Genomic DNA, 71,640 nt, shown 5'->3' on the forward strand with positions numbered 1-71,640 from the left:
CTGCCACGCGACAGGCATCCAACTGCACCGCGACTGTGTGCCCTTTCGGCTTCGACCACATCCAGTGGACCAGCGCAAAGGAAGCGGGCCCGCATGTCATGTAACCGGCGCGCCGGTTACGACGTACAAAAAGCTACACCGCCACTCGCGCCAATGCTGCGCCTCCTCGACTGCGGAACCAGTACCGCGTCTCAAGGCAGCCCTGCGCATGACCCAACAGTGCCAACTAAAGGCGATGGCCACGGGTTAGTCGACTGCAGGAACAGGCGGGGTGGTCGGTATGGCCCAAAAGTGGGCCGACAGTAACTGCAGCGGAAGCAGCGGTCAAATCACCCGCGGGCTCGTGTCCCCTCCTGAAGCGACAGGAGAGCCCTCTCCCACGGCGTGAAGACGATGCACCCATGTCCCGTTCCTCGAACGGCTCGCGCGCAACGGGCGCCACGCGAATCGCCCATCCCACCGCATTAACTCCCCGGCGGAGCAGGCGACACCTCTGGCAGGCGAGGCGGGCGTCGCTTTGCCTTCGCCATAATGACCACGTCAAAAAGGTGCGCCACCTTATTTAAATTCATATCCTTCCCCTCCTCCTCTCTCTCTTGCTACAGGGACCGGGAAAGGGGATGTTGTGGAAAGGATCCTTCTCGGCGAAGGAAGCGGGCCCCGAGCCCTCCTACTGATCAGGGGTTCGAAGGCTAGCCCCTCGGAAGGGTTTCGACAGCCTCCCCAGAGCACTCGGACTTCAAGCCCATTACTGATCAGGGGTTCGAAGGCTGGCCCCTCGGAAGGGTTCGACAGCCGCCCCAGAGCGCTCGGGCTCCGTGCCCATTACTGATCAGGGGTTCGTAGGCTTCCCCCTCGGAAGGGTTCGACAGTCGCCCTAGAGCACGCAGAGTGAGGCATGACTCTGAGTACGTCCGATACATGGCTGAGGCTCGGGCTACGCTCCCGAGGTACCCTAGGACATTTCCAAGATCGGTGGGAACGATTTGTAACGGAATCCCATCAGAGGGGGGCATCGAGCCCTCAGACCCTATCGAAGGGGTCTGGGTCCGGCGAATCACCCGCAGGTACTTTTGGAGCGTGCCTCTGGGCCACCAGCCGACCCCTAACGAACGGGGCACGGGCGTCCACTCGGATCACCCGTTAGCAGCTCACTGGAAACACCATGTTCGGCGCCCTCCGAGGGCAACATGGCGCTTTCCCCCCTCCTCCTTGCGGAAAGGCGACACAAGGGCGTATGATAAAAGTCGGGAAAGTCCTTGATCGTCCTCTCGCTCCGTGCAGAGGCTCGGGGGCTGCTCTCGTACTCGGCTACGGCCAAAACTGTTGACAGCGTCAACAAACCAGCTTGATAACTTGGAACCTGACCACGCACCCAGGCTACGGCTAGGTCGCATGATGGAACGATCAGACCGGCCGAGGCACCACGAAAAGCATTCAGACCTCAGAGGAGTCAAACCACTCTTCCGAGGCCTCGGGGGCTACACCCGGCGGGTGCGCTCGCGCGCACCCACCAGAACAAAGCAAAACCGAGAAAGTGCGATCCCCTCATCGAAAATGCGGCAAAAGCCTCCAAGCGAGTACCAACACTCCCTTCGAGGCTTAGGGGCTACTGTCGGGTACAATAATTAGGGGTACTGAAAGGGAAATGTGCCTTTGGGCCATTTCTAAGTATTTTGGTGATTGAGTGCCAACACAAGTGTTTTTGTGCTAATCTATGCAAAGTGGTGGACAAAGTACAAATCATGTCAAAAGGTATGTTTCTAGACTTAGTACATTGTTTTATGGACTAATGTATTGTGTCTAAGTGCTGGAAACAGGAAAAGTTGAATTGGAAATGAGATGGCTTTGGTCAGCCAAAGTCTGCTCAGTCTAGGTCCACCGGACAGTGTCCGGTGGTGCACCGGACAGTGTCCGGTGTACCAGGCTGGCTCTGGCGAACAGGCTGCTCTCGGGACTTCGACGGCGGTGTATGGCTATAATTCACCGGTCTGTCCGGTGGTGCACCGGACTGTCCGGTGAGCCATTCACAGGCGAACTCGTCGCTCTCGGGAAACCATCAACGGCGTACGGCTAAAATTCACCGGTCTGTCCGGTGGTGCACCGGACTGTCCGGTGAGTCAACAGTCAGCTGAGGCAACGGTCGGCCGAGGATTCCGCGCGTGACGCGTGGCCGAGTCAACGGTCACATTGGTGCACCGGACTGTCCGGTGTGCACCGGACAATGTCCGGTGCGCCAACGGCTCTCAGACTCCAACGGTCGGCTTCGCCAAAGAAGGAAAGAAATCAGCACCAGACAGTGTCCGGTGGTGCACCGGACTGTCCGGTGCGCCAATCGACAGAAGGCAAGATCTGCCTTCCAAGATTGCTCTCAACGGCTCCTAGCTGCCTTGGGGCTATAAAAGGGACCCCTAGGCGCATGGAGGAATAGACCAAGCATTCCTTGAGCACTCTTGATCACTCACACTCCATTCTTGCGCACTTGTTCAACATTCTAGTGATTTGAGCTCCGTTCTAGTGTGCTAGTATTTTGAACTTAAGTCTGGGTCTTGTGTGTGCGTATTTGCTGTGATCTTAGTGTCTTGTGTGAGTTGCTAATCCCTCCCTTGCTCCGTGCATCTTTGTGATATTCAAGTGTAAGGGCGAGAGGCTCCAAGTTGTGGAGATTCCTCGCAAACGGGATTAAGAAAAGCAAGCAAAACACCGTGGTATTCAAGTGGGTCTTTGGACCGCTTGAGAGGGGTTGATTGCAACCCTCGTCCGTTGGGACGCCACAACGTGGAGTAGGCAAGCGTTGGTCTTGGCCGAACCACGGGATAACCACCGTGCCATCTCTGTGATTGATATCTTTGTGGTTATTGTGTTTTGTTGAAGACTCCTCTCTAGCCACTTGGCGTTCATTGTGCTAACACTTAACCAAGTTTTTGTGGCTTAAGTTTCAAGTTTACAGGATCACCTATTCACCCCCCCCCCCCTCTAGGTGCTCTCAATTGGTATCGGAGCCGTTCTCTTCACAAGGGACTAATCGCCCGAAGAGATGGATCCTAAGGGGAAGGGAATCGTGATCAACAATAAGGAGAAGGATTCCTTCGTCAACGAGCCGAAGGATGACAAGCCTACCGACTCGGGCTCGGGTCATAGACGCAAAGATGGGAAGAAGAAGAAGAAGACAAGACACATCAAGGAGATCGTCTACTACGACGACAGCGATGAGTCTACTTCTTCCCAAAAGGACGACAACCACAACGACTACGAGAGAAGGAAACCGGTTAATTCAAACTTTTCTTTTGACTACTCTCGTATTCCGCAAAGTACAAATACTCATTTGCTCTCCATTCCACTTGGAAAACCTCCTCACTTTGATGGAGAGGACTACGGATTTTGGAGCCACAAAATGCGTAGTCACCTGTTCTCTCTCCATCCGAGCATACGGGAGATTGTGGAAAGTGGAATGAAATTTGATAGCTCGGATAGTCCTATTTTTATTAATGAACAGATTCATAGAAATGCACAAGCTACTACTGTGTTGTTAGCCTCCTTGTGCAGGGACGAGTATCATAAGGTGAGCGGCTTGGACAATGCCAAGCAAATCTGGGACACCCTCAAAATCTCTCACGAGGGGAACGATGTCACCTTGCTCACCAAGATGGAGTTGGTAGAGGGAGAGCTTGGAAGATTTGCAATGATAAGGGGCGAGGAGCCAACTCAAACATACAACCGGCTCAAGACCCTTATCAACAAAATAAGGAGCTATGGAAGCACGCGATGGACGGACCACGACGTCGTCCGACTAATGCTAAGGTCCTTTACCGTTCTTGATCCACATTTGGTGAATAATATTCGTGAGAATCCCAGGTACACCAAAATGTCGCCCGAAGAAGTCCTTGGAAAATTCGTAAGCGGGCGAATGATGATCAAGGAGGCGAGGTACGTGGACGACGCACTGAATGGTCCAATCAATGAGCCTCAACCCGTTGCTCTTAAGGCAACGAGAAGCAAGGAGGCGTTACCTAGCAAGGTGGCGCAAGTTGAGGCTGCAGGGCTCAATGATGAAGAGATGGCCCTCATCATCAAGCGCTTCAAGACGGCGCTTAAGGGTCGCAAGGGACAGCCAAGCAAGACCAAGACAAAGAGGAAGCGCTCATGCTTCAAATGTGGTAAGCTTGGTCATTTTATTGCTAACTGTCCCGATAATGATAGTGACCAGGAAAAAGGAAACAAGAGGGATAAGAAGAAGAATTACAAGAAGGCCAAGGGCGAGGCACATATCGGAAAGGAGTGGGATTCGGACTGCTCCACCTCCGACTCCGACAATGAAGGACTCGCCGCCACTGCCTTCAACAAGTCATCCCTCTTCCCCAACGAGCATCACACATGCCTCATGGCGAAGGAGAAGAAGGCATGTACTCGGGGTACCACTTATGCTTCTTCAAGTGATGATGACTCTAGTGATGACGATGAGATAGATTATTCTAGTTTGTTCAAGGGATTGGATAGAACTAAAATAGATAAAATTAATGAATTGATTGATGCCTTGAATGAAAAGGATAGACTTTTAGAAAAGCAAGAGGATTTGTTGTATGAAGAACATGATAAATTTGTAGAGGCACAAAAATCCTATGCTTTAGAAGTTAAAAGAAATGAAATGCTTTCTTATGAACTATCTACTTGTCATGAAACCATTTCTACTTTAAAAGGTGCTAACAATGATTTAAATGCTAAATTAGAAGTAGCAAATAAATCTAATTCTTGTGTAGAACATGTTATGATTTGCACTAGGTGTAAAGATATTGATATTGATGCTTGTAGTGAACACCTAGTTTCAATTTCCAAATTAAATGATGAATTGGCTAGTCTTAATGCCCAACTTAAGACTAGCAAAAGTGATTTCGATAAGCTAAAATTTGCAAGGGATGCCTACACGATTGGTAGACACCCCTCAATTAAGGATGGACTTGGCTTCAAGAGGGAAGCCAAGGACTTAACAAGCCATAAGGCTCCCATCTCCACCAAGGAGAAAGGGAAGGCCCCTATGGCTAGTAGTGCTAAAAAGAATCATGCTTTTATGTACCATGATAGGAGACAATCTAGAAATGCTTATAGGAGTTGTAATGCATATGATGCTTTTGATTCTCATGCCATGTTTGCTTCTAGTTCTTCCTATGTGCATGATAGAAATGTTAGTAGGAGAAATGTTGTTCATAATATGCCTAGGATAAATGTTGTTAATGTTCCTAGGAAAGTTAATGAACCTTCTACAATTTATTATGCTTGCAATGCTTCATTTACCAGTTGTAGAAAGGGTAAGAAGGTAATTGCTAGGAAATTAGGGGCAAGATGCAAGGGAGATAAAACTTGCATTTGGGTCCCTAAGACAATTGTGACTAACCTTGTAGGACCCAACAAGAGTTGGGTACCTAAGACCCAAGCCTAAATTTGCCTTGCAGGTTTATGCATCCGGGGGTTCAAGCTGGATTATCGACAGCGGATGCACAAACCATATGACGGGGGAGAAGAAGATGTTCACCTCCTACGTCAAAAATAAAGATTCCCAAGATTCAATAATATTCGGTGATGGGAACCAAGACAAGGTAAAAGGGTTAGGTAAAATTGCTATTTCATCCGAGCACTCTATTTCTAATGTGTTTTTAGTTGAGTCGCTTGGATATAATTTGTTATTTGTTAGTCAATTATGCAATATGGGATATAATTGTCTATTTACAAATGTAGATGTGTCTGTCTTTAGAAGATGTGATGGTTCACTAGCTTTTAAGGGTGTACTAGACGGCAAACTTTATTTGGTTGATTTTGCAAAAGAAGAGGTCGGTCTAGATGCATGCTTAATTGCTAAGACTTGCATGGGCTGGCTGTGGCATCGCCGCTTAGCACATGTGGGGATGAAGAACCTCCACAAGCTTCTAAAGGGAGAACACGTGATAGCTCTAACTAATGTACATTTTGAAAAAGATAGACCTTGTGCAGCTTGTCAAGTAGGGAAACAGGTGGGAGGCTCTCATCACACCAAAAATGTGATGACAACATCAAGACCCTTGGAGATGCTTCATATGGACCTCTTCGGACCCGTCGCCTATCTGAGTATAGGAGGAAGTAAGTATGGTCTTGTTATAGTTGATGATTTTTCCCGCTTCACTTGTGTATTCTTTTTGCAGGATAAATCTGAAACCCAAGGGACCCTCAAGCGCTTCCTCAGGAGAGCTCAAAATGAGTTTGAGCTCAAGGTGAAGAAGATAAGGAGCCACAATGGGTCCGAATTCAAGAATCTTCAAGTGGAGGAGTTCCTTGAGGAGGAGGGGATCAAGCACGAGTTCTCCGCTCCCTACACACCACAGCAAAATGGTGTGGTAGAGAGAAAGAACAGGACGCTCATCGATATGGCGAGGACTATGCTTGGAGAGTTCAAGACCCCCGAGCGTTTTTGGTCGGAAGCCGTGAACACGGCTTGCCACGCCATCAACAGGGTCTATCTTCACCGCCTCCTCAAGAAGACTTCATATGAGCTGCTAACTGATAACAAACCCAATGTGTCTTATTTTCGTGTATTTGGGAGCAAGTGTTATATTCTTGTGAAGAAAGGTAGAACTTCTAAATTTGCTCCCAAAGCTGTAGAAGGGTATTTATTAGGTTATGATTCAAATACAAAGGCGTATAGGGTTTTCAACGAATCATCGGGTTTAGTTGAAGTCTCTAGCGATGTTGTATTTGATGAGACTAATGGCTCTCCAAGAGAGCAAGTTGTTGATCTTGATGATGTAGATGAAGAAGACATTCCAACGGTCGCAATGCGCACCATGGCGATTGGCGATGTGCGACCACAGGAACAATTGGAGCAAGATCAACCTTCTTCCTCAACAATGGTGCATCCTCCAACCCAAGATGACGAACAGGTACCTCAAGTGGAGGGGCATGATCAAGGGGGAGCATAGGATGTTCAAAGTGAAGAGGAAGAAGCACCTCAGGCTCCTCCAACCCAAGTTCGAGCGATGATTCAAAGGAATCATCCCGTCGACCAAATTTTGGGTGATATTAGCAAGGGAGTAACTACTCGTTCAAGATTAGTTAATTTTTGTGAGCATTACTCTTTTGTCTCTTCTATTGAGCCTTTTAGGGTAGAAGAGGCCTTGCTAGATCCAGACTGGGTGTTGGCCATGCAGGAGGAACTCAACAACTTCAAGCGCAATGAAGTTTGGACACTGGTGCCTCGTCCCAAGCAAAATGTTGTGGGAACCAAGTGGGTGTTCCGCAACAAACAGGACGAGCACGGGGTGGTGACGAGGAACAAGGCTCGACTTGTGGCAAAAGGTTATGCCCAAGTCGCAGGTTTGGACTTTGAGGAGACGTTTGCTCCTGTGGCTAGGCTAGAATCAATTCGTATTTTGCTAGCATATGCCGCTCACCATTCTTTCAGGTTGTACCAAATGGATGTGAAGAGCGCTTTCCTCAACGGGCCGATCAAGGAGGAGGTGTACATGGAGCAACCCCCTGGCTTCGAGGATGAACGGTACCCCGACCACGTGTGTAAGCTCTCTAAGGCGCTCTATGGACTTAAGCAAGCCCCAAGAGCATGGTATGAATGCCTTAGAGACTTCTTAATTGCTAATGATTTCAAGGTTGGGAAAGCCGATCCAACTCTTTTCACTAAGACTTGCGATGGTGATCTTTTTGTGTGCCAAATTTATGTCGATGACATAATATTTGGTTCTACTAACCAAAAGTCTTGTGAAGAGTTTAGCAGGGTGATGACGCAAAAATTCGAGATGTCGATGATGGGCGAGTTGAACTACTTCCTTGGGTTCCAAGTGAAGCAACTCAAGGATGGCACCTTCATCTCCCAAACGAAGTACACGCAAGACTTGCTAAGGGCTTGTTCGGTTCTACCATAATCCATATGGATTGAGGGGGATTGAGGGGGTTTTAATCCCTGGTAAGTCAAAATCCCCTCCAATCCGTATCAATCCCCTCCAATCCATATGGATTAAAAATAACCGAACAAGCCCTAAAGCGGTTTGGGATGAAGGACGCCAAGCCCGCAAAGACGCCGATGGGAACTGACGGACACACCGACCTCAACAAAGGAGGTAAGTCCGTTGATCAAAAAGCATACCGGTCCATGATAGGTTCTTTGCTTTATTTATGTGCTAGTAGACCGGATATTATGCTTAGCGTATGCATGTGTGCTAGATTTCAATCCGATCCTAAGGAGTGTCACTTAGTGGCTGTGAAGCGAATTCTTCGATATTTAGTCGCTACGCCTTGCTTCGGGATCTGGTATCCAAAGGGGTCTAACTTTGACTTGATTGGATATTTAGATTCCGACTATGCTGGATGTAAGGTCGATAGGAAGAGTACATCGGGGACGTGCCAATTCTTAGGAAGGTCCCTGGTGTCGTGGAACTCTAAGAAACAAACTTCCGTTGCCCTATCCACCGCTGAGGCCGAGTACGTTGCCGCAGGACAGTGTTGCGCGCAACTACTTTGGATGAGGCAAACCCTCCAGGACTTTGGCTACAATCTGAGCAAAGTCCCACTCCTATGTGACAATGAGAGTGCTATCCGAATAGCGGAAAATCCTGTTGAGCACAGCCGCACAAAGCACATTGACATCCGGCACCACTTTTTGAGAGACCACCAGCAAAAGGGAGATATCGAAGTGTTTCATGTTAGCACCGAGAACCAGCTAGCCGATATCTTCACTAAGCCTTTAGATGAAAAGGCCTTTTGCAGGCTGCGTAGTGAGCTAAATGTCCTAGATTCGCGGAACTTGGATTGATTTAAAGCATACATGTGTTTATGCCTTTGATCATGTTCCTTATGCATTTTGTTGCTTACTTGTGGTGCTCAAGTTGTACAATCACTCCCCGGACCTCACAAGTCCTTTTGCAAGTGATGCACATATTTAGGGGGAGCTGTGCTACAACTTGACCCTTTGAGACTAACCGTGTGCTTGAGTTTGCTTGTTTTAGTCTCAAAGGAGGTTTGAAAGGGAAAAGGTGGACTTGGACCATGAAAGACTTCCACTGCACTCCGATGAGAGGGTAACTTATTCCAAGTTCATCTCATGTACTCTTATTGCCTTTGTATTCTTATTGAAGATTTTGGTGAGGCAATGGGGTTCTAGGGCCAAGATTGATCCCGTTTTGGTGCTTCATGCCAAAGGGGGAGAAAATAAAGGCCAAAGCAATAAATGGATCAGCTACCACTTGAGAAATTTTGAAAATAGTAGAATAGAGCTTTTGGTTTGTCAAAACTCTTTTATTGTCACTTGTGTCAAAAGTTGACCTCTTGTGGGGAGAAGTGTTGATTATGGGAAAAAGGGGGAGCACTTGAGAAATTTTGAAAATAGTAGAATAGAGCTTTTGGTTTGTCAAAACTCTTTTATTGTCTCTTGTGTCAAAAGTTGGCCTCTTGTGGGGAGAAGTGTTGATTATGGGAAAAAGGGGGAGTTTTTGAAATCCTTGATCAATTTCCTTTGGAGTACCTCTCTTTATGTCTCTACAAGTGAATCTGACTTAGAGATAGGAATTTGAGTTTGATTTGCAAAAACAAACCAAGTGGTGGCAAAGAATGATCCATATATGCCAAAATTGATTCAAAACAACTTTTGGTTTTCATTTGCATTGATATTGCACTTGTTCTAGTTGTTTTATGTTGTGTTGGCATAAATCACCAAAAAGGGGGAGATTGAAAGGGAAATGTGCCTTTGGGCCATTTGTAAGTATTTTGGTGATTGAGTGCCAACACAAGTGTTTTTGTGCTAATCTATGCAAAGTGGTGGACAAAGTACAAATCATGTCAAAAGGTATGTTTCTAGACTTAGTACATTGTTTTATGGACTAATGTATTGTGTCTAAATGCTGGAAATAGGAAAAGTTGAATTGGAAATGAGATGGCTTTGGTCAGCCAAAGTCTGCTCAGTCTGGGTGCACCGGACAGTGTCTGGTGTACCAGGCTGGCTCTGGCGAACAGGCTGCTCTCGGGACTTCGACGGCGGTGTACGGCTATAATTCACCGGTCTGTCCGGTGGTGCACCGGACTGTCCGGTGAGCCATTCACAGGCGAACTCGTCGCTCTCGGGAAACCATCAACGGCGTACGACTAAAATTCACCGGTTTGTTCGGTGGTGCACCGGACTGTCCGGTGAGTCAACAGTCAGCCGGGGCAACGGTCGGCCGATTCCGCGCGTGACGCGTGGCCGAGCCAACGGTCACATTGGTGCACCGGACTGTCCGGTGTGCACCGGACAGTGTCCGGTGCGCCAACGGCTCTCAGACTCCAACGGTCGGCTTCGCTAAAGAAGGAAAGAAATCAGCACCGGACAGTGTCCGGTGCGCCAGTCGACAGAAGGCAAGATTTGCCTTCCAAGATTGCTCTCAATGGCTCCTAGCTGCCTTGGGGCTATAAAAGGGACCCCTAGGCGCATGGAGGAATAGACCAAGCATTCCTTGAGCACTCTTGATCACTCACACTCCATTCTTGCGCACTTGTTTGACATTCTAGTGATTTGAGCTCCGTTCTAGTGTGCTAGTCTTTTGAGCTTAAGTCTGGGTCTTGTGTGTGCGTATTTGCTGTGATCTTAGTGTCTTGTGTGAGTTGCTAATCCCTCCCTTGCTCCGTGCATCTTTGTGATATTCAAGTGTAAGGGCGAGAGGCTCCAAGTTGTGGAGATTGTTCGCAAACGGGATTAAGAAAAGCAAGCAAAACACCGTGGTATTCAAGTGGGTCTTTGGACCGCTTGAGAGGGGTTGATTGCAACCCTCGTCCGTTGGGACGCCACAACGTGGAGTAGGCAAGCATTGGTCTTGGCCGAACCACGGGATAACCACCGTGCCATCTCTGTGATTGATATCTTTGTGGTTATTGTGTTTTGTTGAAGACTCCTCTCTAGCCACTTGGTGTTCATTGTGCTAACACTTAACCAAGTTTTTGTGGCTTAAGTTTCAAGTTTACAGGATCACCTATTCACCCCCCTCTAGGTGCTCTCAGGTACCCCCAACACTCCTAATCACGGCTGGTAAACACCCTCAGACCAACTGACGGGCACGGTTCAAGTCAAGGCTTCGTCCACCCAAGGGACGCCACCTCACCCGAGCCCAGCCTCGGGCTGGAGCAGTAGTCCCAGACGAGTTCACGCCTCACCTGAGGGCCGTCTCAGGCAAAGGGCACCCCCTCGGCTCTCCCGAAGCCTGGCTCGGGCAGGCTTCGTTGTGAAGCAACCTTGGTCAGACTGTCTCACCAACCGACCGCTTTGCAGGCGCATGCAATGCAGGGGATGCCTGACCCCGTATCCTGACATACGCGCCTCAGTCGGCCAGGCCGAAGTGACCGCAGTCACTTCACCCCTCTCTTTTATTGTCTGATATGACAGGAAAACAGCACCGCTCGCCTCGCTCCGACTGCCGTGCCAACCACCCAGGCGAAGACTGACAACAAGTCACGATCAACCACCGAGTTCGGCCCCGGGCGCAACAGGAAGCTCCGCCTCGCCCGACCTCAGGCTCTGGCCTCGAGAGGAGGTCTCCGCCTCGCCCAACCCCCGGACTCGGCCTCGACCTCAGGCTCCGGCCTCGGGAGGAGGTCTCTGCCTCGCCCGACCCCTGGACTCGGCCTCGACCTCGGTCTCGGGAGGAATCGCGTCCTCGCCCGACCCCGGCCTCGGCCTCAAGAGAAGTCTTCGCCTCGCCCGACCTTGGGCTCGGACCGACCGCGCCAAGAGGGGATACATCATTACCCTATTCCTAGCCTGCTCAGGCTACAAGGAACAAGACCGGCGTCCCATCTGGCTTACCCCAGCGATGGGTAATGATGGTGCCCCGCGTGCACCATGACGCCGGTGGCTCTCAGCCCCTTACGGCAGCAAGGAGACATCAGCAGAATCCTTGCCGCACTGCCAGCTGTGCTCCTACAGGACTCAGGCGCTCCTCCGACGGCCACGCTATCACGTGTACAGGGCTCAAGCTCTCCCCCGACGGCCACGTTGGCATGTACACAAGGCTTAGGCACTTCTCTGCCGGACACGTTAGCGCATAGCTACGCCCCCTGTTGTACGTCTGGACCCTCTCCTTGCGTCTATAAAAGGGAGGTCCAGGGCCATCCTGAGGGGGGGTTCACGCGGGGGAAGGAGTGGACGGACGGGCTCCCACTCTCTATCTCTCTCTCTCTCTCCCTCACGCGACGTGCTTGTAACCCCTACTACGAGCGGCACCCCTGGTGCAGGATAATACAAGGCTTGTCCCACCTCTTGTGTTCCATCCCGCGCCAACCCATCTGGGCAGGGGCACGCAGCGATCTCACTCGTCGGTCCAAGGACCCCCCGAGTCCGAAACGCCGATAATATTGTACGTAGAGTAAAGTTTAAATATAGATATAAAGATGGATAAGTTGTTGGAGAAAACCTAACACACTCACGCTCGATACACACATAGCACAAAGCAAGTGTGCAATGCAAGTATAGATATAATAGAATAATCTCACCGCTCTAACTTTTGAGACGCACCATTTTTTAATGTATTTTAGTTTTTAAAAATGCATTTAGATTCCTATAAATTCTATTTTATTTTTTTACCTATGTCGTAGTGCCGAAATGCATAACATGGTGATAGATGTGGTGCTAACAGGGCAGATGACTCGACACCACAAGTCATAGATCGAGCTTGGCACGAGGATCTATGGCACCAAGCTCGGTTGAACTAGTCTACTTTTTTTGAAATATATTTTAGAGGGTAGCTAAATCAGTAAATGTGGCTAATCTCTTATAGTTGCTATAAGGGATATGGTAATGACACATTTTCTATAATATTTGTAGTGTTATGACACAAGATAAACATAAATAGTATTGCCATAGGACACCATATCTTACTATTATTTGCCTTAGGCTAAATCCAACTGTTCCCTCTTCCAAATCCTCCTATTCGTACTTTATATTCAAATTTAAATGTCTTTCCTTAAAAAACTTTCCCCTTTTTCTCCTCTTCTCCAACCATTATCCCTATTTAGCCTCTATACGCTAGAACTCAGCTATTTGACACTTTTATATCAGTTATGAAAGTTTTTTTTAAAAAATATGATATTTATAGTATCGTAATATACATTGCTAGCATATAATAAAGTTTGAAAATGGTTTATTTCACAGATAAAAGTAGTGATAAACAAAAGAGGGTGATTAGAGTCCCCTCGTGCGAGAGGGGGAGCCCCTCTCCTCCCGAGCACGTGGCACGCAGGGTGTGCCATTGGAGCGCGAGGGGATAGTGTCGTATACCCTCCAGCAGGCAAGGGAAGGGGGGTGTCGTTGGACCGTGTCTTAAGAAGATATGATAGAACCAAGAGAGGATCCGCAATATTTCATTGCATGTTGTGTTTTGTAATTGGTTGTTTGTTTTAGTAATGGTTCTTGCTAACATATATGGTATTCCTTCTACTATGCAAAAAATGATTGTAGCTCATGATTTGTTAATTTAGGTTAGTTGTCTTTTGCTATATATCTTAGAGATAGGTCGGCTACACCGTACTCTTTTTTCAATAGTTGATATACATGAGTTGTCAATGATCGAGCAATATATCTAAAGACATCTTGAAAGCCGCGAGTACAAGTATACGTTACAGATGCGATATACAAGTGATAGTTTCTTAGTTGTATGTGTTCTAAAAAGCTAGAATATTATGTGCAACAAGTTTCGTACATCATGAATTCTGAATTGTATATGTTGGTGGCGGTGCGGCAGTTCCCTTCCGTAGTCGTGGGTCACGCCTTTCCTTCCGTTCGACTCTCCCCGCTCCCCCTCCCACATTTAATTGGTAAGAAGCTAAAATTATGCGTAAATAAGAATTTGAATTATGGTTGTTGCCTTCAAACCCTCCTTCACAACCCATATAATCAACAGAACACATATATTTTTATATTTATATTAATCATAAATGAAAACTATAGTAACATACAGGTACTTGTGCGTGTTTTCTCAATAGTGAGTTCGACCATACATGATATACTCCAATCAGATACGACCGCAAGCAATCGCCGGTTGGCTTAATTTCTATGATGTGAAATGAAAGAATTGAGCTTGAATCATTGATATATAACGAATGATTATCCTTATGTAAGAAATTATTATTATTAGTTTTTGCTGCTTGCAGATACTGTGAATTTTAATTTGTAGGTGGCAATCAGAGGACCCACCGAATGCTCCTCAAAGATGCTTGTTTCATCACTGCTTGTGCTTGCTGTGTTTTCCGGCACATAAATAGCACAACCTCTAACCGCCAATTGTTTTCTATACTCTTTTGCTAAGCCGAGCCATACCCGCCCGCTCCTTTTCTCATAGTCATCCGGGAAACATTCTCTCGACGGCCATGGTGCAGCAGCAGCAACAGCACAGAATCTACATCTTGCAGTTCAGGAAGGGCGGGCCGGAGCAGGAGGTGTCATGCAAGGTGTCGCAGCCCAAGGGCGGCGGCCGGCGGCCGGTCATGTACTACTACCAGGACCACGGCAGCGGCGGCGGCAAGAACGGCAAGAAGGTGCAACCTAGGGCGCTGGGCCTGCGGCGTTTCTTGGGCATGCTCTTCCTCTCCTTCCTCTGCGTGGGGACGCTGTTCGTGGCGCCCGTGTCCTTCCTCTCCTTCGTGCATAGCGACGAAGGCGGCTCGGCGGCAGCGGCAGCGGCAGCGGCGGCGACCGCCGCCGTGCGTGGCGGGGTGTCCGAGCCGTGCTCGGCCGTGGGGAACGACAGCCTCTGCTGCGACCGCACGTCGGAGCGCGCGGACATCTGCTTCGCGAAGGGGGACGTGCGCATGCACTCGGCGAGCGCGTCGTTCCAGCTCGTGTCCGCCGGCAACAGCTCGGCGGCGGCGGAGGAGGAGGAGCGGATACGTCCGTACACGCGCAAGTGGGAGGCGAACGTGATGGCGACGATCGACGAGGTGCGCCTGCGCCGCGTGCTCCCCGGCGACGCCGCGCGGTGCGACGTGCGGCACGACGCGCCGGCCGTGCTCTTCTCCACCGGCGGGTACACGGGCAACGTGTACCACGAGTTCAACGACGGGATCCTGCCGCTGTTCGTGACGGCGCACCACCTCCGGCGGCGCGTGGTGCTGGTGATCCTCGAGTACCACGACTGGTGGATGACCAAGTACGGCGACGTGGTGTCGCAGCTGTCGGCGTTCCCGCCGATCGACTTCGCCGCCGACCGCCGCGTGCACTGCTTCCCCGAGTTGATCGCCGGCCTGCGCATCCACGGCGAGCTGACCGTGGACCCGGCGAGGACGCCCGAGGGGAAGAGCATCGGCGACTTCCGCAGGCTCCTGGACGACGCGTACCGCGGCCGCATCGGATTCCTGGAGCGCCTGGAGCGGCGCGCGGCTCGCAAGCGCCTGCGCCAGCGCCGCCACCGCCGCGGCGGCGGCGGCGGCGCGCCTCCAGCTCCAGGAGGTCCTCGCGAGGACCGTCCCAGGCTGGTGATCGTGTCGCGGACGGGGTCCCGCGTGATCGAGAACGAGGCGGACGTGGCGGCGCTGGCCGCGGACGTCGGGTTCGACGTGCGCGTGATCCGGCCCGAGCGCACGACGGAGCTGTGCAAGATATACCGGGAGCTGAACGGCAGCGACGCCATGGTCGGCGTGCACGGCGCCGCCATGACGCACTTCCTGTTCATGCGGCCGGGGAAGGTGTTCATCCAGGTGGTGCCCCTGGGCACGCACTGGGCGGCCGGCGCCTACTACGGCGAGCCCGCGGCGCGGATGGGGCTGCGCTACGTCGGGTACAGGATCCTCCCCGAGGAGAGCTCGCTGTCCCGCGAGTACCCCACCGGCGACCCCGTGCTGACGGACCCCGCCGGCGTGGCGCAGCGCGGCTGGGACGTGACCAAGAAGGTGTACCTGGACCGGCAGAACGTGCGGCTGGACCTGGCGCGCTTCCGGGAGGAGCTCGTCAGGGCGCACCGGTACCTGGCCGGCGGCGGCCGAGAGCGCCCGAGTGATGTCGTCGGACGGGTTTGACTGGTCTCGATTAACCAATGGACATCGCCTGGCTGGCCTCCTCTGCTCTGCTATAGTTTTCATTCCCACCAATTTTTTCCCCTTTGGTTTGGTTAGTAGTATACACTGACTTGACCTGACAATTCTTTGCATCAGTTTTTGTTTCGTCGTCTTGTACCTATGATCCATCCATCCATGATAGTAAAGAGAGGGAGAGAGAGAGAATATACAGTTCGATCTTGCTGTGCATACACATACATATACACACCAATAAAAAAGAATCGGTTACACTGAACATACATACATACATAATACAGGCGTCAACAAACAAAAACAAACAGAGGAGTAGAGTTTGCTTGCTATCTGAACTGAACTCCGGCCCTGAACTCTGAAAGAAGCCATCCATCAGAGACATGACTGTGAACTGAACTCCCGCCAGGCTGTATGAGTTCGTTGGAACGGACTAATCAGCTTTCGTTAAGCGTCACCCGTCGGGCCAGGCGACGCATCAAACGCACCCACCTATCTCTTCAGAGCTCGAGCTGTGCCGAACGACGGCGATGGCAGTCCCGATCCTTCAACGGCCGGGGAAGAAATAACCACCGCAGCCCGCGTTCAGTCCCAAACGCGGAAACTTTACCCACAAAAGCGAGCGAGATAACGCAACTCCCTGTCGTAGCTAGCTGGGGTGCTAAAGAAACGCACGCACCCGGATCATACAGTGAGTGGAATCTCGCCATCCATCCATCCCTACGACTACGAGTGCGCCCGCGCCCGCGTTTGTGGTCGTCGTCGTCGTCCGGCGGAAGATTCGCCCGCACGCCATTGTATTTCTGAACCTTCAGGAAGCTGCCCGTCGACGTCGACGCCTCGGGCCGTCGGGCGCACGCGCACAGCGACGTGTGGTGGCAAGGTCGGTGCAGTGTGGGACACGCTGGCGGGATTTCACCTTCTCAATACCAGCCTCGGGATTCGTACGGTGCCTTCTTATCCAAGCTCTCGGGCTCGGCGCGTCCTGTTCCCCTGAATTGAGTGGGGAAAAAAAAAGAAGAGAGAAGAGGAGTTCATAACGAACGGGCCAACAGCCCACTAAAGCATGGCAGGCCGATACAGTGTTGTAGTCTGTAGTAGGGCTGGGCGGGTAATACGGGCTATTCGGTTCGGTCTATTTGGGTTCTATAAAATTCGGGTTCTGAATTATAGGAACCGAACCCGAACCCAAATAGACCGAAAAATTCGGTTCGGTCTATTCGGTTCCTCCAGAACCTGAATAACTTGACTCTTGAGCAAACTGCACTAGGGTCTAGGCACTGCCACTGCACCTTCGTTCAATCCAACAAACAAACTGCAAACCTGCATCTAATCCAAGAAGCAAACCTGGAGCCCTACACGTCCAACAAGCAAACCTACTTCCAATCCAACAAGCAAACCCCGGCGTTCCTACACGCCTACAGCCTGCCAACAGCCTTGCATCCAATCCAATAAGCAACCTGCAAACACACGGTCACACATTCACTCACAGGACGAAGTTAGAGCGGATACTGGTTCGTTGGCCGGCTGGCCACTGGACCTGGTCGGGGGGAAGTTGGGAGCTGGAGCAGCGGAGCGGACGCCGGAGTTGGAGCTGCAGCGCGGCCGCGCCCGCGCAGGAGCAGAACATCGGACGTCAGGGCAGTGGAGCCGAACGCCGGACACCGGGAGCCTGCGGGTGGATTGGCCTTCCTGCTGGCGGCGGGCAGCGGCGTGGGGCCGTGGGCGACGTTCCTGCAGGCGTGGCTAGCGTGGGCGGCGGCGCTTGCGAGTAGCTCTAGGATTGGCAAGTGGCTGCCTCGGCACTTTGCACGCTACGCTGAGACATGGAGGAATCGCCAGACATTGGGCTGCTGGGCCGTGGCTGGCTATCGCCTAACGGCCTGCGCGGCCTCGCGGGACGTGGGAAACTTTGGGCAGTTGGGCTGCTGCTGTGGATGGACAGAGGAGGATCGGCTGTATTTCGGGGTTTTTTTTTTGTCTATTCGGGTAACACGTTATAAAAACCGAATCCGAACCCGAGAACCAAATTGATACGATCTGTGGACCAAACCCGAAAACCGAAACCCGAAAAACCGACCAATTCAGTCTATTCGAGTTCGGGTCCGGTTCGGGTTCGGTTAACGGGTTTAAAATGCCCAGCCCTAGTCTATAGCCATGGAAGCCTAATAAAATAGATAGCCCGTTCAGCTCCAACAGGAGCATCACCTCGACCCCAAACTGGATCTAAAAGTTTGGACCGGGCCATTTAGGGCCAGCACCACACAAAAAAAAAACTAATGAGATTGTATGAAAGAAATGGGTTAGGCCGACATGACCTAAATGGCGCGAGCTATATCGTGTCTTAAACTTAGGCACGATAGGTATCACGGCACGACATGACTAGATAGTCTGTGCTTGGACCGACATGAGGTGAGACACGGATTAAAAAACTAGTGTTTAAATGCATGTTTTAATATTTTTTTCTTTTCACAAAAATTATAGAAAACATTGGTGGCTCTTTCTCAAAAAGAATTTAGTTAATTGCAAAGTTATAAATATTTAAATATATATTTTTTAGATATATATATATTTTTTTTGTTCGTGCCGCGTTTGGGCTGATACGACACAATTATCAGCCCGTCATACTTTAGACCGGGTCAAGTCTATCTTTTAATAAGGCACAGTACGGTCCAACTTTTGGCTCTAGACCAAACCGTGCTTCCAAACGAGCATTTACTAGGTACCGACAGGTAGGCCCGAACCCGAAGGGTCTCGGCTCCAAAAGCCTATTCCGTTTCCGCCTCCTCCAGCCTGTCCTCCTGCCTCGTACGTCCTCTGCGCGGTACCCGGGGAGTCCTCTTGTCCGCACCATCGCCTCCGCTCCGATTCGCCGACTCGGCGCGGGCGGGCGAGACGTGGATCTCGACGGAGGAGACTCCGACCATCGCTCCATGGAGGCCGCGGACTCTGAATCCGTCATCTCCACCTTCACCTGCCCGCACTGGTAACTCTCTCTCTCTCTGCCCCCCCACCCCCCCCCCCCTCTCTCTCTCTCTCCGGTTGGAATCTCTCTCTTGCTGGTCTTGGCCCCCTCGACTACCCAGCGTCTCCGCTTACCCGCCACAGGTAGTGGGTTACCTTCTGCAAATTATCGAACTCGCGTACTTATATAATCAGTTTTACCAGCATCGTATCAGGTAGGTACTCGTATGATTACCACGATGGGGTATGTTTTTTTTAGCCAGCTGTACATTATATTATGAGCTTCGATTCTCCTCATGCTCTTTATCCAATCAGCTGGGATTAAGTTTGTTGATTGTTGACGAAATTTCTCTGCTTATATTCTATAGTCAGCGGGAGGTTCCATCTTCAAACATTGCATTGCACAGCGCGCACTGCGCTCGGAACCTTCAGAAGTGCGAACATTGCGGAGATATGGTTGCCAGGAAGCTTATGGATGAACACTACGATGAAAACCATGCTCCGGTATATTTCCAAGCTCCAAGCTTCTCTCAGATTCCTTCTCTCAGATTCATTGTTTAGAGTCCCCCTAATGGTTCCCCCTGTCGATTCATAATTATAGTGTTGCTGAAGTTAAGGGTTACATTTAGAAGCACACAAGCCTGCTGCCTGCATAACTGTTTAGTTTTTTTTCCCTGAGTTCTTATCTTACTCTAAAGAAGCTGCAACATTACATGAACACATATTTATTTATAATCATTATGACAGCAAAAGGTACAATTGCTTTAAACAGTTACGAAAGTTGCTTATGGTAGGCAACATAATTTCTTGTAACCACTAAGTTAATGTAAACAAATGAAATGCGTCTCCGTCAGCCACTAAGTTAATGCAAGTTGTAGACAGATTAAAGAGACGGCAATAGATGTACGCCGTCCTGTTTTTTCTTTTTCTTTTTCTTTTTCTACCACCTCTTAATTTACTAATTCATCTGCACTACTTATCTTTTTTACGAATATAGATGAATTGCTCACTTTGCAAACACACAGTAGAGCGCGAGCTATGGGATCTTCATACAGGCATACAATGCCCACAAAGGATGCTCGCGTGCCAATACTGTCAGTTTGAACTGCCTGCAGTTGATCTTTTTGAACATCAGGTATGGATATATCTCACAAGGTAACCTATTATTCAAGAAACGAAATTTGGGTACAGTTCTCAGTGTTCTAATTAGGGTCGGTGTGGTACAGGATCTGTGTGGAAATCGGACAGAATATTGTCAAAGTTGCAGGAAGTATATCAGACTTCGTGAATGGATTGGACATGAACTCCAGTTCCATACGATTTTGAATGCTGCATCAGAACTTTCAAGGTAACCTTCCAACTGATGCTGCCAGTGCATTCAGTTTTCAAGACAACATTCAGCTACATGGGTGTTATTAATAACTTGGCACTCCCTCTGCTCCAAAAACTAAGGTGTTTGGGTTTTGTCCCAAGTCAAAATTCACTAACTTTAGCAAAGTTTATAGAAAAAAATGTTTTAATGCTATAACAAATAAATGCACTATCAAAGTGTATTCCGGTGGTGGGTTTTAATGTGACTAATTTGAAGTTGTACCTTACATTTTGGAATGGGGAATTAGCATTTAGCCTTTCAATATAGTTTTCAGTAAATAAATTATGTCTTATGCTAGCTTAGTGATTCCTTCATTAAAGTATCATTTGCATATGTATCAATTACGTTTAGTCTGACATCAAGCTTATCCTGTTGCCGTAGCAAATACTACCTCGGTTCTTAAATATGTGATGCCATTGACTATTTTTGAAAACTTTGACCACTCGGCTTATTCAAATAAATTGTGAATTGTCATTTATTTTGTTATGATTTGTTTTATCACTTAAGGTTGTTTGACTTGAAATTTTACATTTTTGAATAAATATTTTGAGAATAAAACGAGTGGTTAAAGTTTTCAAAAAAAGTCAACAGCGTCATATATTTATTAAGAACGGAGGGAATAACAACTAATAAATGACATGTTGTGAGAGTCAAGCCGATTGGTCTGACGGCAAGCTTTTACTATTGCTGTAGCAACTAGCAATGATAAATAGCATACTCTGAAAATCATGTTTACCTTGTGATATATAAAATTTCAGTGACAGGACTCGAGCAGCAGCAGAGCAGCCAGTACCAAAGCCAGCCCGACCTGCTACTGGTTCGCTTCACAAACAACTGCTCTTGACGGTTGCAGTAACTGGAGTTGCAGTTTTGATTGGATCAATACTGTACCAAGGTAAGGGGAAGTAGTTCCGGGGATAGTAATTTCACGCCCCTTGATGTGTAAATTCCCTCATAACCAAAAGAGTACAGTTTAGACCCCAGTTGAGGGAAACAAAAAAGAAGAAAGAAAGAGAGAGTACAGCTGAGATTACAACATTTATGGAAGGACCAATGAAGCTATGTCGTTGTTCTATGTAAATGGTAATTTTCCCATCAAACTTGTGGGCGTTTGGTAACCTATGCAAAATTTGTTACAACTGCAAAAGTTGTAATATCTTATGGATTCATGGACAAACTGTGATGTGCAGTCAGTCAAAAATAACTTATCCTAATACATTTGCCACCCAAAAGTTCTCGTCGTTTTCGTTTTGTTTATGTAAAGCTTTTCCTTTCATTTGTCTTCTGCAAGAATGTAGAGCTGACATCAAAACTTTAGATGCAGCTTGGCATTCGTCTCCATCTGAAATCCTGCTACTAGTTTCAGAAACTTCTAGGAGACTATTGTCATAGTATGTCAATCTAGCAAGTACTCTGTTGCCCCAATAAATAAACAACAAATCTACAATCACATAATTGGATTGAAAATCTTCGCTGCTGGATGAACATTTCAGCTCCAACTGAGCTTGCACAGTGCATCGCTGCTGGATGAACGTTTCAGCTCCAACTGAAGCTTGCCATGTTACCATCGCCATAGGGCATTGAAACAAGTTTCTTCCTTGCCACAATATTTGCAGGTTACAGAGTATCTCCAATAGTTATGTAAATTTAACAACCTAAATTATAGATTTAGGAAGTTGCTAAAACACTTTAAGAAGTAAAAAAATGTTTGTGCTCCAACAGTTCTCTATTTGTTGGTTGTTAAAGTTTTAAAGTTGTTCTTTAATAAGTGGGTCTATGTTACGGATCTAGGGTTATAGAGGTAGTACGAGTTGTAGGTTTGGGGTCTAGCATCAAGACCCCGACGTGTGGGCGTCGACAGCCTGTTGGTTAGGGAGGTGTGGTACTGTTCACTGGATGGGCTGTGAGGGTTTGAGGCAACGGCTAGGGTTAGAGGGCACTAGGGAGGCTAGTCGCAGAGCTTTGCCCATGTTCGGCAAGACAGAAGGGATTTCCTTATAATCCCTTTCTTACCTTCAATTGATACAATCCTTCTCTTTATATAGAGAGGGTTACTTGACCTCTGAGCAATAGATCTAATCTTACCTTTAAGTCTAATCTTATTCCAAACTAGCCTTATCTTTATCTAACCTATCTAAGGGGTGTCGGGCCCTCCTGGGCCCTGACACTGCACCCCTCCTGGACAAGCAGGTCGTTCTCGAGCTGCAACCTAACAATAACTCTACTAGAGACAAATCTAACACCTAAAAATAAACCTTTTATATCTCGACTTATTTTACTATTTCGAAGTTGAAATATATTATGACTATATTTTTTGACCCCTTAAGATGAGATGGACATCTTCCGCACACTGGATCTACACATGTGCAGCCACCTGGATCCTATGGACGTCATTTGCATGAAAGGGGAGCACATGGATAGCCACCTAGAATAGTTCGCAACAATGACCAGCAAAGGCATCCTCGTGGCGGTCGGTAGCGGAATTTGGTGGTGCTAAGCAGTGCACCCGACGACAAGAAAGGGAGTGCCTTTCCTACCGCCGCTGTCGTAGAGTTGGAGTTTGTTGCCCGCGGGACAAGCACCATGCTCGCACTTGGAGACAGTGGCCTGGCGCATTTGCTGATGGTTGTTCGACTAGACGAGGTCGCGCCCCCGTGTGCCGAGGTCAACTGCCACCAAGGCTACCTTGAGTGCTTGTCGGCGCACCTCCTGCAGTCGTCGACGCACTAGGAGGCCACGTGCTACAGCTACACCGTCGTAGACACCTTGCAGGCACTCGCCCGCGCAATCGCCTTCCTCTTCGCGAACTGCTGCAAGGTTGCTGGGACGACTGGGCGCCGCCGCTTGAAGATGGGGCAATGTCCTTGTCGATGCGCTAGGAGGCAGTGTGTCGCCGCCTATAGCTACGTCGTCGATACCTTGTTGCACTCCACGCCCCCGTAGAAGACGTCATCGGAGTGCTATTGTGGCAGGATAGACATGATCCGTGAAGGAGATGTTGCCATCGTGAATTCCGGTGCCGTCGTTGATGAGGGGCGTACGATGGATTGGTGATGGTGATAGTGGCTTGGAGATAAGGTAAAGGAACATGCCTCCCTTAGGGATGACTGCGTCTGATGTTAAAATCTATGTTTGGGACGAGGACATGGTGTACTAGGGGTCCTCCCATAGCCTTGGCGTATGATGGAATAGGGAAAGGCGACTGTGGCATGGGAAATAGATGAATGGGTAGGCATGGTGTCGCTGGGGCGCTGGTACACGACATGCCATAAGATATCGGTGGTAGTGGCTGTTGCTGAGGAGGAAGAAGGGCGGTTTCTAATGTCGCCTGCATGGTTGCCATGGACCGCGTGAGCTGATGGATGACTGCAACCAAGGACTCTAGCGTGAGGGTGGTGGAGGTGCCGTGGATGAGGATGTGGCAGGTCAGGGCACCGATGGTGTGGATATTGGCAGCGTGGTGAAGGAGACCAGCGACTGGATGGTGGTGGAAGGAGGGCCTGACATATCCGATACCAGATTGTATAGATCTAGGGTTACAAAGGTAATACGAGTGGTAGGTTTGGGGTCTAGGACCAGGACCCCGACGCTTGGGCGTCGTCAGGCTGTTGGCTGGGGAGGCGTGGTACTGTTCACGTGGAAGAACGGTGTCACGCGGATCAACAGTGATACGGTGATCGTGGTACTGTTCACTAGATGGGCTGCGAGGGTTTGAGAGCAACAACTAGGGTTAGAATGCGCTGGGGAGGCCGGCCGTGGGGCTTTGCCCACGTCCATAAAGTGAGAAGGGATTTCCTTCTAATCTCTTGCTTATCTTAAATTGATGCAATCCTTCTTGGGTCGTGAGGGTTACTTGACCTCTGAGAAATAGATCTAATCTTATCCTAATTTTAATCTTATCTCAAACTAGCCTTATCTTTATCTAACCTACCTGAGGGGTGTGGGGCCCTCTTGGGCCGTGACAATCTGCTTTGTATTTTTAATCGAGCCGGCAGCAGAAATCCGTATCAACAATCTTCCATGGCATCTTGAAAGGTCGGAGCTGTCGATGGAAGACCAGACATTCACGACGACAGACACAGTTCATGGAGATCCTCGTGGCGATGGTGTCAAGATGTTGGAGATCCTCGAGGCGATGGTGTCAAGATGTCTGAGGTGGTGGAGATGGTTTTGTGGTCATGGGTGGTGGCATGGTGCGAAAGGGTTGCTAGAGTATGTTTTTCACAATAGACTTAGCACTGGCGTTTATTTTGGAGTTCCATCAAGGTTGGTAAATGTAGGGATGTAATTACTTTTTGTAAGGAGTTTGTAAATTTAGGGACCTACTTTACATTATTATTGGAGGAGAGTTTTTCTTAAAAGCTTCTTAAATTTATGTTTAGAGAGTGGTTTACATAACTATTGTGGATACTCTTAGATCCATCCCAATTCCTCCTCACATCAACCACCCCACTGCAGGTTATATTTTCTGTACATGCTTCTAGCTGTAAACTTCCGAGAGTTCTCTAACTTCTAGACTACCTTATCATCTCCATCATTCAGATTAATACTAACCAGCTTCTCCATCATTTCTATCCACTCCATTTCTTTCTCTCCAAAGTTCCTTCTGAATTGTAACGTCCAATCTTTTCCCCTAGCCCCTTCCACCGAGATATCTTGATCATAACATATTTTGTACACTTTTTTGGGAAAAAATTTAAGGGCTAGTTTGGGAGCCGGAAAATCAGAGGTAATTGGAGGGGACAAAATCTCCTCCTTATTCAAAATTGAATAAGAAGGGGATTTTAACCCCTCCAATCTTCTCTGTTTTGCGGCTCCCAAAATAGCCCACTCCCAAAATAGCCCTAAGGACTAGTTTCAGAGTGAGAAAGCCGAGGTGATTGGAGTGGCTAAATTCCCCTTCTTATTCAAAGTTGAATAAGTTTGAATAAGAAGGGGAATTAATTTAGCCTATCCAACCCCTCTGGTTTTATGGCTCTCAAACTAGCCTCGAGGGCTTGTTTGAGAGCAAAGATATCAGAGGAGGTTGGAAGGAGAATTTTAGCCCCTCTAATCCTCTCTGATATCTTCTCCAAAACAAGCCATAAGGACCGGTTTGGTGATAAGTCAATTGGAGGGGAAATGAATAGCAATGGATTTTATCTCTTATGGATCCCCTCTAGTTCCATTATCACAAAACTGGCTCTAAGTGGGCACACTCTTGTGGCCAAACATTTTTAATAGAAACTTGTTTGTACGCCCTTTGCCCTTCTCATACCACACTTTGACTGAATGTAACCCCTGCCAAAATTATGTTCCCTCTTTACTATTGCTTTGGCTAAACCCTTTGCCTCTAAGATATTCCCGTCTGAACAAAGACGATCCTCTCCACTTTTCTTGGAAAGATTCACTTACACAACACTAGTTGCACAACATTTCTGTTATCTGTATGTACCTAGATTAGTTTGGTTTGTTCTGTTGTGATAAGATTCTTCATATTTGTGACTACCTATTCTCGTCTAGGAAATTGTAGATTGTACACTTTTTTTAGAGAATGCTGATTGAATTTGCAAACCGAAGGCACATCTTGACTAAATATTGGATTAGTTGGTGTATGTATATTTTATCGTTCTTGGCCAAACCTTGTTGGTAGACGCAAAAAAGAGGCAGCACACATTGTCTTTTCATTTCCCTCCAATCCTGGACGGGATTTGAGTAGCCCTTACAGACCCATGTACATACGTTACGTAGAATAACAAATTATTCGATTAAATGTTAGTGAACAATGATTACGTGGTTAAATACCTGGTGGTGGTATAGTGAAGACAATAACTTGCTTTATGTGACAATTGAAAATTCTATATTTTTTGGATTTTCTTTTCATTTGTATATTAAGTAAAGATCAACCGTTTACAAACAATATCAAGAGTTGCCAACATCCTGCATTAACTTCGCCAAAGATCAATTTGAACAAACTTGGACATCACAAAGCTATGGCAAATGAAGCATTAAATAAAAAGGATGGACCAAAATTATGGCATCGAAAATCTAGATCCTAACAATGGAGGTACAAGGGATTCGTCCTAGATGCTAGACATTTGCCCCACCTTGAGCTCTGCTTCCCACATCTTGCAGAGCACAAGTGCAACACACACGACATTCTGATCAAACAAGAATGGGGAGAGCGATGATCGCTTGCCCTCTATGTCCACCGGGATGCCATACATCACCTGACAGTCGGACTCTTGAATAGTGCACCACGCTAACTCGACACCCATTCCTGCAAACCTTAGTTGTACCGACACATCTCCAAAAAATAGAAAGCATTCATCATCCCTCTAATTCAGATGAGCAGACTCAAACTGAAACAAACGTGCATTATTTTGAAATTCAATTGAGATGGATGTGAGTTCAATAGGGTGCCTAAGTTCTCTAGTGAAGGGCGTGGATGGAATCTTCCATTCTCGTGGCTGTCTCTTCTTCTCCCCAAGCACAAAAGAGGGCAAAGGGGACACCTATTGGGGCAAAGATGAGGGATCAAGAGGAGGTGCGGTTTTACGCCTGTCCGCTGCGACAGATACACATTAGTTTCATTTCTCAACCAAAGCTTCAGATGAAATAGTAGACAACAGCTTAATAACCTAAGACGACCTGCCAATGTTATTCTGCAAATGAAAATAACAACAATAGTACAAAAATAACCGAGTCCCGCCAGCAAGGGATAATGCGTTCTATATAAAATTGTTAAGCCATAGGAGAGAAAGATGGCGTACCTCCTGAAAGTCGCCTAGAGGGGGGTGAATAGGCGAAATCTGAAAATTATAAATTTTGAACACAAACTTCATCCGAGGTTAGCATTAGAATGAGTATTAATGAAATCGGGAGTGCGGAAGAGAAGTTCTTGCTATGAGTTGCTCAATCAATACGGATAACTTTGGTAGCCAACTCAAAACTATCACAAGCAAGAGAACTAGAGAGGGGAGAGGAAAGAAACAAATCGTCGCAGAGTATGAACAATGCAAAAGACGCGGACGATTTGTTTCCCGAGATTCGGTTTCAAGGAACCTACTCTCCGCTGAGGAGTCCACTAAGAACGAATCTCTTTTAACTTTTTCCCTCTTTCAAACTATCACGAAGACCGGTTAAGTTTTCTTCTCAATCTCGGGGATATCAAGTCCCGCAAGGACCTCGACCTCCAAACAAAGAATCGGAGCCTCTTGCTTCACGTTTACAAGAAAGAGAATGGGGAAGAGAGTGAGAAACAATCAAAGTTCAAATGATCACAAGACCTTGCAACTTTCAAATACGGTAGCTGCTATATATCTTAAAACACGAATCAATCAAATACGGCGCGGGAACGACAGAAGGTACACGCATAAATCGATGAACCCATAGATACTGTATCTTCTCATCAAGCTCTTAATTTGCTAAACAAGCACATGCTTAGCGCAGCAGTGTGGATTGTCATCATGGCTGTTGCTTTCTTGCTTGATTTCGGTCGATTCGTCCTTCGTTTCTCGACTTTCTAACTCCCTTCTAGATCTTGACGATGAGCCTGTTTTTTTGCTGGTTGGTTCCAATAATGCCGGAATCGAACGGGTTAAACAGACAAAAAAAACTAATTTTACCCATAATAAAAAATAAAGTTGCGTGTATTAGATTTGTATATATCACATACGTCAACTGATTGGATATATATGATGGGATAAGGACTCTTCAGCTATTATCTATTTATCTCGTAGTATCTCTTCTTAACAGAACCCCTATAAATTCCCTACGATCGATCCCTTGGCTCCACCTATCACTTTTCCTTCCGATCAGATCCTCTCAGTTATCATGGCGGGCGGCGCCTTCACCGAGAAGGGCAAGCAATATCCGGGGAAGATGACGGTGTTCGTCTTCCTCACCTGCCTCGTCGCCTCCTCCGGCGGCCTCATCTTCGGATACGACATTGGCATCTCAGGTATGTGCATGTGCTCACCTCGGCTCCGATCCGTCGTCCAGTCCACCAATCTGGATGATCAAGCTAGCGAATCGCATGCATGCGATGATGAGTGCAGGCGGCGTGACGTCCATGGACCCGTTCTTGAAGCGCTTCTTCCCGTCGGTGTACGCCAAGGAGCAGGAGGTGGTGGAGACCAACCAGTACTGCAAGTTCGACAGCGTGCTGCTGACGCTCTTCACCTCCTCGCTCTACCTCGCGGCGCTCGTCGCCTCCCTCTTCGCCGGCTACATCACCAAGAGGTGCGGCCGCAGGGTGTCCATGCTCGGCGGCGGCGCCATCTTCCTCGTCGGCGCCGTCCTCAACGGCCTCGCCCAGAACGTGGCCATGCTCATCATCGGCAGGATCTTTCTCGGCATTGGCGTCGGATTCAGCAATCAGGTACATCTTCTTAATTTGCATGTACTGTAGTTGTTTTGTTACGTGCTGTAACACCCGGATTTTAGGGGTCCAAAACCCGGGCGCTAACATAAACACCAGGTATGCTGGGACCAAGTCTCACACATATGATGTAAAGTGGCACAGGATCGAATGTCACATCTTTATATATAACAGGAGTTCTATACAAAATAAATAATTACATTATAAGGAGACAACGGTCCAGCAACCCAAAGTTGACTGGGAGACAACGACCTAGACCTCTCACGAACTCATCACCGCATCCTCCAAGCGCCTCATCCTGTAGTACCTGCTCTTGACCTGTGGGGGGGGTGTGAGACAGCAAGAGTGAGCTCACATACGTTCATCGCTCAACAAGTTGTGGGGAATAATGTGCATGAACTCGCCAAAGGTGGGAGCTCACGTGAAGTGTAAGGCTTACCAAAGAGGATGGTTAGAGCTGAGCATTGCTTTTAAAGTTGGTCAAAATTTTATTAGCAATTACTAAGTATAAGTAAATACCAACCCAATTAAGTAGTAGAACAAAAGTAACAAACTCACCTGCGATGCAATGCATATGACAAATTGAGTTTAAGTTCCATAATTTAATCATGTGAGTGTCCGAGCCGCTCATGACCGTGAGCACGGCTAGTATACCAGTTTTACACTCTGCAGAGGTTGCGCATCTTTACCCACAAGTCATGTTACCCATCTGCCAAGGGATCGCGACTTCCCATACACCTCTACCGAGGAGGCGAGGCAGGGTAACACTACGAGGCCTTTACAAAGTTCCACTAGCTTCAGAAAACCCGCTACAGTTTATAGGAAGCTCCAATGCAGGAATCCCTTGCAGGACCGCCATCACAGCAAAATCCTCCCGAGGGCCTCCCCAGGAATCCCTTGCAGGACCGCCATCACAGCAAAATCCTCCCGAGGGCCTTCCCAGGAATCCCTTGCAGGACCGCCATCACAGCAAAATCCTCCCGAGGGCCTCCCTACACTGACCACTCCCCTACTGCCCTTGCCCCTTTCGGGTAAGGTAGTCTTCCACTAGCTTTCCTAATTAATCGGCCAAGGGCGTCCCATTAAACCCTTGTGGTAGCACTGTTTTCCCGGGTGGTTCTCCATGTTCCAATTAACATAATGATCTTATCATGAACAGTGATAATAAACAGATAATAAAAGTGTGATCATGAATAATGTATCTTCATACCCAAAACCACATAAAGCACTAGCAAGTACTACCCAAAAAGTTCAGTGGTAAACAAGGTATAAAGATAGACAAACTAGGGTAACCTATTGGATCCCATCAAATTAACCTATGCAGATCATTATGATTAATTAGAACATGAGTGGGTAAAGGAAGTGATCAAGGGCACAACTTGCCTGGGTCTTGAGATTCCAGGTACCAGGATGATCTTCAGATGACTCGTGACCTCGCACTAGTCGTAGCAATACAAACAAACATGGTATAGGCAAAATGAACATCACATCAAACATATAAACAAAATACACAGTAATAATCTACATATTAAAATAAGATCACAGGAAAAAGAATTATTAATTTTGGAGTTGTAGAATTCAAGTTATGAATTTTCTAAGATTTAAGGTGATTATAATATGATTAAATGATAAATAAATTTTCTGACAGAGTTCATGTCAAAACAGTGATTCTAAATGGTAGAGAATATTATTACAAAATTTTAGGAATTGGAATGACTCAATTTGGAGCTAAAATGAATTAGTTATGAATTAATTAAGTTTCTGGATTTATTTTAACACTAAAAATCATTTTCTAAATCATTTTCTATGATTTTCCTATTCACTGGACTGGGCCTCAATTATAAGAAAGGTCAGGGGGCTCGGTGTAAGTCATCCCAGACACAGGGAACAGTGCCCGAGGGACGGCGGGTTGATTTAGTGAAACCCGAGGGGTTCTTTAACAAAATCGACCCGCGAAGGGGTAACATCTAATCTGGACCGTTGGATCACCCACGGACGGCACGGATTAGACTTAGTATAAACCGAACCGGTACACATCCACAGCCGTTAGATCGGCGATCAACGGCCCGCGCTCAACGTAACCGAGATCGACGCGCAACCCTCGGATCATGAATCTACGGTCGAACTCGATTGAACGAAGGGGTGTCTTTGATCTAATCGGGACCGTCAAAGATCGATCGGACGGTCCACGAATCGCCCCCAACCTCAGCTCAACGGGGAGCGCCGCCGAGACATCTCCACGGCGGAGATGGTCGCCGGTGCGCATCGCTCGACGCCCCTGAGCCCGAATCCCAAAATTGACCAACGCTAAACAATGTGAAGGGCATGACGGAAGCGTGCGGGTGGTAAATTACCTTGCTTCACGGCAGCAAGGCCACTGCCCATGGAGGTGTGCGGATCCGCGGCGGAGTTTGTACTCCGGTGAGCAATTCACGCCGAGCGGAAGCCAATCTTCGCAGTCTGAGCACGCGTATAGTTTCCCCGTGGTCCGGCGAACTCAACCGGCCACCCACGGGCCGCCCGGCGGCGATATAGAGCGGAGTCGACGGCGGCGGGTCGCTACGGCCCTACGAGCTCACGGCGGCGACGGTGTTGGTGCTCGGAGGTGGGTACAATTGGATGAGATGAGGGTGGGGGATCACGGCGGTCTTCTTTTATAGTCCAGGGCGCAACGGAAGCGCCGATTACTACGCGCCCGAGAGCGGAGTCCGCCAGCGACCGCGCGGAGGTTGTTTCGGTCGATCGAAGAGGATGAACCCGACAAGTGGGTCCCACGCGCAGAGAGACACGGATATGCGCAGGAAGCGGGGACGAGGTGTATGACGCGCGGGACCCGCCCGTCAGTGCGCGCGTGTGAGTCTGCCCGGTGGGGCCCTCCTGTCGGCGCGCGTCGAACGTGGAGTTGGGCCGAGCGCAGGGTAAGTCCAAGTGGGCCGAATTGGCGCCCGGTGGCCCAATTAAGCTTTTCCTCTCTTTTTTTTTACTCTTTTTAAATTCAATTCAAATTCAAACTCCTCTTTCGACCATCAAATCTCCAGATGTCCGAATTCCTACTAATGTGAATATATAGACTCTACTGTTCACCATATTATCATTTATTTTCTTTGTCATGTATTTATGGAAGGTATAAATGGTTCCATTAAAATTCCCTTTCTTCTTTTCCATAATAATCCAAATTCAAATCTAGGGTTTAATCTAAATCTTCTACTCATTATAATATATTATTTTTTTATCCATGTTACTATTGTTTTAAATGCACAAACAAACAAAAATCCAAATGATGCACAAGTTATTTAAGTGTCTCTTGTTAATTATTTATTTGTGTAAGTAAGGGGTTCACATGAAATGATAGATAGAGAAGACACACACAAACGTATAAAGGAATATAATCCCTCCTTTTAGATTTTCTTACAAAGTGGGTGTTACAAATCCTACCCCCCTTAAAAATAATCTCGTCCTCGAGATTTGTAAGAAAAGGGATATAGGAAGAGTGGTTTGCAATTTAGCTTTCAGTTTCTTAATTAGTTCAAAATCAAGAGTCTCTCTTTTTTTTCATTAGTAAGTGATTAGGAGAGCATGGGTATTATATGTATGTCCACTTTATTATGTAAGATAGAAGATGTCTTTAGGGTATATATAGGTTTGGGTAAGAAAGAGTAGGATAAGAAAAACTCCATCCAAGATTGTGGATCTTGACTCATCTTGGTGACCACACTTGATCCTTGAAGACTTGAGTTGGTGCTCATCCTCCTTTGATGAAGTTGATCATCTTCTTCAGTCTTGTCTCATTGATTAGGAGTTAGTGTATATTATTGGGCTGGGGAATATGGTTAATATAGGTATGGATGAGATAGACTACATGATGTAGGTCAAAAGTTTGTTTGATGTTAGGTGGTGGTTGATAGATTATGCAATCCATTAAGACTCTATTGATTGGGTAAGTTATGTAACTTGTTATATAGATCGAGTTGTTGTGTATGGCCAAGTTGATATAAGTCTTCAAATTAGGCTTAAGTGATTTAGGAGTATGGCCTTATCCTTTGTACCAGCATTAAGTAACTTACACTGGGTTAAATAATAGATTAGATAAAATCCAGTTTAGGTTAGATATGACTAGGTTAGACTAGTTTAGGTTAGATAGATCTACTAGGGTAGGATACCTGTTAGAATCTTTTGGGATAGGATGGATTATATGATGTAGGTAGGTTAGAATTTCTTGCTAGGTTAAAATTGAGGGGTTATGCAACTATCAGATGGTTAAGGTAGTTGCATATGGCCAAGTCGATCTGTCATTCTTAATTTAGTGCAGGGTGAACTAAGTTAAGACCTGTTTTATAGGGGTAGAGTCTAAACTATTTCATCAGTATTATCTAACATGTTTGATAAATCACTTTAGATTGGATCAGATCTAGGTTAGATCATGATTGTTAAACTAGGGTGGATAAGTATGCTTATTAGGACAAGATGGATCCATAAAGATAGAATCTTTTGAGGCCAGTTAGATCTATTAGGATAAGGATAAAATCTTTTCAAGATAAGATGAATATCTTTTAAGATGAGATGGATCTATTAAGATAAGGGAGAATCTTTTAAGATAAGATGAATTGGTTAGAATGAGAGCTTTTATGATAAGATAAATCTCTTAAGCTAGATGTGTTCCAATGGGGATAATCTAGGTTGTCTAGTTATTTTATAAATATATTTTTTTTATGCCTATGTGTATATGCAGATGCGATTGTGGACATTACTCCACAACCCATCACACTCAATCAAAGATCCAAATCAGACAAATATCATAAGAACAAACATTCAAATACATAGACACTTATAAAAATAGTTTTTTTTTTGTTCCTAGGATTAGGTCTCCTATTCCTAAAGTCACTTTAGGTACAGGATTTCAAGGTGTGGAATCCACATTTGTCTTTAGAAGGAAAAAGGTAAGAATAATCAGAGTAAAGCGGAATTAGATGAGAAATGATTAAGAAGAGTTTAGAAAAGAATCAGAGTAGCAGAGGTAAGTAAATAATGGTTGTCCGGTTCTATCTAGGTTTCGTCCTACAGTCAACATTCCTCTGATACCACTTCTGTAACACCCGGATTTTAGGGGTCCAAAACCCGGGCGCTAACATAAACACCAGGTATGCTGGGACCAAGTCTCACACATATGATGTAAAGTGGCACAGGATCGAATGTCACATCTTTATATATAACAGGAGTTCTATACAAAATAAATAATTACATTATAAGGAGACAACGGTCCAGCAACCCAAAGTTGACTGGGAGACGACGACCTAGACCTCTCACGAACTCATCACCGCATCCTCCAAGCGCCTCATCCTGTAGTACCTGCTCTTGACCTGTGGGGGGGGTGTGAGACAGCAAGAGTGAGCTCACATACGTTCATCGCTCAACAAGTTGTGGGGAATAATGTGCATGAACTCGCCAAAGGTGGGAGCTCACGTGAAGTGTAAGGCTTACCAAAGAGGATGGTTAGAGCTGAGCATTGCTTTTAAAGTTGGTCAAAATTTTATTAGCAATTACTAAGTATAAGTAAATACCAACCCAATTAAGTAGTAGAACAAAAGTAACAAACTCACCTGCGATGCAATGCATATGACAAATTGAGTTTAAGTTCCATAATTTAATCATGTGAGTGTCCGAGCCGCTCATGACCGTGAGCACGGCTAGTATACCAGTTTTACACTCTGCAGAGGTTGCGCATCTTTACCCACAAGTCATGTTACCCATCTGCCAAGGGATCGCGACTTCCCATACACCTCTACCGAGGAGGCGAGGCAGGGTAACACTACGAGGCCTTTACAAAGTTCCACTAGCTTCAGAAAACCCGCTACAGTTTATAGGAAGCTCCAATGCAGGAATCCCTTGCAGGACCGCCATCACAGCAAAATCCTCCCGAGGGCCTCCCCAGGAATCCCTTGCAGGACCGCCATCACAGCAAAATCCTCCCGAGGGCCTTCCCAGGAATCCCTTGCAGGACCGCCATCACAGCAAAATCCTCCCGAGGGCCTCCCTACACTGACCACTCCCCTACTGCCCTTGCCCCTTTCGGGTAAGGTAGTCTTCCACTAGCTTTCCTAATTAATCGGCCAAGGGCGTCCCATTAAACCCTTGTGGTAGCACTGTTTTCCCGGGTGGTTCTCCATGTTCCAATTAACATAATGATCTTATCATGAACAGTGATAATAAACAGATAATAAAAGTGTGATCATGAATAATGTATCTTCATACCCAAAACCACATAAAGCACTAGCAAGTACTACCCAAAAAGTTCAGTGGTAAACAAGGTATAAAGATAGACAAACTAGGGTAACCTATTGGGTCCCATCAAATTAACCTATGCAGATCATTATGATTAATTAGAACATGAGTGGGTAAAGGAAGTGATCAAGGGCACAACTTGCCTGGGTCTTGAGATTCCAGGTACCAGGATGATCTTCAGATGACTCGTGACCTCGCACTAGTCGTAGCAATACAAACAAACATGGTATAGGCAAAATGAACATCACATCAAACATATAAACAAAATACACAGTAATAATCTACATATTAAAATAAGATCACAGGAAAAAGAATTATTAATTTTGGAGTTGTAGAATTCAAGTTATGAATTTTCTAAGATTTAAGGTGATTATAATATGATTAAATGATAAATAAATTTTCTGACAGAGTTCATGTCAAAACAGTGATTCTAAATGGTAGAGAATATTATTACAAAATTTTAGGAATTGGAATGACTCAATTTGGAGCTAAAATGAATTAGTTATGAATTAATTAAGTTTCTGGATTTATTTTAACACTAAAAATCATTTTCTAAATCATTTTCTATGATTTTCCTATTCACTGGACTGGGCCTCAATTATAAGAAAGGTCAGGGGGCTCGGTGTAAGTCATCCCAGACACAGGGAACAGTGCCCGAGGGACGGCGGGTTGATTTAGTGAAACCCGAGGGGTTCTTTAACAAAATCGACCCGCGAAGGGGTAACATCTAATCTGGACCGTTGGATCACCCACGGACGGCACGGATTAGACTTAGTATAAACCGAACCGGTACACATCCACAGCCGTTAGATCGGCGATCAACGGCCCGCGCTCAACGTAACCGAGATCGACGCGCAACCCTCGGATCATGAATCTACGGTCGAACTCGATTGAACGAAGGGGTGTCTTTGATCTAATCGGGACCGTCAAAGATCGATCGGACGGTCCACGAATCGCCCCCAACCTCAGCTCAACGGGGAGCGCCGCCGAGACATCTCCACGGCGGAGATGGTCGCCGGTGCGCATCGCTCGACGCCCCTGAGCCCGAATCCCAAAATTGACCAACGCTAAACAATGTGAAGGGCATGACGGAAGCGTGCGGGTGGTAAATTACCTTGCTTCACGGCAGCAAGGCCACTGCCCACGGAGGTGTGCGGATCCGCGGCGGAGTTTGTACTCCGGTGAGCAATTCACGCCGAGCGGAAGCCAATCTTCGCAGTCTGAGCACGCGTATAGTTTCCCCGTGGTCCGGCGAACTCAACCGGCCACCCACGGGCCGCCCGGCGGCGATATAGAGCGGAGTCGACGGCGGCGGGTCGCTACGGCCCTACGAGCTCACGGCGGCGACGGTGTTGGTGCTCGGAGGTGGGTACAATTGGATGAGATGAGGGTGGGGGATCACGGCGGTCTTCTTTTATAGTCCAGGGCGCAACGGAAGCGCCGATTACTACGCGCCCGAGAGCGGAGTCCGCCAGCGACCGCGCGGAGGTTGTTTCGGTCGATCGAAGAGGATGAACCCGACAAGTGGGTCCCACGCGCAGAGAGACACGGATATGCGCAGGAAGCGGGGACGAGGTGTATGACGCGCGGGACCCGCCCGTCAGTGCGCGCGTGTGAGTCTGCCCGGTGGGGCCCTCCTGTCGGCGCGCGTCGAACGTGGAGTTGGGCCGAGCGCAGGGTAAGTCCAAGTGGGCCGAATTGGCGCCCGGTGGCCCAATTAAGCTTTTCCTCTCTTTTTTTTTTACTCTTTTCAAATTCAATTCAAATTCAAACTCCTCTTTCGACCATCAAATCTCCAGATGTCCGAATTCCTACTAATGTGAATATATAGACTCTACTGTTCACCATATTATCATTTATTTTCTTTGTCATGTATTTATGGAAGGTATAAATGGTTCCATTAAAATTCCCTTTCTTCTTTTCCATAATAATCCAAATTCAAATCTAGGGTTTAATCTAAATCTTCTACTCATTATAATATATTATTTTTTTATCCATGTTACTATTGTTTTAAATGCACAAACAAACAAAAATCCAAATGATGCACAAGTTATTTAAGTGTCTCTTGTTAATTATTTATTTGTGTAAGTAAGGGGTTCACATGAAATGATAGATAGAGAAGACACACACAAACGTATAAAGGAATATAATCCCTCCTTTTAGATTTTCTTACAAAGTGGGTGTTACACGTGCATGCATTCGTAACAGTTTCGTACGCATCAGCCGGATGCATGGATCTGCGTCGCGATTTATTTTTGGAACCGTTTCTCTGATCGGCTGGCCTTTTTAGCGGGCAACTGAAACTTGCTGCCAAGTGCCAACAGAGACCAAACTTCCCTGCACTGTAGAGTATGCTGCATGTGTTGTGTGCAGCCGCACCTGGAAGAGCATGCACTGCCAGAAGCTCCTAGATTTATTTTCACTTACGTTTTTTCAGTGCTAGCCAGTATTTCACATTTCTACTTACGGTTATTTTTGAACCGTCATCACAAATGGTTTTCTTAAGTCAACTGTCAATAAAAATAGCATTTTTATTTGCGGTTTTCTTTATGAAACCGTTAGTGGTAGTTTTTCTGTAGGCTTTGAACTCTTTTCTACTAATTGACAAACCGATAAATGCGAAATATTGATTTATTTCTATGCGATGGCTTGAGAGTTCATTCGTTTGTAACGGTTTATTTTACAGTTTGTAGTCATTCAGGGCATGTTTGGATCGCAGCCTCACTTGCCACATTTTGTCTAACTTTTCTGCCTAAGGTTAGTTCTTCATTTCGAACGACTAACCTTAGGTAAAGTGTGGCATAGTTAGCCACGAACCAAACAGGCCCTCAATCAGAACGTTGATCTGTATATTCATGTGTTCCCGTACGTACGCGTGTGCCCTTGCAGTCCGTGCCACTGTACCTGTCGGAGATGGCGCCGGCGAAGATGCGCGGCATGCTCAACATCAGCTTCCAGCTCATGACCACCGTGGGCATCCTCGTCGCCAACCTGATCAACTACTTCACGGCCAAGATCCCCGGCGGCTGGGGCTGGCGCATCGGGCTCGGACTGGCCGCCGTCCCTGCCGTCATCATGGTCGGCGGCTCCATCTTCCTCCCCGACACGCCCAACTCCCTGGTCGCCCGGGGCAAGGTGGAGAGCGCCCGCGCCATGCTCCGCCGCATCCGCGGCACCGACGACGTCTCGCTGGAGTTCGACGACCTCGTGGCGGCCAGCGAGGCCAGCGAGGCCATCCAGAACCCGTGGGGGACCCTCCTGCAGCGCCGGTACCGGCCGCAGTTGGTGATGGCGGTCCTCATCCCGACGCTGCAGCAGCTCACGGGGATCAACGTCGTCATGTTCTACGCCCCCGTGCTGTTCAAGACCATCGGGTTCGGCGGCACCGCCTCGCTCATGTCGGCCGTCATCACGGGCCTCGTCAACATGTTCTCCACCTTCGTCTCCATCGCCACCGTCGACCGCCTCGGCCGCCGCAAGCTACTCCTTGAGGGCGGCATCCAAATGATCCTTGCACAGGTACAGTACAGTCCTTAAGGGCCAGCATTCTTTTCTTGTTGACGACGTTGGCAAACATGTTGTACAATGCAATGCAATGCAATCCATGCAGTTCGTGCTTGGGACGCTGATCGCGGTCAAGTTCGGGACGACGGGCGTGGCGGCCATCTCGCGGCCGTACGCGATCGGGGTGGTGTTCTGCATCTGCGTCTTCGTGTCGGCGTTCGCCTGGTCCTGGGGCCCGCTGGGGTGGCTGGTGCCCAGCGAGATCTTCCCGCTGGAGATCCGCTCTGCAGCACAGAGCGTGGTGGTCGTCTTCAACATGATCTTCACCTTCATCATCGCGCAGATCTTCCTTATGCTGCTCTGCCACCTCAAGTTCGGCCTCTTCTACTTCTTCGGCGCATGGGAGATCGCCATGACACTCTTCGTCTACTTTTTCCTGCCGGAGACCAAGGGAATCCCCATTGAGGAGATGGACCGGATCTGGGCCAACCACTGGTACTGGAAGCGGTTCGCCGTCGACGGCGGCCGCAAGGTCGAGCTCACGTCCACCGCCGTATAGCAATCGTTATCTTAGTCATTAGTTCATGTTACTTTTCTACTGTCTCGTGGAAAATTGTCATCCCAAAATCATTTAATTCCTCTCCGTCCTAAAAATAGTATCAATTTTAGTGTTTTAATGAATTCTTACAATATTCTTTATTATTGGATACTTAATTTCAATTCTCGGAAAACATTGAATACCAAAACAACATAAGTTAAATATATAAATCTTCATCCTTGTTTTAACACTTCTTCGAAGTGTTATCGCGGAGGACGAAGACCTTTTAAAAAGAGATATGATTAGAACAATAAAAAATAAAACCACAACGAGTAATTGAGTGTAAAAACTCATCTGATATGTCTTGACATTTTTATTATATATTCCTTCATATCAAATGAGTTTATAAACATAATTTCGGCTTCTTAACACAAGGTGGCTCGAAAGTTCTTTGAAGGCTAAACGATACAAAACTATGCCCTCTCAAAAGGTAAATTTATGTAGGACACTGTTCATCTATTCGTAGGGAAGATGAACAGCTTCGTGGAAAATTACAAACATGCCCTAAAGTCTAGACATCTTTTATAAATGACACAGTGACATTGATGACTTTTCTCCTTCTTTCTTGTTGCACAAGTCTTGAACTTGGTATCTTTGCATGAGAAGTCTCACCCATGCCGAAGCTAGCGGCTTCGGCTCACACCTTCGTCGTTCGCATACTTGGTCGAAACTTCTCTTTACACCGCTTCGGTTTTTCTTGGCAATATCATGGCCGAAGGTTACATTCGTTCACTGTTAGCCGTGTACCTAAAACACATTTGTTTATGCCGAAGTGAATGTTTTAACGAGAAGCTTTGGCAAAAGTAGGCTCCAACATCCGTCGAACTCGTCTGGCCCAGACAAGAGACAACGCTCCTAGCCGTTCGATTTCGAGCGCCTGGGGCTTGGATCAACTATCTCACAGGCAATTACCAGCGAGGGCACGAACCAAATGAACCCTTAGACCTGATTGGGTTGGGTCCATCGTTCTTCGATCTAAATAGCTTAGTCCAAGAAGACCAAAAATACTTTCGAGCCATATCATAGAAATAGGGATGGAGCCTGGCCCTAATAAAACAAGTTGTACTTTCATCGGGTCGTACCGATCCAAGCTCGACACATATATTTAAACCATATAAAATCCATAACTTATTAAATAAAGATATTAAACAATATAAGCATCATTTGACCATATAAAGTCTAAATATTACAACCATATAAAGTTTATAACTTACTAAATTAAAAAATAAATAATGTTGGCTTCCTTGGCACAAGCTGGCCCAAGTCTAACCATGCGTGTGAGTCGTGCTAGAGACTTTGACATGCCGAAATTTAAGGACTGACTCATACACGACCTATATCATTTTATCTTGAGCCGTACTTTAGCATCCTATTTTTGGGTGGTGTGCCGTTCAAAAAAGCTCAGACCATGTATGTAGCGCCGTAGCGGTAGTACGAGGTAGTCGGGAGAGTAGGAAAAAACGGCCTGGCTGAGGTAGCGCTAAGTAGCCGGGTTTTTTTTTATGCGTCATGTTCAGGTACCGGTCGAGATTCGATTTTGAGAGTAAAATTGTCATCCCTAATCCACTTTATATTATGTACTGTAAAAAAGTTTTAGAGATAGAAGGTGAGTAGGTTGCTGTTTTCCGGCTACCACTACGCCGCCGCGGGGACCGGGAAACCCTTGGCCACCGCTTCTAGAAACGACCCGGTGTCCATCTGTCGTCCGAGACGAGTCAGCACACCACGCGTCAGGCTACGCTACCGCTACAGCAGCCGACACGGAAACAAAACCAGCGCACGGATATAGGCGACCCACCTTCCACAGGGATCCTTTCTTTATCCGCCACCCAAACCCGGCGAACCGCCCGCCCCGCCGCGCCAGCCAATCCCCACCTCAAATAACCCCCGTCGACCGCGGCCGCGGCCCCACCCGCCCGCCGAGGGGAAATAATAACAAACAAAGCGCGCACATCCACACGCCACTGCCGCACGAATCGAGCCGCCGAAAAGGCGCAGGCGAAGCCAGCGGGGAGAGAAAACGGGCGGGATCCCCACCGCCTCGCGCGCAGCGGCGGCGGCGGCGGCAATGGAGGTCACCTCCTCCCCCTCGCCTTCCGCGCCGCCGCCGGCCTCCTCGAAGCCGGCGCTCCAGCTCAACCCCGCGGCCGTCCTCCTCCGCCGCCTGCCGACCCCGACCCCAACAGCGGCGACGCCCGTCACCGCGACGGCGCCCCCCGCGCGGCCCGCCACCGCGTCCAACCCGCTCGCGGCCTTGCTCGTCCCCTTCTGGCGCGGGCTGCGGCGAGCGCCGAAACAGCCGGTCCACCCCGCCTCCGCCGCCGCGGCGCGGAGGGCGGCGGAGCAGCAGGAGGCGGAGGCCGAGGCGGAGGCGCGGCAGCTGGTGGGGTGCGCGGTGCCGCTGTTCCGGCCGTACGTGGCACAGCTGCCGTGGCACGGCGGCGCGCGGGCGTGGCTGTCGAAGCTGTTCCCGCGCTACGGCCACTACTGCGGGCCCAACTGGTCCAGCGGCAAGGAGGCCGGCTCCGTGCTCTGGGACCGCCGCCCCGTCGACCACCTCGACTTCTGCTGCTACTGCCACGACATGGCCTACGACACCCACGACCAGGCCCAGCTCCTCCGCGCCGACCTCGCCTTCCTCCGCTGCCTCGAGGGCAGTCGGCACACGCCCGCGCGCGACGGCATCGCCGCCGCAGCCATCTACCGCGCCATGTGCATCTTCGGTGAGCCCAGTTCCCCGTTGCCGATCTTCGCGCCGTAGCCTGAAAACCTAGCATATCGATGAAGCGATTGGTCAGCCTGCGTCCGTGCGTGCTTTCAGGACTGAAGACGATCCTGATCCCGTACCGGACGAACCTCGTGCGGCTGCAGACGGGGCCCAACTACGCGGATTTCTTCGCCGATTTCGTGAAGAGGGTCGCGTCGTCGTCGGGCAGGCCGACCGGCGGCGAGAAGCAGAGGCTGTGAACGAATTTGCTCGCCTCGTCCTACATGTAAAGGTGGTAGATCGAGCCGAATTGGTTGGGGCCTTGGGGGGATGAGATCGTAGTGATTGTCTATATAGGTAGCTTGAGTTTTTTTTTAATCCAGATATGGCCAGGGAAATTGAGTCTTCCTGTGTGTGTGTGTCTAATTGGGTAATTGTAGCAACTGATTCGAAATTTAAACTTTGGGGTTTCTACTGTGAATATAGCAAATGTCTAATTGGGTAACAGTGGGTTGCATAGCTATTAGCAAATGTGGTGATGCCCTTTGTTGAAAAGAGAATTTGAGCTTCAAGACCAAATATAGGGATGGCAACGCTGTAAACACCGGGTGTATGGGGCTGTTTGGTTCGTGTCTAAATGTGCCACACTTTGCCTAAGGTTAGTCGTTCGAATTGAAGAACTAACCTTAGGCAGAAAAGTTAGGCAAAGTGTGGCAACTTAGGCATCAAACCAAACAGGCCTTATATCGTTGTTTCAGGTTGGACAGAAGCTAGGGCAACTTAGGCCAAACAAGGCAGAAATTTCACAAGAATCATACATGAATTTCTCAGGAGGGTAGCTGGATCGTAAGCACTGCAGGTGCTCAACGTCTTCCTCACCAAAGGACAATGAACGTCATGTTCCTCTAGCTACTATCCATCACTTAGGGCTTGGGCTTGTTTGTTCGGTTCTACCCTAATCTATATGAATTGAGTGGGTTTCAATCTCTACTAAGTCAAAATCTCTCATAATCCGTATCAATCCTATCAATCCCCTTCAATCTATATGGATTAAAAATAATCGAACAAGCCCTTAGAGGGTGTTTAAATACACTATAACTAATAGTTAACTGCTAAAATTAGCTAAAGACATTAACTAATAGTTTAGCTATTAACTATTTTTAGCAAATTAGCTAATAATTAATAAGCTAATTTTACTAGTAAATTTTTAGCTAACTCCCGTAGGATGGAGATAGCAACTGAGCAAGCAAAGAGTTCAAATCTGGTTCGCCATATTTGGATACGAAAGACGATCCTTGTATGGTGTGATGCCGGACGGCTGCGGTGTCGGATCTCCTTTCTGTGTACGGTATTTTATTTTTATAGATTGTAATTACAGCAGTCGAACAGCTGCAGTATTTTAAGGTTTTAGGGTTTAGGATTCGAACAGATGCAGTAGTTGTGGCTGATTACATGCTTTACAAGAGAAGGAGCAAGACAGGACAAGACTCTGTTTCCAGGTGATTGTGAGCCTCTGCATTTCATTGATCAAGCCGCCGGTACCGGCTTGTTTTCAGAGCTCAGACCCATCTCAAAGGTGCGGCGAATTCAATGAGACTATACGGGTGTACACTTGAGCCAAGCAGGTGTTGAAATAGTATGCTACTGATATTTAGATCTATACTGTCCTAACATAAGCATGTGGAAACATCCGTGGGAAATAAGTGTGCTTCGCCTTGACGACCAACCAATACAAAAAGAAGCAGGGGATATGAGCGATTGCCATGCCGAGGTACCTGCACCAAATTCAGATTGCTGTAGGCATTCCCGGATAGTAAATGATGGTATGAGAGGAGGTAGATGCCAGTACCATATAGGAGCTCCAGATGATGAAAGGTCCAGAAACGGGTATGGCCACCTGAAAAAGCAGAAAAGGATCACAGTTCCGTCACTGAAGGTACCACATCAGTCCTCATTCATGAGGCCCTGTTTGGAAACGTAGTATTTTTGCAGTTTTAAAACAATACTATGGTATTTGATGATACTATAGTATTGGAACACAAAAGGTGTTTGGTTTGTACAGGCAAAACACAGTTTTAAATACCATGGTTTACCTGAAACCGTGGTATTTTTGGAGTTTTCGAAACTTCACTCAGGACCTCAGTTTTCTTCTCTTCTCTCCATATACTTTGTTTTTCTAATGGAACCAAACAGATCTCGGTTTTGAGGAATACTATGGTTTTACTATGGTAAAGTAATACTATAGTATTTTTGTCATGTACAGTTGTAAACTATAGTATCTCAAAACTACATCATTTCAAAACTGCATTTCCAAACAGGCCCTCAGATGCATGCATAAATGAACCGAAGGCAACATTACAATATGCATTGCATTGATGACATACCAACATATAGACATATAGTAAGATAAACTACAGGAATTGAGAAATTAGGATATACTACTTTGCTAATAAGAGTGTGCCAACATGCATGGCCAGCACCAAACAGTGAATTTGCAGCGAATTTGCAGCGTATTCGGAAATCTGAATGAAATCACGACACAAGCTGAATAGTGAATACACATGCCAAATTGCTTTAAGACAATACTACACGTCACATGGGTATGGAATTGCACATCAACAGATGCATGGCCATTGCAGGGTTCAACGAAAGCATTTTACATTTGTCTCCTTTTCTTTATAAGTTAATATACTAGCTTGTAGGTTTTGCTTCATCTTTCTCTTGGTGTACACAATTTACTAACATAAAGATGCATCCAATCCGAGAATACTAAACCAAAGGCGTTCCATTTAGTTCTCTAAATTATGCAGCAAGTGAGAAAATCTACCAGGATAAGCTTCCACAAGCATGAAGGACCCACTGGAATGTTACATAGGCGCAGCTCCAGAAAACAAAGAAAGCCATTCGGTACCAGGGGAAGGGCTGAAAATCCATGAGTCTTAAGTAATTAAACCAACTGCACAATGGGCAAATCAAAATAACTAACAAGTAATCTCACCATATTGTTGAGAACTGTGTCTATAAGTAGAAAAACAGCATTTAGGGAGTGCATGCCATCAGTGACCTGCATGAAATTTTGGTGGACAAGATGGCAAGATATAAGGCACTGCGTAAAAAAAAACAGTCGAGTTGGTGAAAATAAAACAGCTTAGGTCCTGCTGTTTGGAAGCACCCAGTTTTTAAGAAACTAGTTTATAGAAATTGAGGTGGTTCCAAACATACCAATTTATGACTTAGATTATAGAAATTAGATTCTCGGTTTCTTAAAAACCAAGAAGCTGACCTCTCCTTCCTTGCTAAAAGATAAAAATTGGTTTCTTAAAAACTGGGTTGCTTCCAAACAAGGCCTTAATCAGTTAATCTTCTGAGTTCATTTGTGCCCTATGTTTCCCATTTTGACTTCTCAAATTTTCAGGTGGTCATTTCTAGGCCATAACAGAGATCAGACAAAACTAGATTTGCCTCCAAAAGGGCTTCAATTGGAAGATGGACAGCATGGAATTCAGAAAATGCCAGGGCAATTGCTCTATCATATGGCATATAGGCTTTGCTAACTAACATAATGAGATAATGGCACATTCAACACAGACTATTTGACTTGATGTTTAGAGTTCATGTTTTGTTTTTTACCACTCAATATAATGGTGAGTGCATGATACCACTGCGATATATGGAGCATTTAACTTGTGCCCTTTAGTAAGACAGGGCTTGCTAATGCTGTGAACAATTGAGTCCTCTAATGTCTAGTACCACGAAAGCATAGTAGGAACAATATGTACAAAGGTAGGACTGTCGACATACCAACGCTAACCCAAACTTGTCACGGTAGAAAAATGGCACAAGAAGCCCCCAAAATGTGACATCGGTCAACATTGTTGCACCTGCGCTAGTCTGCAGAACGCCAAGAATATCAGTGAAGATTCATCACTTAAGAGCGACACACATCATCAATTGTTCAATCAAGTGTTCATTAGCAGGCAGAAGCTTTGCACTGTGGTGCATATGGGAGTGTTTTAGGAAAAGAAATTGGTAAATGGCCAAGGCAGCAAAAACTAAAGAAAAACTACATGAGCTAAATTCCCTAGTTTGAGGCATGAAATCATTTTGACTTCTGAATCACATTTCACAAGTTGATATTAGCAGCATCTGCATAGTTACAACTCGAAAGAAACTAAATAAGGTGGATAAACGCTCATCAAACATGATGCTGTGACCAATCATCAAATGTTGGTGTGGCACATTCCACACAGTGGTGAGAATATCTCCAACAGCTTATATATACCCATATTCAAACTTTACTCTGTAAACAATATGTGTAGACTGCTACAGACGGCCTAACACTGAATTGGCCGGACCCCATCAAAAAAACACTGAATTGGCAGGACTATCCAGACAACATAAAACACACAAATATGTAATTCTTAACAAGGAAAAGAATATAGTACAAACCTGGTATATGATTTGCATGCACCGGCCCCAGAACCCTGCTCTTCTCTCATTCGCTATTTGTTCATAATAGCTCACCATCATTTTTGTCTCATCTTTTTTCCTCTCTCCAGAAATGGAATTGGAAACATCACGATTTTCGACATCAGCATTAAGAAATCCATGGGATTCATCGGATTTCCTCAAACTTTTCCTTGAGTAAACCCAGCAGCCATGGGCTGATATAGCTGTGGCAAACTAAGAGTAACAAACCCAAGAAAAACAGTGAAGTCAACAAAAGGTTAACAGATAAACTAAAAAAAAGGAATTCTTGAAAACTGGTTGCTGTTAGTAAAGTGGCAGCGGAACACAAACAAAAGCAGGCAACATACCGCAAAATATATGGTGACTAATAGAAATGTCCACCTGCAAAACCATTTCGAAGAATAAAGCTTGGAGTCAAAATGAGAGTTAAGAAACAAGCAACACGAGTAAGCACAGCAGCAGCTGATAAGAGTGCGATCAAGTGCACGCCAGGTAGTGTGTGTCAATCTGTGGGGGTGAATCTTTAGGTCTGTTAGCTGTATAGATTGAAATTGCTAAGGGCTTGTTCGGTTAGCAGTGGATTAAAGGAGATTAAATCACTTCCTATTCAAAATTAAATAGAAAGAGATTTAATCCCCTTCGTTTATTTAGGTACTCTAGTATTCACCATAATACGCATGTATTGAGGCAAACTGAGATGCTCAATATATGATGATTAGAGTGAATACTAGAGTACCTAAACAAAGCCTTAGAGCTTGTTCGGTTATGGGTGAGTTGAGGAAGATAAGCAGGGATATAATACCCTCCTCAATAATACACCTCTAGTCGAATGAGCCATCAATCCCCTCCAAACCTCTTGCAAACGAACAAGGCCTGATTGGGAAGCCTGTCCATTGGCTCATTTATTTTGACTCGGCCACGTGCTTAGCCCAACTTCCTAGGTACACGCTAACTCGAACCACATTGTAAAATGACATACACGCAAGTATAAGATATGCCAGCAGGAATTAAGTGTATAGTAGTAACACTTGTCTGTTTTTAGCATTAGCAAATAAGCCGAGAGGGAGAGAAAGTACGACGCCTTGAGGAGGAGGATGGAGTGACCGTACTGGGTGTAGAAGTAGAAGACGGTGAGGCCGTGCCCGACGAGGAGGCGCGCCAGGAGCGCGACGGCCGCTGCGAGCGCGAAGGCGCGGTAGGCGAGGAGCCAACCCGGGTGGAGGCGCGCCCAGCAAGAGACCCAGAGGTCGGCCGCGCGCAGAGGCGGCGCCGCCCTCCGCAACCGCGGCAGTAGCGCCGCCGCGGCCGCCGCGGGGAGCGCGATGAGCGCGCCGCAGACGAGGACCTGCCACCGCAGCCAGTACGCCGCGCTGTCCGCCGGCGACAGCGACATAGCGCCGAGGGCGGGTACCCTTAGGCCTTAGCTTCGGCGAGCTCGCGGACGCGGGGGCGGGTGGGAAGTTGGGTCGATCGCTAGTCGCTACCGCAAGAAGCAGTTGAATGCGACGACGAGGAGGGGCAGGGAGGTGGAACTCTGGGCTCTGGGCCCTGGGCCCTGGGCTCTGGGCCTGGTGGGAACTCTTGGGTTCGTACGGCTGGGCGGCTGGCTCGCTGCTTTGTGTCGGTGTCGTGCTGTGCGCGCCGCCCGTTGAGGGCTTGAGGCTGCGTTCCGGTTCCGGGCTGGTCGGGCTGGACCTGGACGGCCGACGGGGAGCGTTGGTTCTGGGTTTGGCGCCGGAACGGACTTCTACAGGGACACATTTGGACCCTGATGTCACTACATACGTGTCAGAAGTCAGATTGCTCGAGGTCGAACTGTGATGTTTGGCCGTTTTTTAATGGACCTGTTTTCTTCGGCTTTTTTCTCACCATCATTTCTGCGAGAATAATCTAAGTATTATATGGATTAGGTGTGAAAAAAGATAAAGTGGTTTAAAGGGTTCATGATCTAGAAAGCAATAGATTCCTATTATCATGACGATTCGGCCGATTTTGTGTTCATGTTAATTTTAGGCGGTTTTTTACTAAAGCAATTTTTATAGAAACTGACTGAAAAACTGGCGCATTTAGCGATCTATAACATTTTTTGGTGGCCAGAAGCTGGAAACATCCCAAATAAACAGGGTCAATGTCGTCATTGTCTCCTGTTTTCTTTGAGAGAAAACGTTGTGCCCTAATTAGCTTAATAAAAAACAAAACTATATATTTAAAAAATATATTTTATTGAATCACAAAATAAACGCAAGCGCACATATGTGTATACAAAATCACCCCTATAAAAAATACAGCAAACACTCTACTCCTATGAGGCCTTCTTTAAAACACGAGAAATTTTCTCGTTTTCTATATTTTTCTATGAAAATAAAGTGATTTCTATAAGGCCCCGTTTGTTTGGTTGGAATTGAATTCCATTCCAATAATAATAATTTAGACACAAACTAATTAAGTTATTATATTTGTATATGTAATTTACTTGTATATTATCCTAAATTATACGAGAGAGATAATTATAAACTATATTTATACTATAAAAAAGCAAGTAGAAGAGTTTGCTATAAGTTGTACATTAGAAATGTAGCATGTAAATTTATAGAATCAATTTCTATATCTCACCCCATGAATTTGAGATAGGCTTATATATAAATGTTGGAAAGTTATGGAATGTCACATTCTAAAAAATAGACTACTTCATTAGTTAGATTCTAATTCCTCAAAATCAAGGGAAACAAACGGGCCCTAAAATTATTTTCTTGTGGAAGTGAATCTCAGGCTACAGTTGAAAAATCATTTTCATCTGTCACATACCAAAATACTCCCTCCGTCCTAGGATATAAGGCGTAACCACCTCTGGTTCAAAGACCAAGAAATGCATTTAATTGTCTCTATGCCACTGCATCGATATACGTATGTATAGAGAGAGCACGCCTTATATTGTGGGACAAGAATAAAAAGTGGTTACGCCTTATATCTTGGGACGGAGGGAGTACAAGTCTAAAGCTAGATTGTAGTCGTTATCTTATGGGCTTGAGTTCCACAATATATGGATGGGATAAGGGTTTATATATTTTTTTCTCGGCCTATGTGAGAAGTTTTTTTCTAAGTACCATCCTTGAAGGTCGAGTTTTTTTTATACTTGCCCCTCTAACATGTTTGGCAATCACCTTAAGAAGGGAAGGCTAAACAATCACCTTCACCCTGACACACACTCAGGAGAGCAGGTGTCCCAATACTACCATGTATGCATGCCATTGCATTTGAAACCATATCTGGTCAGGCAATCATAGCCAATTGACATGGAATGGAAAAATCTCTATAGCCATGACTCTCATGCAATAAGAGGTACAATGAACCATATTGAGCTCCATTAAGGCACACATTCTCACTCTAAGCAAGGACTGATTAGGACACAGGGGCATATGCAGGATTTTTGTATAGAGGGTGCCATAATCAATATTTAATAGTTTATATTTAGTATATGAGTGTCAATTTAAATTTAACTTAATAGACTACATATTTTTATCAAACACAAACAAATAAATAACCAATATTTATTGAACTAATCATTGTTTTTATACTTTTTACTACTTACAAATTACTAGTAATTAGTATGTACTTATATATTTGTACAAACCATAGGAGGGGCCATGGCCTTGACAGCCTCCTGTCTACGCCACTAAGGACACTTCAATAGGTATTATTACATTGGTGCATGTTTGGTCTACGCAGTATTGCTATAAAACTGTCTCTAGCAAATTGTGCATATGATCGTGCAAAACACTATAGATAACACTGTTTGTACAATGAAGTTTGAAATAAAAGGTGATCCAAGCCTCAGGTATGAGAGCAACGTTTAAGAAAGGACATGAGTAATTGGCTCCATGATAGTTAGGACCCACAAGTAATGCATACATTTAAGCTCACCGTCCCTTGTACTGTAAAAGAGAGGTGCAGCAACGTTTAAGGGCTCTCTCTCATTCGGTTCTACACAAGTCCTAGCTGGCTAGCTCTAGTCGAGTAGTCGTCACCAAATACCAGCCAAACGTGATCAATATAATTTGGCCAAGGCCCATACAGTTAGAGTTGGTCTAGCTCGCCACAACAATATCGTCTTGTAGGTGGTCTTGGAGTCTCCTGGTGCTGGAGTTTGTAATCCGTGCATCATCTGCTTATATCAATACATGATCAGTAAAAGAACGTAGGGTAGGGTACTATGAACACTATGGCATGATCCTCTATAAACAAATTCGTGAATATTCGGCTCTTTATGTATTTACGGTCTAGACGATATGCCAGCTTGGCAGGTTAAATCAGTGTATTTACGGTCTAAACAATCATGCTAGTACTAAAGGTCCAAAGTGACAAGATTGGGGGCACACACATGTGACTGTACTACCTGGAAAGTTGTGTGAAAAAAAGGCTACGAGGCAGCAGGCTATGCCCTACGATAGAGATGAGATCGTTTTATTGCTGGGTAGTTGTTTTATCGATCGATCTGTGTTGTTTTTGTCATGCACCTGAACCGAACTGGACGCTCTCGTGGAATTACCGAGAGCTAGCCTCACTACCTCCACGGTCACACGCACAAACACAGAGATCTCAAGCGAAAATTTTGATTTTCTGCACCGGACCGGACCAGTCGAATTCGGTTCATATACAACAGGCCTCACGTCTTTAGGACGAAATGGTTTTCTGAATGAAGCATCCAGGCAGAAGCTCGCAATGCAAGGCACCTGTGGCTCCGAACTGTGAAGCTGTCTGCAGTAGCTTTATTATCCCCTCCTTTATCTTATCTCTTATTTTAAACTTCACCCTATAAATATTGTAATCTACAGTGTAAATCTTCTATTTTACACGATTTGCTACGAATAGTCTAAGGTTGTATCAAGACAGAAAAAAACAATGTATCCATTGACAAAACAAACTGGTCACTCACCCGAGGTCCAATTCTAGCCAAGGCTAAGACATACGGCGAGTTGGCAACCACTATCGCTGCACTTTTTCCGCTGGCTGTTGGTTGGTACGCACCTACCAAGGCTATCTCTAATGGCTCATATCCCATTCCATATCTCACATCCTATTTTGAATTTCACTATATAAATAGTGTTGTCTATAGTACAAAACAATATTTTGCACGACTATATGCACGACATGTTGGACACAAACTAAGGACATGTATAATAGATGTCTTGAACTTTGTATTCGGCTATATCTAGGGGCCGAAATATAAAAAACTCAAAGTGTCTCTTAGCTCTATGCACGAGGTAGAAGACAACTGATCGGTGCATTGATCTTATTAAACACTTTGATTGGTGCAATGAATATAGTAACACAAGTTTTAGACACATTCGTTGTATCATATTATGTCTTGGTTGTGTCTTGTGCTTAGAGTAACGTGCAAGGGATTCAGAGTTGTACATGCCTTAATGCTATTGACAACCCATTGTTTCTTGTCATGATATCCAAAGTTGCCATATCATATGTTGTTATATGAGATATAGTTGTCTCAATGTATAGTATCATATGTTATTTCGTAGTCCCCACAAGACAATTAAATGCTAGATGTGTACAAAGAGTATGAATTATGATCCACTTGGATGGTTTCAAGTTTCGATGCCTTGATTTCGTGCCTGAGCGGTATCTCCCTAAAGATACTGCTTTATTCTCTTTTCTCTTTACTCATATGTCAAATCAGTTTTTATCTTACATGGTTTGTATTAAGTGAGTATGACACCATGCGCTGAGAATAACCTAACATGCTAAAAGAGCAAGCATAAGTGTGTGTATGTGGTATGTGTGTTTGTTGAGTGATGGGTTACACTTACACCTGCTTTGTTGCTTGATCCTGACGTGTCGGGCGGTGGCACATAACGTCGTTACGGTCACATCGCTTTTATTACCAGTGTCCTAAGATTGTTTGCATTGGTTCCCATCTCCTCTCCCCCTCCCCTCAGTTAGCGATGAAAATAGACCTCTAAGTACTGCAATAGTTCCCTCTATTCATGCCACTACGCTAGCAGGATCGTCTCTCTCCCCTTTCTGAAGGCACGATATTAGCTCGTCCTCCCATGTAGTCGTCATTGCCTTCCACCGTGTTGTGCCTCGTGGGTCGTTCCTCCTCATCGTCGGCTTCGCCTTCGTCCTCGGGAGCGATATTATGGTACTCCTCCGCGCTCCAGCCTGTTCCTCTGCCTCGCTGGAGGCCCAATGCGTTGACGACATGCCCCATTCCCCACTCATTTTCGCCATGGTAGAGGACGAGCTCTTAGCGCCGCATCCCCTGTCGTGCACGCAGATGAAGTCCGTCGAGGCCATGGGCGACCTCACTGGGCATGCTCTCCGTCACGGCGTCCAGCCTCTCCGCCCGCTACCGTGCGCTCACCTCATCCTGTTCCCGTGTCGGAGAAGATGGTGGGGAATGTGAGGCGCGCGGTGTCCTCTTGCTCCCCACGCTTGGACCATAAGAATCGGAGAAATGGCGACGACAAAGCCATGGTGGTCGTGGGCGAGATCGTCGACGTGGATGACACACGAGTTAGTTTGTAAGAGAAATTTTTATATGCGCATAGTACATTTAGGGGATCATTTAGGGGGTCGTTGCAGGAGGTGTTGATATAGGGGACGAATCCCGGTGATGGATATATACGGGGAGAAATTTAGAGGAAACGGTTACAGATATCTGAAAGTCGCCTAGAGGGGGGTGGATAGGCGAAACCTGAAAATTATAATACTAAATCCAAACTAGATCCCTTGATCAGTGGTTAGAACAAGATTCACAATTGTCGAAGTATAAAACTAAGTCCTTTGCTTGCAACGAGTATTGTTTTCAAAGAGTGCGGAATTTAATCAATAGCAATGCTCCTAGAAATGTTAGTGGAGAATAATGCAAGAGGGCTTAGATAAGAAGAAGATAAGCACAAGTTCTTTCTTGCAAGGAGTTGCTTCTCTAAATGAGAATTTAACTTGAAGCAACACAAAATAATATTAGCAAAGAGTAGCGCAAGAGAACTTAGAAAGGGAGAGAACAAACAAATCACAAGCAATAAACACACGAAACACGGGTGATTTGTTTTACCGAGGTTCGGCCCTCGAAGGCCTAGTCCCCGTTGAGGAGTCCACTAAGGACGGGTCTCTTTCAACCCTTTCCCTCTCTCAACCGATCCCTAAGATCGGCGAGCTCTTCTTCTTCTCAAGGATCACTTAAGACCCTGCAAGGATCACCACACACTTAGGTGTCTCTTGCTAGCTTTACAAGCCTCCAAAACTTTGGAGGAAGTTCAATGGGAGTCAAAAACTCCACGCACAAATTAACGCAAGATGTAGCACACACTTTCTCTCAATGAATCTCACAAGACACTAGAGCTAAACTCACACGAGAAGCTTTCTTTTGCTTGCTCTCTCTTTTGTGGCACTTGTGTGAATTGTAGTGGTCTAAATCTTGTGTATGGGATGGATCAATGAATAGTGGTGGTTGGGAGGGCTTGGATATGTTAACTATATGACTTGGAATGTTGCTTGGGCTCCCTCCCCTTGAAGTGGCCGATTGGGGTGGTATTTATAGCCACCAACCAAATTGTAGCCGTTGGAGAAGGCTGCTGGCGATGGGCGCACCAGACAGTGTCCGGTGCGCCACCGGGCAGTGTCCGGTGCGCTGCCACGTCACCTTGTCGTTAGGGCTTCGAGCTGGTCAATCGTTGGAGGCTTTGTCCTCATGTGGCACCGGACAGTCCGGTGTCACACCGGACATGCCGGTCTCCCTCTGACCTGCTGCTCTGACTTCTGCCGTGGTACTGTTCATCTGTCAGAGTCGACCGTTGCGCGTAGATAGTCGTTGCTCCGCTGGCGCACCGGACAGTCCGGTGGCACACCGGACAGTCCGGTGAATTATAGCGGAGCTGCGCTTGGGAAACCCGAAGCTGCAGAGTTGGATTTGATTCACCCTAGTGCACCGGACACAGTCCGGTGGTGCACCGGACAGTCCGGTGCGCCAGACCAGGGCACACTTCGGTTTCCTTTTTGCTCCGTTCTTTTGAAGCCTAACTTGTTCTTTTGATTGGTTTGTGTTGAACCTTTGGCACCTATAGAATGTATGATCTAGAGCAAACTAGTTAGTCCAATTATTTGTGTTGGGCAATTCAACCACCAAAATCATTTAGGAAAAGGTTTGACCCTATTTCCCTTTCAATCTCCCCCTTTTTGGTGATTGATGCCAACACAAACCAAATCAAATATATAAGTGCATAATTGAACTAGTTTGCATAAGATAAGTGCAAAGGTTGCTTGGAATTAAACCAATATACATTTCATAAGATATGCATGGATGCTTTCTTCATATTTAACATTTTGGACCACGCTTGCACCACTTGTTTTGTTTTTGCAAATTCTTTTGGAAATTCTTTTCAAAGTCTTTTTGCAAATGGTCAAAGGTAAATGAATAAGATTTTGAGAAGCATTTTAAAGATTTGAAATTTTCTCCCCTTGTTTCAAATGCTTTTCCTTTGACTAAACAAAACCCCCCCTCAATAAAATCCTCCTCTTAGTGTTCAAGAGGGTTTTAGATATTAATTTTAAGAGAGGTTATACCAATTTGAAATGGTAGCAAAAATAAGATACCAATTTAAAATACTTCTTTAAATACAAATTGAAAGACTAAATTTTTGGAAATTGGTGGTGGTGCGGTCCTTTTGCTTTGGGCTAATACTTTCTCCCCCTTTGGCATGAATCGCCAAAAACGAACACTTGTGAGTGAAATATAAGCCCTTTTTACTTTCTCTCTCCCTTTGGCAAACAATATATGAGTGAAGATTATACCAAATTGGAGAGCTATGCGGAATACCGGCAAAGAGTGGATAATACCGATGGAGTTGAGTGGAAGCGTCGTCTTTGCCGAATACTCTATTTCCCTTTCAATTCTATGACTAAGCATGAGAATATACTTGAAAACACATTAGTCATAGACATAAAAGAGATATGATCAAAGGATATATCAAATTAAGCATAATCATAGTTCTATATAATATAGATTGCTCCCCCTAAATACATGCCTTGAGAGAATACAAATTTTGGCCTTAAATGCCAAGTGCACATAGTTAGGTTAATGGGATCATGTCTATATCATAGAGAATGTGAAGTGCATTGTGTCATAGTATAAGTGTGATGCTCATGACAGTTTATGCACTTATGAAAGCATGTTAGAAACATCTTAAGCATTTACCCTTAAGGATTTCAAAGAGGCTTAAGGACCATCCACCTTTGGAACAAAGGCAGCTTATCCTCGTTACAAGGTTAAGCTTTAAGCTCTTTGACAATAAAATTACTTCACCCAGTTTTAACAAAGATGCAAGAATGAATGTTTGAGAAGTTAAACTAGGTATGAAGCAGGGCTAATGCATGAACATGCTTTCTCTTCCTTTTATACAAGATATGCAAAGAAAGTATGAAAAAGGAAGATTTAGGTACAAGTTAAAATGAAAGGAAGTTGTTTTACCCTTTTGTACCTTCTCATAGAAACGCTTTCTTCATTGTGCTTTGTCCTTAGTCTTAGTCGCTTAAGACCTATACTCAAGACAATATATGGAAAGATTTTGCACAAGATGACAAGAGAGAGTTCTACAACTAGTGATCCTTTTCTAAGTCATTGTCAGCATATATCAAATGGATCACAAATTGCATAGATGTATCATGAATTCTCCTTTTAACTTAGTGCATACCAAGATAGATGTTGATTGATAGAATATGCGGCACTAAGAGACATAAGTGTAAATTGAAGTTATTCAATGATCAAACAACTGACAGATGTGATCAAAAGAACAACATATGCATTAGATAAGCTTAAAATAGGAGAATCCATTACATATGCTACTTTAGCAGTGAAAGCAACAATCCTTGACAAACGAGATATTATTTAACAAGTTGGATTGATATGTAGTAGCATTACTTCATGAGAAACTTATTATCATACTTGAGACTATATGAGATTACTAAGATAAAGTGTTAGTCTCAATATGATCAAGATAAAGAAATAGGCTCCCCCTGGAGATATGCATCAAGGTATTGGAATGAAATGAATAGATGCATTCAATTTTAGAGACGAATAGGGAGAAGCATTATACATCTTGATCAAGGCTTATAAAATTTGCAATAAACAATTTATGCCTAGTATTCTCATAATGAAAAGATTTAGAGTGCTTACAACCACACCATTGTTTGTCTTGAAGATCTCATTATCCAAGTAGGTGTTGTTGTTCTTGATGTCTTCCTTTTTCATTTGAGTGTCCTCCCTTTATAGTTGTCTCTTTTTCCTTTCAAACTTATTGAAAATACTCAAGAGAGATGTTAATAGCACAAGGGAGTATATGATGAAGAATGATTTCTTTTAGATAAGGAATACAAATAATTCATCATTCACAAGTCACACAGACATGAAGTAAAATCCTTAGCATTAGTGCATATTAGAAAAGAGGAATAAGCACCTTTTAAATATCTTGATTACTCATAGGAATTTTACTTCTTCATATTGAATTTATTATCATGACTTAAAAACATATCAATATGAGAATAGATATAACAGAGGCATAAATTAGATTCTAATGGACAAGTGCATTTATGAGAATGAGATTGAATACACACCTAGCTGACTTAAGTCCAATAAAGAATCTATTCTTCACATAGAGTAAATCACCATTGATGGGAACTATATTTGATTAAGAAGATGTGAAAGGGAATTAGGCTTACACCTATTTCCTAATTGAATTTTGGTGGTTGAATTGCCCAACACAAATAATTGGACTAACTAGTTTGCTCTAGTCTATAAGTTATACAGGTGCCAAAGGTTCACACTAAGCCAATAAAAGACCAAGAAATAGGTTCGAACAAAGAGAGCAAGGGACAACCGAAGTGTGCCCTGGTCTGGCGCACCGGACTGTCCGGTGTGCCACCGGACAGTGTCCGGTGCACCAGGGGACTCCAAGATGAACTCTTCACCTTCGGGAATTCTCAGAGGCGCTTCGCTATAATTCACCGGACTGTCTGGTGCACCACCGGACAGTGTCCGGTGCCCCAAGGAAGAGCGGCTCTAAACTCGCCAGCTTTGGGAATCCGCTCCGCTATAATTCACTGGACATGTCCGGTGCACACCGGAAAGTCCGGTGAGCCAGCGGAGCAACGGCTACTTCGCGCGCAACGGTCGACTGCAACGCATTTAATGCGCGCCTGCGCGCGCAGAGGACAGAGCACGCGCGGGTGGCACACCTAACAGTCTACAGGACTTGTCCGGTGAGCCACCGGACAGCCAGGCGGGCCCACAAGATAGAGCTCCAACGGTCGGAACCCAACGGCCTGGTGACGTGGCTGGCGCACCGGACAGTGTCCGGTGGCGCACCGGACTGTCCGGTGCGCCATGCGACAGCAGCCTCCACCAAACGGCTAGTTTGGTGGTTGGGGCTATAAATACCCCCAACCACCCCACATTCAAGTCATCCAAGTTTTCCACCTTCCAACTACTTACAAGAGCTCTAGCATTCAATTCTAGACACACCCAAGTGATCAAATCCTCTCCCAATTCCACACAAAGCTTTAGTGATAAGTGAGAGAGATTTGTTGTGTTCTTTTGAGCTCTTGCGCTTGGATTGCTTCTTTCTCTCATTCTTTCTTGCGATCAACTCAATTGTAACCTAGGCAAGAGACACCAATTGTGTGGTGGTACCTGCGGGGAAGTTTGATTCCCGTTTGATTGAGAAGAGAAGCTCAATCGGTCCGAGGGACCGTTTGAGCGAGGGAAAGGGTTGAAAGAGACCCGGTCTTTGTGACCACCTCAACGGGGAGTAGGTTTGCGAGAACCGAACCTCGGTAAAACAAATCCTTGTGTCACACTCTTATTCGCTTGCGATTTGTTTTGCGCCCTCTCTCGGACTCGTTCTAATTTCTAACGCTAACCCGGCTTGTAGTTGTGATTAAGTTTGTAAATTTCAGATTCGCCCTATTCACCCCCCCTCTAGGCGACTTTCAATTGGTATCAGAGCCTGGTGCTTCATTAGAGCCTAACCGCTCGAAGTGATGTCGGGAGATCACGTCAAGAAGGATATGGTGACTGGCGAGAAGCCCGCTACAAGCCACGGGAAGGCTCCATCGGGAGAGTCCTACAACAAAGGGAAGGGGAAGGAAAAGGAATCCCCTTCACACAAGTCGCGTCGGAGCGGTGATAAGAAGAAGAAGATGAGGAAGGTGGTCTACTACGAGACTGATACCTCATCGCCATCCACCTCCGGCTCCGACACGCCGTCCGTCACTTCTAAGCGCCATGAGCGCAAGAAGTTTAGTAAGATCCCCTTACGCTATCCTCGCATTCCTAAACATACACCTTTACTTTCCGTACCATTAGGCAAACCACCAACCTTTAATGGTGAAGATTATGCTAGGTGGAGTGATTTGATGTGATTTCATCTAACCTTACTCCACAAAAGTATATGGGATGTTGTTGAGTTTGGTGTACAGGTACCATCCGTAGGGGGATGAAGATTTTGATGAGGACGAAGTGGCCCAAATCCAACATTTCAACTCCCAAGCCTCAACTATACTCCTCGCCTCTCTAAGTCGAGAGGAGTATAATAAGGTGCAAGGGTTGAAAAATGCTAAGGAGATTTGGGACACGCTAAAAACCGCGCACGAAGGAGACGAGGTGACCAAAATCACCAAGCGGAAAACGATCGAGGGGGAGCTCGGTCGCTTCCGACTTCGCCAAGGGGAGGAGCCACAAGACATGTACAACCGGCTCAAAACCTTGGTGAACCAAGTGCGCAACCTCGGGAGCAAGAAATGGGATGACCATGAAATGGTCAAGGTTATTCTTAGATCACTTGTTTTCCTTAACCCTACACAAGTGCAATTAATTCGTGGTAATCCTAGATACACACTAATGTCTCCTGAGGAAGTGATAGGACACTTTGTGAGCTTTGAGTTGATGATAAAAGGCTCAAAGAAAATCAACGAGCTCGATGGCCCCTCCACGTCCGAAGCACAACCAGTTGCATTCAAGGCAACGGAGGAGAAGAAGGAAGAGTCTACATCAAGTAGACAACCCATCGACGCCTCAAAGCTCGACAATGAGGAGATGGCGCTCGTCATCAAAAGTTTCCGCTAAATCCTCAAGCAAAGGAGGGGGAAGGATTACAAGCCCCGCTCCAAGAAAGTGTGCTACAAATGTGGTAAGCCTGGTCACTTTATTGCAAAATGTCCACTATCTAGTGACAGTGACAGGGGCGACGACAAGAAGGGGAGAAGAAAGGAGAAAAAGAGATACTACAAGAAGAAGGGCGGCGATGCCCATGTTTGCCGGGAATGGGACTCCGACGAGAGCTCCACCGACTCCTCCTCCGACGAGGACGCCGCAAACATCGCCGTCACCAATGGACTTCTCTTCCCCAACGTCGGCCACAAATGCCTCATGGCAAAGGACGGCAAAAGGAAGAAGGTAAAATCAAGATCCTCCACTAAATATGAGACCTCTAGTGATGAGGAAAATGCTAGTAATGAGGAGGATAACTTGCGTATTCTTTTTGCCAACCTAAACATGCAACAAAAAGAAAAATTAAATGAATTGATTAGTGCTATCCATGAGAAGGATGATCTCTTGGACACCCAAGAGGACTTCCTTATTAAAGAAAATAAGAAGCATATTAAGGTTAAAAATGCTTACGCTCTAGAAGTAGAGAAATGTGAAAAACTGTCTAGTGAGCTAAGCACTTGCCATGAGACTATTGACAACCTTAGAAATGAGAATGCTAGTTTAATTGCTAAGGTTGATTCAAATGCTTGCAATGTTTCAATTCCCAATCTTAGAGATGATAATGTTGATTTACTTGCTAAGATTGAAGAATTAAATGTTACTCTTGCTAGCCTTAGGATTGAAAATGAGAAATTAATTGCTAAGGCTAAAGAACTAGATGTTTGCAATGTTACAATTTCCGATCTTAGAGATAAACATGATATATTGTGTGCTAAGATTGTTAAACTTAATTCTTGCAAACCCTCTACATCTACCACTGAGCATGTCACTATTTGCACTAGATGTAGAGATGTTGATGTTAATGCTATACATGATCACCTTTCCATGATTAAACAACAAAATGATCATATAGCTAAATTAGATGCTAAAATTGCCGAGCATGAACTAGAAAATGAAAAATTTAAGTTTGCTCGTAGTATGCTTTATAATGGGAGACGCCCTGGAATTAAGGATGGCATTGGCTTCCAACAGGGAGGCAATGTCAAACTTAATGCCCCTCCTAAGAAATTGTCCAACTTTGTTAAGGGCAAAGCTCCCATGCCTCAGGATAACGAGGGTTACATTTTGTACCCTGCCGGTTATCCCGAGAGAAAAATTAGGAGAATTCATTCTAGGAAGTCTCACTCTGGCCCAAATCATGCTTTTATGTATAAGGGTGAGACATCTAGCTCTAGGCAACCAACCCATGCTAAGTTGCCTAAGAAGAAAACTCATAGTGCATCAAATGACCATAGCATTTCATTTAAAACTTTTGATGCCTCTTATGTCTTAACTAACAAATCCGGCAAGGTAGTTGCCAAGTTTGTTGGGGGCAAACACAAGGGTTCAAAAACTTGTGTTTGGGTACCCAAAGTTCTTGTTTCTAATGCTAAAGGACCCAAAACAGTTTGGGTACCTAAAACCAAGAACTAAACTTGTTTTGTAGGTTTATGCATCCGGGGCTCAAGTTGGATAACCGACAGCGGGTGCACAAACCACATGACAGGGGAGAAGAAGATGTTCTCCTCCTACGAGAAAAAACAAGATCCCCAACGAGCTATCACATTCGGGGATGGAAATCAAGGTTTGGTCAAAGGACTGGGTAAAATTGCTATTTCACCTGACCATTCCATTTCAAATGTTTTTCTTGTAGACTCTTTAGATTACAATTTGCTTTCCGTTTCTCAATTATGCAAAATGGGCTACAACTGTCTTTTCACAAATGTAGGTGTTACTGTCTTTAGAAGAAGTGATGATTCAATAGCATTTAAGGGAGTGTTAGAGGGTCAGCTATACTTAGTAGATTTTGATAGAGCTGAACTCGACACTTGCTTAATTGCTAAGACTAACATGGGCTGGCTCTGGCATCGCCGACTAGCACATGTTGGCATGAAGAATCTTCATAAGCTTCTAAAGGGAGAGCACATTTTAGGATTAACAAATGTTCATTTTGAGAAAGACAGGATTTGTAGCGCATGCCAAGCAGGGAAGCAAGTTGGTGCTCATCATCCACACAAGAACATCATGACGACTGACAGGCCACTCAAGCTCCTACACATGGACCTATTCGGCCCGATAGCTTACATAAGCATCGGCGGAAGTAAGTACTGTCTAGTTATTGTGGATGATTATTCTTGCTTCACTTGGGTGTTCTTTTTGCAAGAAAAATCCCATACCCAAGAGACCTTAAAGGGATTCTTGAGACGGGCTCAAAACGAGTTCGGCTTAAGGATCAAGAAAATTAGAAGCGACAACGGGACGGAGTTCAAGAACTCTCAAATTGAAGGTTTCCTTGAGGAAGAGGGCATCAAGCATGAGTTCTCTTCTCCTTACACGCCACAACAAAATGGTGTAGTGGAGAGGAAGAATCGAACTCTATTGGACATGGCAAGGACCATGCTTGATGAGTACAAGACTTCGGATCGGTTTTGGGCCGAGGCGGTCAACACCGCTTGCTACGCCATCAACCGGTTATATCTACACCGAATCCTCAAGAAGACATCATATGAACTCCTAACTGGTAAAAAGCCCAATATTTCATATTTTAGAGTCTTTGGTAGCAAATGTTTTATTCTTGTTAAAAGAGGTAAAAAATCTAAATTTGCTCCTAAGACTGTAGAAGGCTTTTTACTAGGATATGATTCAAACACAAGGGCATATAGAGTCTTTAACAAGTCCTCAGGACTAGTTGAAGTTTCTTGTGACGTTGTGTTTGATGAGACTAACGGCTCTCAAGTAGAGCAAGTTGATCTTGATGAGATAGGTGATGAAGAGGCTCCGTGCATCGCGCTAAGGAACATGTCCATTGGGGATGTGTGTCCTAAGGAATCCGAAGAGCCTCCAAATGCACAAGATCAACCATCCTCCTCCACGCAAGCATCTCCACCAACTCAAAATGAGGATGAGGCTCAAGTTGATGAAGGACAAGATCACCAAAATGAGCCACCTCAAGATGACGGCAATGATCAAGGTGAAGATGCAAATGATCAAGACAAGGAGGATGAAGAACCAAGGCCGCCACACCCAAGAGTCCACCAAGCAATCCAACGAGATCACCCCGTCGACACCATCCTCGGCGACATTCATAAGGGGGTAACCACTAGATCTCGTGTTGCACATTTTTTTGAGCATTACTCTTTTGTTTCCTCTATTGAGCCACACAAGGTAGAGGAAGCACTACAAGATTCGGATTGGGTGGTGGCGATGCAAGAGGAGCTCAATAACTTCACTAGGAACGAGGTATGGCATCTAGTTCCACGTCCTAATCAAAATGTTGTAGGAACCAAGTGGGTGTTCCGCAACAAGCAAGACGAGCATGGTGTGGTGACAAGGAACAAAGCTCGACTTGTGGCCAAGGGATACTCCCAAGTCGAAGGTTTGGATTTCGGTGAAACCTATGCACCCGTAGCTAGGCTTGAGTCAATTCGTATATTATTAGCCTATGCCACTTACCATGGCTTCAGCTTTATCAAATGGACGTGAAGAGTGCCTTCCTCAATGGACCAATCAAGGAAGAGGTCTATGTTGAGCAACCTCCCGGCTTTGAAGATAGTGAGTATCCTAACCATGTTTATAAACTCTCTAAGGCGCTTTATGGGCTCAAGCAAGCCCCAAGAGCATGGTATGAATGCCTTAGAGATTTCCTTATCACTAATGGATTCAAAGTCGGAAAGGTCGATCCTACACTCTTTACCAAAACACTTGAAAATGATTTGTTTGTATGCCAAATTTATGTTGATGATATTATATTTGGGTCTACTAACGAATCTACATGTGAAGAGTTTAGTAGGATCATGACACAGAAATTCGAGATGTCGATGATGGGGGAGTTGAAGTATTTCTTGGGATTTCAAGTAAAGCAACTCCAAGAGGGCATCTTCATCAGCCAAACGAAGTATATTCAAGACATTCTAACCAAGTTTGAGATGAAGGATGCCAAGCCCATCAAGACACCCATGGGAACAAATGGGCATCTCGACCTCGACACGGAAGGTAAATCCGCCGATCAAAAGGTATATCGGTCGATGATAGGCTCTTTACTATATTTATGTGCATCTCGACCGGATATTATGCTTTCCGTATGCATGTGTGCAAGATTCCAAGCCGACCCTAAGGAAGCTCACCTTACGGCTGTAAAACGAATCTTGAGATATTTAGTTTATACTCCTAAGTTTGGGCTTTGGTATCCTAGGGGATCCACTTTCGATTTGATTGGTTATTCGGATGCCGATTGGGTGGGGTGTAAGATTAATAGAAAGAGCACAACGGGTACTTGCCAGTTCTTGGGAAGATCCTTGGTGTCTTGGGCTTCAAAGTAGCAAAATTCCGTAGCTCTTTCTACCGTCGAAGCCGAGTATATTGCCGCAGGACATTGTTGCGCACAATTACTTTGGATGAGGCAAACCCTTAGGGACTACGGTTACAAATTAACCAAAGTTCCTCTTCCATGTGATAATGAGAGTGCAATCCGCATGGCAGATAATCCCGTTGAGCATAGCCGCACTAAACACATAGCCATTCGGTATCATTTCTTAAGGGATCACCAACAAGAGGGAGATATCGAGATTGCATATATTAACACTAAAGATCAATTAGCCGATATCTTTACCAAGCCACTAGATGAACAAACTTAGGCATGAGCTAAATATCCTTGATTCTAGGAATTTCTTTTGATGTCTTGTATGCATAGCTTATGAATATACCTTTGATCATGTCTCTTTTATATGTCATGACTAATGTGTTTTCAAGTATATTTCAAACCAAGTCATAGGTATATTGAAAGGGAATTGGAGTCTTCGGCGAAGACAAAGGCTTCCACTCCATAACTCTTCCTTCGCCGTCGCTCCGAGCAACTCTTCGTCGTTGGTATAATCTTCACTCATGTTTTATTTGCCAAAGGGGAGAAAGTAGTTTTACAAAGGGCTTATATTTCACTCAAGTATCCATTTTTGGCGATTCATGCCAAAGGGGGAGAAAATATTAGCCCACAGCAAAAGGACCGCACCACCACCTAATTTTAAAACTAATGAGTTTCAAATTGGTATCTTATTGTGTTCAAAAGGGGGAGAAAGTAGTATTTTCAAAATTGATATCTTAAAACCCTCTTGAACACTAAGAGGAGGATTTCATTAAGGGGGAGTTTTGTTTGGTCAAAGGAAAAAGCATTTGAAACAAGGGGGGAAATTTCAAATCTCGAAAATGCTTCTCAAACTTTTATTCATTTACCTTTGACTATTTGCAAAAGAACTTTGAAAAGAATTTACAAAAGAATTTGCAAAACAAAACATGTGGTGCAAGCGTGGTCTAAAATGTTAAAAATAAAAGAAACAAATCATGCATATCTTATAAGTATTTATATTGGCTCAATTCTGAGTAACCTTTGCACTTACAATTATGCAAATTAGTTCAATTATACACTTCTATACTTGCTTTGGTTTGTGTTGGCATCAATCACCAAAAAGGGGGAGATTGAAAGGGAATTAGGCTTACACCTATTTCCTAATTGAATTTTGGTGGTTGAATTGCCCAACACAAATAATTGGACTAACTAGTTTGCTCTAGTCTATAAGTTATACAGGTGCCAAAGGTTCACACTAAGCCAATAAAAAGACCAAGAAATGGGTTCGAACAAAGAGAGCAAGGGACAACCGAAGTGTGCCCTGGTCTGGCGCACCGGACTGTCCGGTGCACCACCGGACTGTCCGGTGCACCACCGGACAATGTCCGGTGCACCAGGGGACTCCAAGATGAACTCTTCACCTTCGGGAATTCTCAGAGGCGCTTCGCTATAATTCACCGGACTGTCCGGTGCACCACCGGACAGTGTCCGGTGCCCCAAGGAAGAGCGGCTCTGAACTCGCCAGCTTCGGGAATCCGCTCCGCTATAATTCACCGGACATGTCCGGTGCACACCGGACTGTCCGGTGAGCCAGCGGAGCAACGACTACTTCGCGCGCAACGGTCGACTGCAACGCATTTAATGCGCGCCTGCGCGCGCAGAGGACAGAGCACGCACGGGTGGCACACTAGACAGTCTACAGGACTTGTCCGGTGAGCCACCGGACAGCCAGGCGGGCCCACAAGACAGAGCTCCAATGGTCGGAACCCAACGACCTGGTGACGTGGCTGGCGCACCGGACAGTGTCCGGTGGCGCACCGGACTGTCCGGTGCGCCATGCGACAGCAGCCTCCACCAAACGACTAGTTTGGTGGTTGGGGCTATAAATACCCCCAACCACCCCACATTCAAGTCATCCAAGTTTTCCACCTTCCAACTACTTACAAGAGCTCTAGCATTCAATTCTAGACACACCCAAGTGATCAAATCCTCTCCCAATTCCACACAAAGCTTTAGTGATAAGTGAGAGAGATTTGTTGTGTTCTTTTGAGCTCTTGCGCTTGGATTGCTTCTTTCTCTCATTCTTTCTTGCGGTCAACTCAATTGTAACCGAGGCAAGAGACACCAATTTTGTGGTGGTCCCTGCGGGGAAGTTTGATTCCTATTTGATTGAGAAGAGAAGCTCAATCGGTCCGAGGGACCGTTTGAGAGAGGGAAAGGGTTGAAAGAGACCCGGTCTTTGTGACCACCTCAACGGGGAGTAGGTTTGCGAGAACCGAACCTCGGTAAAACAAATCCTTGTGTCACACTCTTATTTGCTTGCGATTTGTTTTGCGCCCTCTCTCGGACTCGTTCTTATTTCTAACGCTAACCCGGCTTATAGTTGTGATTAAGTTTGTAAATTTCAGATTCGCCCTATTCATCCCCCCTCTAGGCGACTTTCAAGATGAGTTCCCATACCTTTACTTTTACCTTTCTTCCATGGGTGAAGAGTAACCCTAGAGGCTTGCGTCTTGCACTTACTCTCTTGTAGATTTTCATAAGTAAGCTCAAGAGATATGTCATTAGTAACACAAGCACTAGTTTTCCCTTTGTGTAATCATTTTGATAAGGAATGGAAAATAGATTACTAAAGCATGGAAACTTTATAATATGAACTAGGTTATTCCATGATGTATGCTTAATTTTGCTTACAAAACAAGCATATATAATTCTTTAGGATTATGGGAATAAATCTAATTCATAACATGGAGAGCGGTAAATATAGAAGAATCATATCCAATTTAAGCAAGAGGCAAAACAACATAAATCATTGGATTGACTTTTCTTTTCAGGTTAGATTACGCATCTCCAAAGAGAAACTTATTCTCTACATGTGAGACTACTTAGGTTATTTAGACAAAAACATTAGTCTCACGATTTCTAGATATAAAGAGAGATTCCCTTTATAAGTGTCCTAAGGAATTGAATTCCTTACGTGACACCTTATTCTTTTAAGAACATGGAATATCTCTATATCTAGAACATGGCAATAATAGGATGATTAGTGTAAAGCATGCCATAAGATACTTACAACAATTTAAAGCATGTAGATTGCCATGGTATAGAAATTATGAATACACAATCTACCATATGAGGGAAATTTCTTCAAAGAATGGTGACATAATTTAAAAACATATGAAGTGCTTTCTTTTTCCATGTGACTACACAAGACACATAAGAAATGATAATTTAAGATACTTGCACTCAAAAGCATAATTGTTACCATCCTTTGGCTTTCCTCCATGTTGTAGGCCTCGACTTTTCGGCATAGGATTAACTCTTTAATCCCTACAACATCAATATCTTCCCCGAGATGATATGAGTTTTAGATATAACAATTCAAAATAACTTTGGGTCAATCTTGGATATAGATCATTGAAGATTGATAGCTTGAGTTAATAAAAATTGAATTGACTCTCTCAAGCACCCCAAAGCTTCATACCATCTCCTTCTCCTGTAAAGCTTGTCAAGCATATTTTGGTACCCATCGCTTGATGGGTCCATCATGGTTAGTCAACAAAGATCTAGGAACCCAAGAGTCCTTTGTGTTAGCACTTGGTAAATTCATTACCTTTCTAACACAAGTTACAATTTTGAGTTGCCTAGTTACATGAGAAGTAATTGACAAGCTAGAGGTGGGGTTGTTACCAATGGGACAATCCTTGCATTGATGTCCCTTCTTTCGGCATATGTAGCAAAGGCGATATTCAAATCTTGAAGATTTCTTCTTTCCTCGTTTCTTGCTTGCTACATGGTTAGTTAATATTTTCTTTTCTAACACTATGCCTTTTTGTTTTAAATAGGGACATGACTTAATTAAGTGTCCCTTCTTTGAGCATTTAAAACAAAGTTTATCATCCTTGTTACTAATCAAGTTATTTTTAATATAGGGACATGACCTAATTGAGTGTCCCTTTTCAAAGCATTCACTACATTTCTTACTTCTCTTAGTATGAAGTGTGACTTGATTATTACCTTGGATGTTACCTTGTATGGAGGCATGGTTGAGGCTTTTGGAAGAGGTATTGATTTTTCCTATTTTGTTCCCTCCTCTTGGCAATCCTCAAGTCCTTGACATTTTCTTTAAGGGTTTTAGTGCATGCCACGGTTGTTCCCGTCTCAAGCTTCTTCACCATGTGATCACAGTAATCTTGAGAAGGTTGAGCAATGCACTTCCCTTTAAGTTGTGTCAAGCTCATCTTTAGCCTCTCATTTTCTTCTTTGAGCTTTTGATATGTATCATCTTTTGTTCCTGCAAATTCTAGCTCAAAGGAAGATTTGCTTGTCGACGGACAACAAGCATTAGCACATGGTAGTATAGTTTCAATTTGAATACATGTGCATGATTGAGGTTGTTGGGATTTTAAGTTTTCTATTACAACCTCGTGAGCAATGTTTAATATGATATGATCATCCAATATGTTTTCATGAGAATATAGAAGCATATCATATTTTTCTTGAAAAGCTAGATTTTCATCTTTTAGCTTTTCTACTTGGTCCTTAAGCAAGGCGTTACTATTTACTAATTGAGCGATACAATGTAAAGAGTTATCTTGCTCAATTGAAATAGTTTCATACCTTTGGACCAAATCAACATGAGAGCACTTTAGCTCCTCATGTTCTTTAGTCAACTCGTCAAAGTATAGCATTTTCATGGAGAGAACATTTTCTAGCCTTTGATGAGCTTCGCTTTGCTCTCTCGCTCTTTCTAGAAGTTTGAGCATGACTGCCTTATCTTCTTGGCTTAGGCGAGCGTAGAGTTGCATGAAGCTCCTTTCTTCCTCCTCATCCTCATTTATGCTTTCGCTATCATTTTCATTAGCCACACAACATATGTGGGAATCGAAATGAGAAGACAAACCTTTTGGAGAGGTGGATTCATCGTTTGGTCTCCATCGTTCATTTTCTTCTTCTTCCTTCAAAAGGTTAGTTTCACAAATACCAAAGGAAGTAGAAGCACAAAATGAACTATCATGTTTGGACTCATCAAATTTGATTTTAATTCTAGTCCAAATATCATGCACATCACAAATAGGTTTACCACATCTTATTATGAAGGCACGATAATCTTCTTCGCTAAGAGATTTACTTAAGATATCATAAGCTAGATAGTTTAAGCGTATACATCTTAGATCTTCCTCTGAAGCATTTTTCCTATCATAGTTAGAAGGAATGATACTCTTGTCTAAAATTTGTTCTAATTGTGGATCTACGGTTCTAAAAGCATTTATCACCCTAGTAGACCATGAATCATAATTTGAACAATCGGGAAGCAATATCTCAAGAGTTACCTCATCGTTTTCCTTCGGAGGTGTCTTCTTGTTCTTTTGGGATCTTCTACGAGCCATCACTTCGAGTTGTTAGACTCAATATGAAGTGCCTAGCTCTGATACCAATTGAAAGTCGCCTAGAGGGGGTGGATAGGCGAAACCTGGAAATTATAATACTAAATCCAAACTAGATCCCTTGATCAGTGGTTAGAACAAGATTCACAATTATCGGAGTATAAAACTAAGTCATTTGCTTGCAACGAGTATTGTTTTCAAAGAGTGCGGAATTTAATCAATAGTAATGCTCCTAGAAATGTTAGTGAAAGGTAATTAGGCTTACACCCTTTTCCTAATTGATTTTGGTGGTTGAATTACCCAACACAAATAATTGGACTAACTAGTTTGCTCTAGTCTATAAGTTTTATAGGTGCCAAAGGTTCACAATAAGCCAATAAAAAGACCAAGAAAGGGTTCAAACAAAGAGAGCAAAAGACAACCCAAAGGCACCCTGGTCTGGCGCACTGGACTGTCCGGTGTGCCACCGGACAGTGTCCGGTGCACCAGGGCACTCAAGGTTGAACTCTTCACCTACGGGAAATTTAGAGGGCGCTCCGCTATAATTCACCGGACTGTCCGGTGCACACCGGACTGTCCGGTGCACACCGGACTGTTTGGTGTGCCAGCGGAGCAACGGCTACTTCGCGCGCAACGGTCGTCTGCAACCGCATTCAATGCGCTACAGTGCGCGCCAGAGTCAGAGCACGCGCAGTTGGCGCACCGGACAGTCTACAGGACCTGTCTGGTGCACCACCGGACAGCCCAGAGGCCCCACAAGTCAGAGCTCCAATGGTCTGTAACATCCCAAAATCCTAACCTAGGTTTGAAACCCTAATCTACCCCCCCCCCACTTTTTTCATCCTCTAATTCCAAGAACACCCTTAGATTTTCTTTCATCATATGCATACACTTTGTTTGATCACAAGCACCTCACTTAGATTTTATTTTCCAACACCTAGAATATCCACCAAATAATTTTGTGCAAAAAGAAAAAGAAACAAATAAGAAATGAGTTGAGAAGGTAAAAAGAAAAAGGAAAAGAATTCCCCTCTCTGCTAGGCCAATTCCGGCCCATGGCGCGGCCGCCTCCCCTCCCGCGCGCCCGCGCAGTCCTCTCCCTCCCCTCCCGCACGCTCCCCTCACCCGCCCTCGCTGACACGCCAGCCCCACCCGCCAGCCCCTCTCGCTCGCGCGTTTCCCCTCTCTGGCAGACCGGCCCCACCGGTCAGCCGCGTCGTCTTCCCCGCGTACGACGCCCCGCCGTCCCTTCACCGCCGTCCCCTCCATCACCGTCCCCTCGCCGCACAGGAAGAGTTCGACACCGCCCCGTCCTCCCCCCTTGACCAACGTCCTTGCCGGTACCGCCCCGCCGTGGAGTCTCATCGGCGGCGCTGTGCGGCATTAATGTCGGTGCTGTGCAGCCCACCGGCGTCCGCCGAGCTCCGTTGCTCCCCTCCCCTCGGGCGCCTATAAAAAGGCTGCCCCGGACACCTCCTTCCCTACACCGGACTCGACCACTCTCCTCCTCCCCTCGCCCGAGCGCAATTCGCGAAGCGCCGTCGTCTTCCCCCTCTCCGGTGAGTCCTCCCCCCTCCTCCCTCTCCCTCTCCGTTGGTCCAGCGAGAAATTAAGTGAGCTGGGCAGCTCCCTCACGAGGCCATGAACCCGAAGCACCACTTCCCAGCCCCAGTCCCTCACCCAGAGCCCACCGGCGGCAAACCGCCGTCGAGCCCACCGGCGACCGGCCCTTCTCCCTCGCTCGGCCGGTTCGCCCACGCCGTCTGGCCGCAACGCCGTTTCCCCCCCCCCCCCCCCCCCTCCGCTCTCGCTAACGAGTGGGCCCGCAGCGACGCCGTCACCCGCGCGCACCCGCGCCGTCTCCTCCGCTCGTGGGCCGCCGCTGGGCCGTAAGCGCGCTCGCGCCCGGGGTGGGCCAAAAACCCTTCCCCCAGCCCAGCAAAGGAGAGATCTCTTTTCTTTTTCTTTTTCCACTTTTTTCTCATTTAATCAGTTTTCTTCAATATTTTATGCACCAAAAATTACCCAAATAATTTCTAAAAAATCCTAAGTGATAATAATGTTGGTAAATGACACACTACAATTAGTAGACCATTGTTGATGTATTGTTTATTGTCTGTTTTAATAGAAGAAGCGGGGACCGCAGATCCGGAACCCGTAGCCCCGAAAGAAGGGCCGGAGCCCGAACTTCCGGAAGTAGATCTTCTGTGCCAGGAAAGCTTCGACGAAGGCAAGTCCACCCTTCCCTTGATGCATAAATTACCTATTCTCTCTACCACTGCCTAGGCCGGGAATTCAGGGGGAATATTGCATTGTGAGTGAGAGATGGCCCGCATTGGCATATACTTTCTAGATACAAAATGTGGATCAGGAAGAAGGGCAATGT

The 71,640-nt window shown here is 45.8% G+C and overlaps 5 protein-coding genes across 5 annotated transcripts; 4 read left to right on the forward strand and 1 right to left on the reverse strand.

Annotated features, from left to right (window-relative positions):
• Positions 1 to 14,299: 14,299 nt before the first annotated feature.
• Positions 14,300 to 16,074, forward strand: LOC103647908 (uncharacterized). Its single transcript, NM_001323340.1, has one exon. The coding sequence runs from the start codon at positions 14,362 to 14,364 to the stop codon at positions 16,003 to 16,005; it is 1,644 nt and encodes a 547-aa protein (NP_001310269.1). The 5' UTR covers positions 14,300 to 14,361; the 3' UTR covers positions 16,006 to 16,074.
• Positions 16,075 to 18,849: 2,775 nt separating this feature from the next.
• On the forward strand, positions 18,850 to 21,576 carry LOC100284634 (uncharacterized). The gene is given in 5 exon segments (NM_001157529.2): positions 18,850 to 19,000; positions 19,347 to 19,482; positions 19,976 to 20,113; positions 20,205 to 20,326; positions 21,109 to 21,576. Coding segments are annotated over 5 exon segments (600 nt in total). The 5' UTR covers positions 18,850 to 18,947; the 3' UTR covers positions 21,260 to 21,576.
• Positions 21,577 to 28,051: 6,475 nt separating this feature from the next.
• On the forward strand, positions 28,052 to 39,136 carry LOC103647909 (sugar transport protein MST8). The gene is made up of 4 exons (XM_008672401.2): positions 28,052 to 28,292; positions 28,390 to 28,712; positions 37,881 to 38,510; positions 38,602 to 39,136. The coding sequence occupies exons 1-4, from the start codon at positions 28,166 to 28,168 to the stop codon at positions 39,052 to 39,054; spliced, it is 1,533 nt and encodes a 510-aa protein (XP_008670623.1). The 5' UTR covers positions 28,052 to 28,165; the 3' UTR covers positions 39,055 to 39,136.
• Positions 39,137 to 40,909: 1,773 nt separating this feature from the next.
• LOC100275077 (uncharacterized) lies at positions 40,910 to 42,305 on the forward strand. Its single transcript, NM_001165483.1, has 2 exons — positions 40,910 to 41,816; positions 41,915 to 42,305. Exons 1-2 carry the CDS (start codon positions 41,162 to 41,164, stop codon positions 42,058 to 42,060), a joined length of 801 nt encoding a protein of 266 aa, NP_001158955.1. The 5' UTR covers positions 40,910 to 41,161; the 3' UTR covers positions 42,061 to 42,305.
• A 998-nt stretch (positions 42,306 to 43,303) lies between these two features.
• Positions 43,304 to 47,760, reverse strand: LOC100277315 (uncharacterized). Its single transcript, NM_001150915.1, is given in 8 exon segments — positions 43,304 to 43,575; positions 43,650 to 43,697; positions 44,628 to 44,722; positions 44,799 to 44,864; positions 45,602 to 45,691; positions 46,250 to 46,483; positions 46,618 to 46,651; positions 47,380 to 47,760. Coding segments are annotated over 8 exon segments (969 nt in total). The 5' UTR covers positions 47,664 to 47,760; the 3' UTR covers positions 43,304 to 43,457.
• Positions 47,761 to 71,640: the final 23,880 nt, after the last annotated feature.

This window comes from Zea mays, chromosome 2, assembly GCF_902167145.1.
Source record: "Zea mays cultivar B73 chromosome 2, Zm-B73-REFERENCE-NAM-5.0, whole genome shotgun sequence".
NCBI classification, from domain to species: Eukaryota; Viridiplantae; Streptophyta; class Magnoliopsida; order Poales; family Poaceae; genus Zea; species Zea mays.

What these genes read in the sequence shown, in the direction of transcription:
- LOC103647908 (NM_001323340.1), top strand. Translation starts at nt 14,362, where the DNA reads ATGGTGCAGCAGCAGCAACAGCACAGAATCTACATCTTGCAGTTCAGG.
- LOC103647909 (XM_008672401.2), top strand. Translation starts at nt 28,166, where the DNA reads ATGGCGGGCGGCGCCTTCACCGAGAAGGGCAAGCAATATCCGGGGAAG. An exon ending in ATACGACATTGGCATCTCAG is followed by an intron (nt 28,293 to 28,389) that starts GTATGTGCATGT and finishes TGATGAGTGCAG; the next exon opens with GCGGCGTGACGTCCATGGAC. An exon ending in TCCAAATGATCCTTGCACAG is followed by an intron (nt 38,511 to 38,601) that starts GTACAGTACAGT and finishes CAATCCATGCAG; the next exon opens with TTCGTGCTTGGGACGCTGAT.
- LOC100275077 (NM_001165483.1), top strand. Translation starts at nt 41,162, where the DNA reads ATGGAGGTCACCTCCTCCCCCTCGCCTTCCGCGCCGCCGCCGGCCTCC. An exon ending in CCGCGCCATGTGCATCTTCG is followed by an intron (nt 41,817 to 41,914) that starts GTGAGCCCAGTT and finishes GCGTGCTTTCAG; the next exon opens with GACTGAAGACGATCCTGATC.